General features: G+C 37.3%; 4 protein-coding genes across 4 annotated transcripts; 2 read left to right on the top strand and 2 right to left on the bottom strand.

Moving 5' to 3' along the window:
* The first annotated feature begins 23,869 nt into the window (after positions 1–23,869).
* Positions 23,870–35,420, top strand: LOC142539214 (proline--tRNA ligase, cytoplasmic). The gene is made up of 13 exons (XM_075644501.1): positions 23,870–24,050; positions 25,055–25,121; positions 25,256–25,341; positions 25,745–25,837; positions 26,335–26,451; positions 27,649–27,836; positions 28,170–28,236; positions 28,960–29,082; positions 29,197–29,349; positions 29,545–29,829; positions 33,972–34,190; positions 34,860–34,953; positions 35,095–35,420. The coding sequence occupies exons 2-13, from the start codon at positions 25,088–25,090 to the stop codon at positions 35,157–35,159; spliced, it is 1,524 nt and encodes a 507-aa protein (XP_075500616.1). The 5' UTR covers positions 23,870–24,050; positions 25,055–25,087; the 3' UTR covers positions 35,160–35,420.
* LOC142539215 (uncharacterized) lies at positions 29,838–32,367 on the bottom strand. The gene is made up of 4 exons (XM_075644502.1): positions 32,005–32,367; positions 31,061–31,870; positions 30,859–30,977; positions 29,838–30,772 (listed from the first exon to the last, which is right to left on the bottom strand). The coding sequence occupies exons 1-4, from the start codon at positions 32,219–32,221 to the stop codon at positions 30,608–30,610; spliced, it is 1,311 nt and encodes a 436-aa protein (XP_075500617.1). The 5' UTR covers positions 32,222–32,367; the 3' UTR covers positions 29,838–30,607.
* Positions 35,421–46,855: 11,435 nt separating the features above from the next.
* Positions 46,856–48,835, top strand: LOC142539213 (DNA polymerase II subunit B4). The gene is made up of 3 exons (XM_075644500.1): positions 46,856–47,150; positions 47,470–47,588; positions 48,461–48,835. The coding sequence occupies exons 1-3, from the start codon at positions 46,915–46,917 to the stop codon at positions 48,613–48,615; spliced, it is 510 nt and encodes a 169-aa protein (XP_075500615.1). The 5' UTR covers positions 46,856–46,914; the 3' UTR covers positions 48,616–48,835.
* A 121-nt stretch (positions 48,836–48,956) lies between these two features.
* LOC142539212 (glucan endo-1,3-beta-glucosidase 14-like) lies at positions 48,957–51,406 on the bottom strand. The gene is made up of 3 exons (XM_075644498.1): positions 51,061–51,406; positions 49,317–50,347; positions 48,957–49,235 (listed from the first exon to the last, which is right to left on the bottom strand). The coding sequence occupies exons 1-3, from the start codon at positions 51,110–51,112 to the stop codon at positions 49,146–49,148; spliced, it is 1,173 nt and encodes a 390-aa protein (XP_075500613.1). The 5' UTR covers positions 51,113–51,406; the 3' UTR covers positions 48,957–49,145.
* Between the last annotated feature and the right edge of the window lie 20,683 nt (positions 51,407–72,089).

The following is a 72,089-nucleotide window of genomic DNA, read 5'->3' as shown; positions in this document are numbered from 1 at the left end:
AAGCTTCACGTTTTTCTGAGTTTTGATGGTTTCAGGTATTGGATCGACTCCAGGCTCCCAAGGCGACTTGTATACATGTAGTAGGATGCATTAGGACCATGTTGGTCCATTCAAACCAGCCCCATACTTGCTGGAAAACCGAAATGACAGCAAGTTCCCCATAAGTGCAGAAATGTGATTCGAAATTTCAGTTTTGTGTCAAGGGTTGTGGATCTGATCTTGGCTGCCCCAAGGGCCTTTAGCCATGGTTGGATCACTTCCCTAGCATGTCTAAGACGTGACTAAGTCGCCCTTTTGGTGGCTTGGTCCATGGCTCATCGGTTTTTAAATAATCAACAAGAACAGCCCCTTTCCCCATTCGGCCCTTCCATTTTTCAGCATATGGTTCGTTTCTTTTGTGGCTTGGTGTGGATCTTGGTTGGCCTATGGCCCTTAGCCACGGTTCATATCATGCTCCTAGATGTCTAGATCGTGCCATGGTCAATCAAATGGCCACTGGAACGACGCAAGACATCGATCATAGCATAAACACTACACACGCATGCACGTTGCTCTCGGTTGGACCCTTCGGTTAAGATTTGGTGTGATGCGGATTGTGGCTGGCCTAGGGCCCTTAGCCATGGTTCAAATCATTCCTTGGGATGTTGGTAAGAGCCTCTGGTCGGTGGTTCACGCCCCTAATGGCCGATAGTCTCGAAACCAATGCAAGTCTTGTAGTGCGCAGCTGCTGTATTTTTTTGACAGCAAGTATGCTGCTGTTCAGAAGCGTTGTTTGAGTTCTTGGTTGGCTTTTAGTCCATGGCCTTGGACTGGACAGTGCCTCATTGAGTTGGGAAGGTCATGTTTTCGACCGTTCGTCATTTGGATCATTTTTGAGGTCGTACGAGAATTTACGGTGCAATGTGCCAAATTGACTCTCGAAAGAGCGTTTCGTGTTTTGGCCTCCATTCCACCTAGATTTCGACCCTACCATTTTAGGAACATTATTTTATGATTTTTCAGCGTATTTTAATCATGACTATACGTCGGTTCAGTGTTGGTTCAGGTTGGCTCGGAGTCATGATTAAATGCGAAGTCATTAGGCGTCATAGTCGCATCTTTTGAACGTAAATTGCATAGTTGGTCAAGTTTAAGCTATTGCATATTTTTCATGGCACAGTTAGGTTGCAGCGAGCCTGGGAACGATCCAATCCAATCCAGTTGGTAAAATTACAGGAATTTTCATTACGCCAGTTAATTATTTTACGTGCATTAAATAGAAAATGATTATTTTTGAGATTTATGCGATATGGCTTGTGGTTCATTCACTATGTGGGAGTGTTATTTTTATACGGTCGCCAGTGACCGATCAGTTCAGTATGGTACCACCCGGTCGCCAGTGACCGGCCAGCTCAGATCAGTTTCAGCCTCCCCGGTAGCCAGTTACCGATCAGTTCAGCTTAGTGCAGTGGCCACAGGCGTAAAACATAATCTCAACAGAAAATTTTACCAGATATTTCAGTGCAGGCTCCAAGGAGCAAATATTTTTACAGTGATTTCCAGTTCAGTTATGCACGTATTATAATTGCTCAGTACAGATTATTTTCAGTATGCCTCAGGACAGGATATTTTATCTCATGCATATTTTAAATTCAGATTTTTACTCGTTACCTGCGATTTATGCATGCTGAGTCTTTAGGCTCACTAGACTTGATTGTTGTAGGTACTGATGAGGCCAGGGCCGAGGGCGGGGACCAGTGAGTCAGCTTGGGTCGGCAGTAGTGGCACCCGAGGACCTCAGAGCAGCAGTTGTTATTTTCTTCGCAAACAATTTTTATCAGTTGTTGGATATTTTTAAATCGTTATTGTTGGCAAAACTTTGATTTTCTTCCGCTGCAATATTTTGAAATATTGAACTTGATTCACCAGTGATTTTATGAATGAGGCCATTTAAGTTCTTTTAAAAAGAAAATTTTTAATTTTCCGCAAATTTTCAAGCAAGTAGTTCGAGGGCCTCCACAGTTGGTATCAGAGCGGTGGTTCTGTATAGGGTTTCACTACTACTGACCGCGAGAAGCTCACGAAGCCACGCCTTTGGTCTGTAAGTTTTTTTCAGTTCAGCATTTTGTTCAGCATTTCAGTTATAGCATGAATTATTTTGTCAGCATGCTTCCAGATTTTTAGTATTTCAGAGTTCATTTAAAATAAAGTATGGAATTATGCATGTTAGTTACGTATGGGTTATGTTGGAACATATGCCCCCTAGACGCATTTTAGAGCGCAACAGAGAGGTGGAGCCTCGCCGAGAGGACAGAGAGGAGCATAGACCGGAGGGAGACCTACCACCCCCTCCACCGCCCCCACCGGACATGAGTGTCCAGATGTTAGCTGGGATGGCACAGTTCTTCGCACAGTTTGCGGGGGGCAATGCCGCAGCCGTAGCCGCAGCCGCAGCCAGGCCGACAGGGCCCGAGGCTGTTTATGAGCGATTCATGAAGATGCGCCCGAAGGAATTCTCTGGGACATCTGACCCCATGGTTGCCGAGGGATGGATCAAATCCCTCGAGGTTATCTTCGATTTTATGGAGCTGGGGGACGCAGACCGAGTCCGATGTGCCACCTACCTGTTCACTGGAGACGCCCGCTTATGGTGGGAAGGAGCTTCGGTAGCCACTTTCTTGGACCCGCTTTACGGAGGTTTTCTACTCCAAGTATTTTGCTGAGAAGGTTCGCACCAGGCTGACCACCGAGTTCATGAGTCTGAGACAGGGGGATATGTCGGTTACGGAGTTTATCCGTAAGTTCGAGAGGGGCTGTCACTTTGTGCCCCTGATAGCGAATGATGCCAAAGCCAAGCTGATGCACTTCCTGGTGGGTTTACGGCCGATCTTGCGCCGGGATGTTAGGGTATCTGACCCTGCTACTTATGAGATTGCCGTCTCCAAGGCCTTAGCCGCAGAGCAGGATCTGCGGGATATCGAGAGGGATCGCCAGGGCAAGCGCCCAGTCCAGGCACCGCACCGCCCTCCTCCTCTTCAGCATCAGCAGCAGAATAAGAGGCCTTTTCATGGACCGCCCAGGAACAGAGGCCAGCAGCAGCAGCAGCAGCAGCAGCAGCGGGGACGCCCAGCCCCGAGGAATCGGGAGCACCCAGTCTGTCCCAGGTGCTCACGTCGCCATCCTGGAGCATGTATGGCTGGCTCAGGAAAGTGTTTTAAGTGTGGCAGTCCAGACCACATGTTGCTGCAGTGCCCTCAGAGGAATCTGCCTACCCCAGGGCAGAGTTTTTGCTCTCCATGCCACAGAAACCAACCCGGAGACTATGTTGTTGACAGGAAGAATTTTTATATCTGGTTCCGCTACCAAGGCCTTGATAGATTCAGGGGCCACTCACTCATTTATTTCGGAGGTCTTTGCAAACTTTCTCAAGATCCAGACCATTGGGCTAGATACAGCCTTTTCAGTAGTGTTGCCGTCAGGCGAGGAGATGGCAGCCACCAATGTTATCCGAGATATAGACCTTGAGCTGCACGGTAATCTTGTTTATGCGGATCTGATTGTGCTACCGATGCCGGAATTTGACATCATCCTAGGGATGGACTGGCTATTGAGGAACAGAGTGTTGATAGACTTCCAGCGGAGATCCGTTCTTGTCCGACCGCCTGGAATGGAGCAGTTCTTATTTGAGCCGGACAGGTACTTTCCTTTACCGCGCATTATTCCTTATGTTCAGGCTAGGAAGCTCATGCATAGAGGGTGTCGGGCATTTCTAGCAACCCTTTTATCTGTCCCCGAGGAACCCAGCCAGTCAGCCTCAGATGTTCCGGTTGTCAGAGATTTCTTAGACGTTTTTCCCGAAGACGTCTCTGGTATGCCACCAGAGAGAGAGGTGGAGTTTTCCATTGAGCTTATGCCAGGTACGGCTCCGATATCCAAAGCGCCATACCGACTAGCACCGACAGAGATGGCAGAGCTTAAGAAGCAGATCCAAGACCTTCTTGACAAGGAGTTCATTCGCCCGAGCTTTTCTCCATGGGGCGCGCCAGTCTTATTCGTGAAAAAGAAGGATGGCTCGATGAGGCTTTGCATTGACTACCGGGAGTTGAACAGGGTTACAGTGAAGAATAAATACCCACTGCCGAGGATTGAGGATCTGTTTGACCAGTTGCAGGGAGCTTCGATTTTCTCCAAGATAGATCTGCGTTCCGGTTATCACCAGTTGAGGGTGAGAGATGCTGATGTCTCGAAGACAGCTTTCAGGACTCGTTATGGCCACTACGAGTTCCTAGTGATGCCGTTCGGGCTGACGAATGCGCCAGCGATCTTCATGGATCTAATGAATCGCGTATTTCAGCCGTACCTCGACCAGTTTGTGATAGTGTTCATAGATGACATTCTCGTCTACTCCAAGAGTCGGGAGGAGCACAGCAGGCATCTGACCACAGTGTTGCAGACATTGCAGAAGCACAAATTATTCGCAAAGTTCAGTAAGTGCGAATTCTGGTTAGAGAAGGTGGCGTTCTTGGGCCACATCGTTTCTAGCAGTGGCATTGAGGTAGACCCGGCGAAAGTTGCAGCAGTCAGAGATTGGGTTGTGCCTCAGAATGCATCCGAGATCCGCAGTTTCCTTGGGCTAGCAGGATATTACAGAAAATTCATCCAGGGATTCTCCTCTATCGCCGTTCCACTCACAGCACTGACAAAGAAAAATGTGAAGTTTGTGTGGAGCGAGGAGTGTCAGAAGAGCTTCGATACTTTGAAGCAAGCTCTTATCTCAGCACCCGTTTTGGCTGTACCGTCAGGATCTGGTGAGTTTGTCCTTTATACCGATGCTTCGAAGCTTGGTTTAGGTGCAGTTTTGATGCAGCATGGGAGAGTGATAGCGTATGCTTCTCGACAGCTGAAAATCCACGAGAAGAACTACCCCACCCATGATCTGGAGTTAGCGGCCGTAGTTTTTGCTTTGAAGATTTGGAGGCACTATCTGTATGGGGAGAAGTGTCAGATCTTTACCGACCATAAGAGCCTCAAGTATTTCTTTACGCAGAAGGAGCTGAACATGCGTCAGAGGCGTTGGTTGGAGCTTGTGAAAGACTACGATTGTGACATTAGCTACCACCCGGGTAAAGCTAATGTAGTTGCGGATGCTTTGAGCAGGAAAGTCGCAGTGATGGCTCATTTGACGATGCAGAAACCTCTTCAGATCGAGATGCATTGGTTTGATCTTGAGACTTACCCTCGAGGTAGAGTTCCTCGTTTATCTACCTTGACTATCCAGTCCTCTCTTATTGACCGTATTCGCAGCGGTCAGGCAGCAGATGAGCAGTTGGCACAGTGGAAGAAGAGAGATGAAGCTAAGGGCAGTGTTTTGTATTCAGTCAGCGACGGTATTGTGAGATACCGAGATAGGATATGGGTTCCTAGCAGTGATTCCATCCGAGCAGACATCTTATCAGAGGCCCATACGTCCCCGTACTCTATTCACCCTGGGAGTACGAAGATGTACAAAGATCTGCAGCTATTGTATTGGTGGCCAGGAATGAAGAAGGACATCAGGCGTTTTGTATCCGAGTGCCTGACTTGCCAGTTAGTGAAGGCCGAGCATCAGAGACCAGCAGGTTTGCTCAAGCCTCTTCCTATTCCCGAGTGGAAGTGGGAGAACATTACCATGGACTTTGTGACCGGATTGCCGAGGTCAGCCAGAGGATCGAATGCTATCTGGGTGATTGTAGATCGTCTTACCAAATCAGCGCACTTCTTGCCTATTAAGACGACTTTCACCATGGTTCAGTATGCAGAGCTGTATATCCGAGAGATAGTCCGACTCCACGGTATTCCAGTTTCTATCGTATCCGACAGAGATCCCAGATTCACTTCCTCGTTTTGGAAGAGTTTGCATTCGACTTTGGGTACGAAGTTGCTGTTTAGCACAGCTTTCCATCCGCAGACAGATGGACAGTCGGAGCGAGTTATTCAGATCTTAGAGGATCTTCTCCGTGCTTGCGTCATTGATTTCTCTGGGAGTTGGGAGTCGAACTTACCATTGGTAGAGTTCACCTATAACAACAGTTTCCAGTCGTCCATAGGTATGGCTCCGTATGAAGCGCAGTATGGTCGCAAGTGTAGATCTCCTGTTCATTGGGATGAAGTAGGAGAGAGAGCAGAGTTGGGTCCAGAGATTGTTCAGCAGGCAGCAGATGTAGTAGTCAAGATCCGTGATAGGATGAGGACTGCTCAGAGCCGACAGAAGAGTTATGCCGATCAGCGGAGGAGAGAGTTAGAGTTTGCAGTGGGCGATCATGTCTTCGTGAAAGTGGCACCTATGAAGGGTGTCATGAGATTTGGCAAGAAAGGGAAGCTCAGTCCGAGATTCATTGGACCGTTTGAGATCCTCGACAGAGTTGGGACGCTAGCGTATCGTGTGGCTCTTCCGCCAAATCTGGCCGGAGTACACAATGTCTTTCACGTCTCCATGCTGAGGAAGCATATGGCAAATCCTTCGCATGTGCTGAATTTCGAGCCGTTGCAGCTTACTCCGAACTTATCTTATGAGGAGAGACCCATGCAGATCCTAGACAGACAGGAGAAGAAACTTCGGAACAAGTTGGTTAAGCGAGTCAAAGTCAAATGGCTCAACCATTCAGAGGAGGAAGCTACGTGGGAGTCTGAGCCGGAGATGAGAAGTAGATACCCCGAGTTATTCGGTGAGTTCTAATTTCGAGGACGAAATTTATTTAAGGGGGGAAGGATTGTAGAACCCGTAAATCAGTAGGCGTATAAGCCATGCATAATTCTAGATTTTTAAATTTAATTGACTTCATTGCATGATTATTTTAAATGCATTTGTTTGAAGTTAATTATTTATTATTTCAGTTCAGCAGTTTGATTTTTAGCATTTCAGTATTTTTCAGTGAGGCCGGACCGGAGCTGGAGTTTTGAGATAGAATTTAAGATTCGAGAAATATTTCCAGAAGTTAATTTAGCTAGTAACTAAGTTCATTTAAGTTAGAAATGAAGGTTTGAAGATTTAATTTAATTATTTGAGGTGATTAAGAAATGAACTCATTTAAGTTATTAAATTAAGGGGTTAGCTCACTAAATTATTTAAAGGATTAGTAAGGCTTTCAAGGATTATTAGTTGACTAGATAATCAACATTTCCCTTTATTTTATCATGCATTTTTCGGCCACCCTTAGTGCTAGAAGATTCATTTTCCAACTCACCAACTTTGACCAATTCTTTGCATGTAATTAGTAGGATAATTCTAGGATTTTTGGGAGCACAATTTAATTAAATAAATGGACATATCCTAGTCTAGAATCAAGCTAAATTTCGGCCACCACCTCCTAGAAGCATCCACCAACTCATTTGATATCAATTCAAAATTCAAATTCAAAAGGGGAGTGGACTTGGTCTTGATATGATCCTATTTTTGTGCACCCTTCTCCTCACCTTCATAACCATCACTCCCCCCTCCACCTCCACCGAAAATAAGACCCCTTTTCAGTAGAAAAAACGTGGATAGCAGCTAGGGAGAAAGGGAGAATAATCGAGAGCCAAGAAAGGTAGAGAAGCTAGCCACTCCGTCTCCTCCGCGCCGTCTCGTCTCTTCTTTTCGTTTTCTTTCGAAACGAAACCAGGCATGTCTAGATTTCTTTCAAACCTCAATCAAGTCATATTATCATTTATTTTTCAGTACATGATCATGTTTTAGCAAGCAAAAACCGAGATACATGTCAAAATATTTTTGGAACACACATGCAGAATTTCGGCTCTTCATGGCAAGCTTCACGTTTTTCTGAGTTTTGATGGTTTCAGGTATTGGATCGACTCCAGGCTCCCAAGGCGACTTGTATACATGTAGTAGGATGCATTAGGACCATGTTGGTCCATTCAAACCAGCCCCATACTTGCTGGAAAACCGAAATGACAGCAAGTTCCCCATAAGTGCAGAAATGTGATTCGAAATTTCAGTTTTGTGTCAAGGGTTGTGGATCTGATCTTGGCTGCCCCAAGGGCCTTTAGCCATGGTTGGATCACTTCCCTAGCATGTCTAAGACGTGACTAAGTCGCCCTTTTGGTGGCTTGGTCCATGGCTCATCGGTTTTTAAATAATCAACAAGAACAGCCCCTTTCCCCATTCGGCCCTTCCATTTTTCAGCATATGGTTCGTTTCTTTTGTGGCTTGGTGTGGATCTTGGTTGGCCTATGGCCCTTAGCCACGGTTCATATCATGCTCCTAGATGTCTAGATCGTGCCATGGTCAATCAAATGGCCACTGGAACGACGCAAGACATCGATCATAGCATAAACACTACACACGCATGCACGTTGCTCTCGGTTGGACCCTTCGGTTAAGATTTGGTGTGATGCGGATTGTGGCTGGCCTAGGGCCCTTAGCCATGGTTCAAATCATTCCTTGGGATGTTGGTAAGAGCCTCTGGTCGGTGGTTCACGCCCCTAATGGCCGATAGTCTCGAAACCAATGCAAGTCTTGTAGTGCGCAGCTGCTGTATTTTTTTGACAGCAAGTATGCTGCTGTTCAGAAGCGTCGTTTGAGTTCTTGGTTGGCTTTTAGTCCATGGCCTTGGACTGGACAGTGCCTCATTGAGTTGGGAAGGTCATGTTTTCGACCGTTCGTCATTTGGATCATTTTTGAGGTCGTACGAGAATTTACGGTGCAATGTGCCAAATTGACTCTCGAAAGAGCGTTTCGTGTTTTGGCCTCCATTCCACCTAGATTTCGACCCTACCATTTTAGGAACATTATTTTATGATTTTTCAGCGTATTTTAATCATGACTATACGTCGGTTCAGTGTTGGTTCAGGTTGGCTCGGAGTCATGATTAAATGCGAAGTCATTAGGCGTCATAGTCGCATCTTTTGAACGTAAATTGCATAGTTGGTCAAGTTTAAGCTATTGCATATTTTTCATGGCACAGTTAGGTTGCAGCGAGCCTGGGAACGATCCAATCCAATCCAGTTGGTAAAATTACAGGAATTTTCGTTACGCCAGTTAATTATTTTACGTGCATTAAATAGAAAATGATTATTTTTGAGATTTATGCGATATGGCTTGTGGTTCATTCACTATGTGGGAGTGTTATTTTTATACGGTCGCCAGTGACCGATCAGTTCAGTATGGTACCACCCGGTCGCCAGTGACCGGCCAGCTCAGATCAGTTTCAGCCTCCCCGGTAGCCAGTTACCGATCAGTTCAGCTTAGTGCAGTGGCCACAGGCGTAAAACATAATCTCAACAGAAAATTTTACCAGATATTTCAGTGCAGGCTCCAAGGAGCAAATATTTTTACAGTGATTTCCAGTTCAGTTATGCACGTATTATAATTGCTCAGTACAGATTATTTTCAGTATGCCTCAGGACAGGATATTTTATCTCATGCATATTTTAAATTCAGATTTTTACTCGTTACCTGCGATTTATGCATGCTGAGTCTTTAGGCTCACTAGACTTGATTGTTGTAGGTACTGATGAGGCCAGGGCCGAGGGCGGGGACCAGTGAGTCAGCTTGGGTCGGCAGTAGTGGCACCCGAGGACCTCAGAGCAGCAGTTGTTATTTTCTTCGCAAACAATTTTTATCAGTTGTTGGATATTTTTAAATCGTTATTGTTGGCAAAACTTTGATTTTCTTCCGCTGCAATATTTTGAAATATTGAACTTGATTCACCAGTGATTTTATGAATGAGGCCATTTAAGTTCTTTTAAAAAGAAAATTTTTAATTTTCCGCAAATTTTCAAGCAAGTAGTTCGAGGGCCTCCACATTCATTCTGTCACGAATCTTGACCACCACATCGGCAGTTTGCTGAACTATCTCTGGACCAAGATCCGCTCTCTCACCAACTTCATCCCAATGAACTGGTGACCTGCACTTTCTTCCATACAAAGCCTCGTAGGGAGCCATAGCTATAGATGATTGCAAGCTGTTGTTGTAGGTAAACTCCACTAGCGGTATCTTAGACTCCCAAGTCCCCTGAAAATCAATCATACAGGCTCTCAGCAAATCCTCCAAAATCTGAATCACTCGCTCAGACTGGTCATCTGTCTGCGGGTGAAAAGCTGTACTGGACATCAACTTTGTCCCCATGGCTGCATGTAAGCTCTTCCAGAAGGACGACGTAAACCTCGGGTCCCTGCCGGACACAATCGAAACTGGGAACCCATGTAAACGGACTATCTCCCTGATATAAAGCTCTGCATACTGCGTCATGGAGAAAGTCATCTTCACTGGCAAAAAGTGCGCTGACTTTGTGAGTCGATCCACAATAACCCAAATGGCATTAAAGCCTCTGACTGATCTAGGCAATCCAACGACGAAGTCCATCATGATGTTCTCCCATTTTCACTCTGGGATGGGAAGTGGCTTAACCAATCCTGCTGGCCTCTGATGCTCTGCCTTCACCTGCTGACAAGTGAGGCATTCAGACACAAATCTGCGGATGTCTCTCTTCATCTCTGGCCACCAATATAGAATCTGTAGGTCCTTATACATCTTGGTACCTCCTGGGTGAATAGAATACGGAGATGCGTGTGCCTCTGTTAGAATATCCTCTCTGATCGAATCAATACTAGGCACCCACATTCTACCTCTGTATCTCATGATACCATCTGACACTGTGTAAAGAACACTGCCCTTGGCTTCGTCTTTCAGCCTCCATTTCAGTAATTGCTCATCTGAGGACTGACTTGTCCGGATACGGTCTAGTAAATCGGACTTGACTGTCAGATTAGACAGTATAGGAGCTCTGTCCTTACGATAAACCTCTAAATCAAACCTCTGAATCTCGGATTGAAGAGGTTTCTGCGTTGACAACTGTGCTACAACTGCCACTTTTCTGCTCAGGGCATCTGCGACAACATTAGCTTTTCCCGGGTGGTAGCTAATTTCGCAATCATAGTCTTTCACTAGCTCTAACCACCGTCTATGTCTCATATTCAACTCTTTCTGCATGAAGAAATACTTGAGACTCTTATGATCGATGAATATCTGACATTTCTCGCCGTACAAGTAATGTCTCCAAATCTTCAATGCAAAGACAACGGCGACTAATTCTAAATCATGCGTCGGGTAATTCTTCTCATGCACCTTTAACTGTCTGGAAGCATAAGCTATCACCCGACCCTGCTGCATCTACACTGTGCCTAATCCGAGCTTAGATGCATCGGTATAAAGCACAAATTCACCTTTCCCTGTCGGCATGGCCAGCACTGGCGCTGAAACAAGAGCTTGCTTCAGAGTATCGAAGCTCTTCTGGCATTCTTCACTCCACACGAATTTAGCATTTTTCTTGGTAAGTGAAGTGAGTGGCACTGCTATGGATGAAAATCCCTTAATGAACTTACGGTAGTAACCAGCTAGACCCAGAAAACTGCGGATCTCTGATGCATTCTTTGGCTCAACCCATTCCTTAACGGCTGCTACCTTTGCTGGATCCACTTCAATACCCCTGCTAGACACTATATGTCCCAAAAACGCTACTTTCTGCAACCAAAACTCGCACTTACTGAACTTCGCGAACAACTTGCGACTCTGCAAAACCTGTAAAACTGTCCTCAAATGTTGGTTGTGCTCCTCATGGCTCTTCGAGTATATGAGAATATCGTCAATGAATACTATGACGAACTGGTCAAGGAACGGCTGAAATACTCGGTTCATGAGGTCCATGAAAATAGCTGGAGCATTCATCAATCCAAATGGCATCACTAAGAACTCGTAATGCCCATACCTGGTCCTGAAGGCCGTCTTGTGCACATCTGCATCCTTCACTTTCAGCTGGTGGTACCCTGATCGAAGATCTATCTTAGAGAACACCGTGGCTCCCTGCAACTGATCAAACAAGTCTTCGATCCTAGGCAGTGGGTACTTATTCTTTATCGTTTCCTTGTTCAACTCATGGTAATCGATGCAAAGTCTCATGCTTCCATCCTTCTTTTTCACAAAGAGTACCGGCGCTCCCCACGGTAAGAAACTAGGGCGAATGAATTCCTTGTCGAGAAGCTCCTGAATCTGCTGCTTGAGCTCTAACATCTCAGCTGGAGCTAATCGGTACGGTGCCTTAGAGATTGGCATTGTGCCTGGCATGAGATCAATAGCAAACTCCACCTCTCTCTCTGGTGGAAGACCTGAAACATCATCTGGGAAGACGTCTGGGAATTCACTGACTACTGGCACGTATGATAAAGATGGAGTGGGCACATCAGGCGCTGAAATAATACTGGCCAAGAAGGCCTGACACCCCTTGGAAATTAGCCTCCTCGCCTGCATGCACGAAATCATGCGAGGGAAGCTTCTCCATCTGTCTGGCTCAAATAGAAACTGTTCCATGCCCAACGGTCTAACCAATACTGATCTTTTCTGGAAGTCAATCAGGACCCTGTTCTTTGTCAGCCAGTCCATTCCCAAAATAATGTCGAACTCTGGCATCGGCAGTAGAATCAAATCCGCATATACTAGATGGCCCTGCAATTCTAGATGAATGTCTCTGATCACGCTAGTCGCTAACAGTTCTTCCCCGGATGGGACTGTCCCCGAAAAATTCATATCTAGGCCAATGGACTTGATGTCCAGATGATTAGCGAAAGTCTCTGAGATAAAGGAGTGAGTGGCTCCTGAATCTATCAGTGCCGTTGTGGCTAATCCCTTAATGAAAATATTCCTTGAGAGACATTAGCACAACACAAAACTTACATCCCAAATTACTAACATTAACCTCAGGCATAGAAGGAATCAATACTCCAAGTGACCCAAAAGTATTACTAGCACACTAATAACTCCAAATAAAATTCCACATGCAAGGCAAAATAATACTGAGCTTAGGTAGGAAAAAGGTTACCGGTCAGTAGTGTAGTGTCTGGTTTCGCCTCCTGTGCATGCATAGCGAACACCCTGCCCTGAGTTGGCTGCTTCCACTGTGGGCACTCTTTCAGCATATGGTCAGTAGCTCCACATTTAAAACATTTCCCGGATCCCCATAGGCACTGTCCGGGATGCTGGCGATTGCACTTCTGACACACTGGGAAGTTACCGTGCTTCTGAGGCGCCCCTTGCTGCTGAATTGGACCCTTGCCCTTTGGCGGTCCCTGATATGGTTTCTTCCCTGGCGGCCCCTGAAACGGCCTCTTAAACCGGGGCCTCTGATGCTGCTGTTGCAGGTGTTGTGGTGGTGCCTGATAGGGCCTCTTGCCCTACCTGTCAGCCTCTATATCCCTCAGATCTTGCTCTGCTGCCAATGCTCTTGACACGACAATTGCGTAAGTAGTAGGACCAGCAACTCGAACGTCACGGCGCAAGATCGGCCGCAACCCATCCATGAAGTGCTTCAGCTTACTCTGGGCATCATTAGCTATGAGGGGCACAAAGTAACAACCCCTCTCGAACTTCCTGACGAAGTCTGCTACGCTGCTGTTTCCCTGTCGTAGCGACATGAAATCTTTGATAAGACGGGATCGTACTTCTTCAGTGAAGTACTTGGCGAAGAACAATTCCTTGAATCAAGTCCAAGACAAAGTCGGCAAATTAATTGCCACCGACGCACTGTCCCACCAACGTCTGGCATCGCCTGCTAAAAGGAATATGGCACAACGGACTCGGTCTGCATCCTGCAGCTCCATGTAGTCAAAAATCACTTTGATGGACTTAATCCATCCCTCTGCCACCATCGGGTCTGTAGATCCCGAAAACTCCTTAGGATTCATCCTCTGGAACCTCTCATACACCGCCTCTGGTCTAGGCCTTGCCCCTGCATTCGCTGCAGCCTGGTTTCCCGTAAACTGCGCGAAGAACTGCGTCATACCAGCGAGCATCTGAGCCTGCATATCCGGAGGTGGAGGTGGAGTATTGGCCCTCTCCTCATTTCGGGCCTCTTTGTCCTCTTCCCTCGCTTCACGGTCAACCACACGTCTAGGAGGCATTCTGTCCCAACAATTTACCCAACACGTAAACCCACTATGCAAGAATATATAATAACAATAGCATAGATGCACGTACTCTGAACTCAAAAATGTAAACATGCTGAAATCATGACAATGCGCTTACTACATAACATAATTCAAAACTTTAGAACTTACAGACTTGAGGTGTGACTTCGTGAGCTTCTTGCGACTGGCAGTAGGCGTAGCCCTTTACAAGAACCCCGCTCTGATACCAACTGTAACGTACCGTACTTTTACTACTAAAAATTTGCGGAAAAATTAAAAATTTTCTTAAATATAAACATCCATACGGTCGTCAACTCATCGTTCATAAAAATTTATATCTTTGAAATCATCCATCACCAATAAAAATTTTGCTGAAAGAAAAGCTAGCTCAAAACATCTCGTACCAAAACATAAAATCAGAGTATCAATATTTTCATGCTTAAAATCTTAAAATAACGTGGGCGGTCCTCGGGTCTAGCCTTCCGCTCAGTCCAAGCCTGCTCCTTGGTCCCCACCCCTCGTCTCATCATGATCATCCTCACCTGCATCGATCAAGTCTAGTGAGTCTAAAGACTCAACACGTATAAACTGGAAGTAACGAGTAATACGTAATAAAACCACATGCAACTTCAAAATAGGGCGTACATACTTAAACTTGAACTTGTAATAAACTTGAACGTACATACATAACATAGACGTGCCATATCGTGAAACTTTTCATGACATGCTTGCATACTTGCACATACTTGAACATACATAACTTCATCATTTTGCGTAGAGAATGCTTCAAAGCTAGTGACCCATAACATAATCGCCTGATCAGACTAAACCACATTACTGGGCTGACAGGGACGTATCCACTGCCACATACATGAGATCCCCGTTCATAATTTAACGGGCTGATTGGTCCACGTTCATGATTTAACGCTTTCCAATCACGATCTAAACCCGTTCATGATTTAACGGGGTGGAGAGGTCCTCGGCCACGTTCACCGACTTCCAAACCCATTCATAAATTGGTCACAAGACATTTAGCATATCTCAAAAATTTAAAATATTTTCTTTGCACGTCGAACATACTTACTTGGCGTTGAGGGATTCGTTGGACTTCGATCGGGGTCGTCGCTGCTGCACATACTAACATGAAACTGCATACTTAACTTGCATAGCTTAGACGTATCAATCATACTTACTTACAAGTTCATTCAATTCCTTAGGACGTTCTAAAATTCCCATGACTCGACCTTGTAAATCATTGCACTAACCCATGACATCAAACTCAAAGCATACTATAAAATTTTCCCAAAATATGAAGGACACGGACCCCGTGCTTAGGTCCGGGTGGAGGTCCACGTGGGTGCGCAAATTTGACACCGAAAAGAATACAAAGGCACGGACCCCGTGCTCTGGTCCGTGTGGGTGGCCCGGGTCGGCACGCAAAAATGACATTGATGAGGAAACAAAGACACGGACCCCGTGCCAGGGTCCGTCTGTGGGTCCGTGTACCTGCGGGACAAGTCAACCTTCGGAAATTCTGAACAGGTTTTGCTTAACAGTCTAGACTCGATGGTACGGACCGTGAACCGACACCCCGAGACCCATCCTAGCATGCCATAACATCAAAAATCGTACAAGCACCAAAAGCACGATGTTCACCATACGACACATAAAATTCAAAAACGTGGCAATTGACACCGAAACGTTTCCTACGACTTTAATGTAGTTGAGTGCCTATCGACACCAAACGACCTATCAGATAACAACCCAACATCATACTAAGCATACCTATGCGTAGCGACGATCACCCGTCGATCCCCAACGAAGCCTGCAATAATAAAATCTCAAGAACACATCAATACATAATTTCTGAAAAAAAAAGTGCAGTTTGAGCAATCCCACGAAAAACGCTATAACTCACTCAATTCTCGTCCAAAAATCTCGAATTTTATATCAAATCGAAGGTATCGAAAAGTTCTACGTTTTTCTTGTTGAAAGTTTTCTCAAAATCTCGACCAAAAATTCACAGTTTTAACAAGAACAATAAAAATGTGGTTTAGATCTAAAAATTTTCCTTCAAAATCGATCCAAACAATTAACCGCTCAAACTATGAACATCATACATGAGTTTTACACATAAAACAATGCAACACATAATATGACATGATCTACGCAGCAAAAGAGAGAGATTATACGTGCCTTTTGATATTCAAAATACCATAACGACGATACCGAAGCGGGGAGAGATGCGAGGTTGATCCGGGACGAACGTGGGACGTTTTAAAGCAATAAAATCAACAAAACCTTGCTGGAAATCTAATGGAGGAGGGACGTCTGCTCTAGGAACAAAAACCCTAGGTTTTGCTTCTTTTCAAAATAATAAAATTGTGAATAATGAAGAGTGTATGTGTGTGTGCCGATTTCTAATGTGTGAAAAGTGTGTGTGCGTTTAATTTGTAAATTAGGGAGAGTAAACTTTGCTTAGTTAATAATTAGTAACTAATTTAAAAGAACATATTACCTCTCCCTTCACAACGTTTCTAATTAAAATAAAATGTACATGTGCTAACTTTAAAAGTTTTAAATTCTAAAATTCACCTAATAATTAAATTAGGCTTTAAAACACTAACAACAAAATAAACTAGTTAAAAATGCCCCGTCCTGAACTTAAAATAAAATACCGTATTTTAAATTGCCAAAGCCGTCAACGGGTCTTTTCCTCGATCCCGCCTCGAATAATCGCCTGAAACATGAAACTCGAAAAACATTTTAACGTGCATCACATAAACATGAATAATTTAAAATAATGCATTTAAATAATTCATACATGGCTAAAAGCTCATTTTAAACTTTGAATAAAAAGATTTAACAATTAAATAAATGCATGGGTTATACGTGTACTGAATTTGGGCACTACAATTTTACACTTTGTCTAACTGAAGTTAATGTTTCGATCTCACTTTGGTAAAGAAAGAAAAGTTGAAAACTGACATGAGTAGATCACTTTGCATGTAATTTTCTTGCCACACATTCATGATTGATCTATGCCATTTGATTGTATTTATATGTGTAACCATTGATGATTCATTTGTGATAGATATAACAAAGACTGCATTCATCATATGTCGATATAATTAATTGACGAGATTGTTTAAGAGGTCCTATGATTGTGATGACAAAAGTTTTGAGCTCGTTAAGTTTAACACATTTATAAGTTTACACATATGGCCCAGCGGGAGATTGTTGGAATTTTTTGGGGTCATAAATGTAACTATAAATGTTTGTATCTCATCAATTAAATAATTCGTAAACTTATGTGGTTTAATTTAGAATAAGAATTGACTTGAGCACTTAAATTTCATGATATTATTATGTGGATACCATATATAATATTTATAGTTTGTTGAGAGGTCAAATTAGAAATAATAAAACTTGTTTAATTATAAAACAAAGGTTATAATCCCATTATGCAGAATAATGTTTCAAGTTTTGTACCCCATCAACAAAACTCTCTGCCTTAAAGGTAATATGAAAATTGAAGATCATCAACTAAAATTGACAGCAAAATCATGGCTTCGGTTACGCTTCCGCAATTATGATTATATATATATATATATATATATATAAGTAACTTGATTCTTATCTAATCTGTAATTTTGAAATTATGAATTTTGAAAAATTGAAAGGGGAGTTGTTTTATAAAATGGATCAAATAAGATATGAATGTAATATTTTCTAGGTAATGAACAACATTTTTATCCAATGTGCTAGAGACATTAAGCATTAGAGAATTAGCACTATATTAATATATAGTAAAATGAAAATAATTCATGGCATCAAATCTTTTTGGAAAAACTTAATAAATAATTCACTATATATATAATTTTGATATGTTACATACTCATCGTGTTTTCTTCTGTGTCTACTAATGAGGAGATACTCATATAGATACTCATATATTGGATATCAATTTGTATATGTTTTTATCAAATCTAATATATTAATGTCATTTTATTAGTGGACACGATGAGCGAATAACTTAATAAAACTGTATATATATTTGAGTTGGAGGATGAGATTTATGGTAATTGAGTTTTGAATCCATTCGATAAACTTCGAATTAATGTGTGTTGGTATAATTGGGAGAAAGAACCACAAAGAGTTGGGAAAGAGAATACAAATCTATCCTGGTATCTACATTAATTAATTGAATCGAATTTATCACTAAAACTTAACTAATTGAATCAAACTAAAATTGATTAGCTGTCAAATTAAAATTGGTCATTTCGGTGAAGAAAACATTATAAAATATATACAAAATTATAATTGAAATATGAATAAAGTATATTATGCCTAGAAAAATTATAAGTAACAAAAATATGTACAATATAAAATATAAAAATATTTAAAAATAGTATAAATTACATTTAAAGTTTAGAGTATGTATTTTGTGAGACGATCTCATAAGAGACCTACTCTAACAATATAATTTATCTCACGAATCTTTATATGTGAGACGACTCAACCTTACCGTTATTCACAATAAAAAGTAATACTCTTCACATAAAAAGTAATACTTTTTCATGGATAACCCAAATAAGATATCTGTCTCACAAAATACGACCCATGAGATCGTCTCACACTAATTTTTGCCTAAAGTTTGATAAAAAAATGTCAAAACTTAACTATTTAATTTGGTAACCAAATTTTGTTGGAGATTTAATAAAATAAATCTCTAAATCATATGATTAAATCCATATATCACAACACGCCAGGAATTCATGTCGAATTATCAGAAAATTTAAATAACAGTAAACACACATCAGAATCCATTGATTGATCTAGCGTCAGAGTTATGGATCTTCCAAGACAACAGAGAGTCGGCCACCTTACTCTTGCCTTTGATGGGAGAAGGAGAGAGATCTAGAGTATGTGCGCCGTATATATTCTGTGTTATATCTCTGTGCCTTGGGAACTATAACATTATATAACATTAGCAGTCTTCGACCCATCATAGAAGACCTAATTGGGCTGGGTTTCTACACATAAGGTGGACCATACCAATTTATTTAATACTTTGGGAACCCATAATTAATTAGATCACTTTATTGACTCCTTTATTAGATAACTTGTCTATGTACAATTAATTAAATTATGTGAGCCCACAAAATAATTCCAACAATCTCCCACTTGGGCCACATAAGTTATCCGAATATTGTACATGCAAAAACTGGATTGAGCTCTTGTTATCTAAACCAAAATATTCCTTAACAATCTGGTCTATCAATTATACCAATATCAAACCAAAGCAGTCATCGCTACATTTAAAATCACTAGACCCATCAATGATCACAATATTAGCATAATCAATAACATAGATCAAGTATAGATGTGTAGCACGGAAATACATAAATGTGATCCAAGAATAAAACATGTATTTTCAACTGGTCCTCCTAATGACTCAAAGAGTCCAATAACATACTTTCAACCAAATGCTAAACGGCAATGAAAGGCATAGCTTTATTTTAGAGTAATTCAAATAAACCTTAGTCTGTGCAAAAACTTAAGTCATGTCAAATGAGTCAATGCTCAAACCGAATAAAAACTCCCACTGTACATGCATATCAACTATATGGATAACACCAATGTGTGTCACATGCCCAAAAAATCTTGGGTGGCCAACCCATGATAAACACATCCGCAATTATAGAGTTTGCAATAACATGCTCAATTGACACACAATCACTCTGAATTATTTTCTTACAACTAGAAACTCCATGTCAATATATTTTGACTTTGACAAGTTTCAGTTGTTCTTTAAATATAATATAGCGGCTTTATTATCACAATTGATCATCAATGGTTTCTTAGACCAATGATCATTTTCGGTGATAAAATTACGCAACTTTATTCGGAGTCCAAATATCTAACTATTTCCAAGTCAGAATTCCGATGTGAGCATAAAACCCTTAGTTCACTTTATGTACCGCATAACCCGATTAATAATCAAATGTCGGGTTTTTTAAATATCTGCTCAACATTCTAATGATGTTCACGATATCTAAACAATGTTCTCTATAAATCCGAATGAGATTATCACCTGATAAAATTTATACTACCACATATGTGGACATAAACATCAATATATTCTTCTCATTGTTGACTTTTCAATATACTCACTCCCACTAAAGTCAACATACGAAATTAATTTGCATTTATTTTAAAAATTTCATGCATGCATAATGTCAATGTCATTTAAAATATTGATGTTCAATTTATCAAGCTTATCAATCAAAGAACTCATACCAAACATATTTGAATTTCGAAAATTGAAAATGTCATATGGATAAAATAAAAACTTGATTTGTTCAAACATGAAACTAAAATCAAATTTCGTTTTTCAAATTCAAATACCAGAAAATAAAAAAAAAAAAACTCAGTTCCTAAATAAAGCTTTAAAAAAACACCAACAGTTTTATTGTCATTTTTCATAAGGTGTATCTTTCACCATCAGATGGCAATCGGCTTCTTAGGCAACCCTTTCTTTGCACCCCAATGGCGTATTTGGAACAATCCTTCTTCACATGCCCATCAGTCCTTTTGTAAAAGAAACAAGTGATCACTTTATCTTGTTTCTATTGCTCCATATGATGTGAAGTCCCAGAGTTTCCTTCCTTATTGCTCCATTTTCTTTTCTTATTGATGCAATTACCTTGATAGTTAGATGCCAATTGAGCACTTTCAATCATATTTTGTTTCAATCTATCCTCCTCCTGAACGCACTATGCAATAAGCTCATTCAAAGTCCATTTTTCCTTCTGGGTATTATAACTTATTTTGAATTGATTAAATTGCGCAGGCAGAGAGATCAAGACTAAATGCGCGACTATGTCTTCTGACGATTCCAACTAGAATGATTTTAGTTGAGTCACAAGATTTGACATTTTCATTATGTACTCCATTATGTTTCCTTTCTCTTTATACCGCATTGAGACAAGTTTAGTCAGAATAGTACTTGTCTCGACCTTTTCATTTGCAGCGAAACGATCTGCTATTTGAGTAAGGAACTTTTTGGCATCATTTTCTTTAGGAATTGCACCCCTTATAGTATTTAGAATGGAATGTTTCATAATCATCAGACTCATGCGATTTGATCGCTCCCACGTTTCCAAAGAACCCTTTTGATCAGCAGTTCCTGAACTGGTCAAAAGTGCGGGGCGATCTTCCCTTAGCGCATAGTTCAAATCCATGCAGCCGAGCACTATCATAACATGCTCTTTTCATTTCTTGAAGTTTGAGCCATTAAGTACTGGAATGTTGTTCAGATTGGTAGAAATAGAAGATGCTATAATAAAATAGAACAAAAAACTCATAATAAAATATAGTCCATGCATATATTTAAATTAAATAAATCACCAAATATAAGCATGCTAGTGGTGGGCCCATAAAAAAATACCTAACACAACATTGATATTTAGTTTTTAAACAAAAATAACAATTTGAAAGTGGTACACTCAAACATCATGATTATTAAATATTGATAATAAATCCGACCAACAATATAACTTTGTTTGGACCGAAAATTACATGCATGGATAAATCCGAAATTATCACATATTTAGTACCACATATTGTGCTAAAATTTGGCCAGAAAATGACCTTCCTTTGGGCCGATCATTTTTCGCATAAATTTAACACAATTTAATATCATATAATGTGTCTACAATCTGGCAAGAAAATAATCTTCCTTTGGGCCAATTAATTTCTGCATAATTTTGACACGCTTTAAGACCACATAATTATGTGCTTATAATATGGCCAAAAAATAATCTTCTTTTGGGCCGATTATTTTTTGCCTAGATATAAACATAATTTTTTTTAAGTCTGCAATCTGGCCAAAAAATAGTCTTCCTTTGGGCCGGCTATTTTTTCGCTTAGATATAAATGCACTTAAAAAAGATATATTGAATCTAAAATCTGGCCAGAAAATAATCTTCCTTTGAGCCGATTAATTTCCGCATAGATCTAGATGCACTTTAAAATCATCTATTGTGTTTGAAATTTGGCCAAAAAATAGTCTTCCTTTGGGCCGACTATTTTTCGCATAAATTGAAACACAATTTATTTTGAACTTGAACAATATCTACATATCTTAAAAAATCACTTTATTAACATGTAATCTAAGTTTAACCAAATTTGAGATACAAAATATTAATTTAATTTTGATTGGGCTAAATAAAACATAGAGACCAAATATGCAAGAAGTAAAATATTTGCACCTTATAATTATTCATCCATAAATATTTTATCGAAATAAACAAAGACGATAAAATAAAGAATAATTTCATATTAGTTTTATTTCATGCAATTAAATTTTGAAATGGTCGAATTTAATTTCACAAATCAGAATTGCAGAAGTCAAAATTTAATAAAATGTCAAAAAAAACTTGAATTTCAAAATCTGGTTTAAAATTAGAAACCAAATAAGGTCTTAAATCATAAAAAAAATCCCAACTCCAAACCATAACCCTAAACGCGTAAACCAGCACCGCCACTTCCTCCAGTGATACCACTCGGCGGCGACCATTACCAGAAGTCGTCTTACCACGGACGATCACCACCCTACCATCTCCGACCAAAAACCAGCCATAAATCGATCGGAATCTTCCAAAAACGGATGGAATTCGTGCGGCCAAAGTTTCCGAGATTCAGGTCACAAATACGATCACGTCGCGGTGGTTTGTGAACAATAAATGATATTAATATGGGCGACAGGTGATGGGTAAGAAAATGTCCAAACAATCGCCGCCGAAAAGTAGCTGGAAAACGTTCGATTGGCCCAAAATCCGGCAGCTCTATTCCAGAATTCGAAAAATCGAATTTTTCAGATTGTTAATTTTTTTAAAATTTGAAAATTAATCTAAATTTTGGATGTAAAATTCAAAAATACTAGATCCAAAGAACATGAACTTATTCAGATCCAAAGTCAGAAAAATTTTAAGAAAAAATCAGATCTGAATCCCAAAAATTTATAGACTAGAAAATCACATCATATTTGAGAATAAAACATAATTTCCTGTTTCGATCCATCAATAAAAATTCTCATAATTCAACATGAACGTGCCTCTGATACCACTTGTTGGAGATTTAATAAAATAAATCTCTAAATCATATGATTAAATTCATATATCACAACTCGCTAGGAATTCATGTCGAATTATCAGAAAATATGAATAACAGTAAACACGTACCAGAATCCATTGATTGATCTAGCGTCAGAGTTATGAATCTTCCAAGGCAACAGAGAATCGACCACCTTATTCTTGCCTTTGATGGGAGAAGGAGATAGATCTAGAATTTGTGCGCCGTATATATTCTGTGTTATATCTCTGTGCCTTGGGGACCATAACCCTATATAACCATAGCTGTTTTCGACCCATCATAGAAGACCTAATTGGGATGAGTTTCTACACATAAGACGAACCGTACCAATTTATTTAATAATTTGTTAACCAATAATTAATTAGATCACTTTATTAGGTCTTTTATTAGATAATTTATCCATGTACAATTAATTAAATTATGTGAGCCCACAAAATAATTCCAACAAATTTTTCTTAGAAAAACCCAACCGATTTAATCGATATTTTATAAAATTAAAACCAAACTTTCGAATTAGCTGAACAATTTTTTTTATTAATTCGGCTCGGTCAATTATGTATATGTGGAGGAATTTCTTATTATTGGTCTTAAATTTAAGATCTCATTTTAAATTTGGATCTGATATACGTACGCTATCTATATATATATTTTTAATAATAGAAATAAGTAATTTTTTTGTAAAATCAAAATCTATATATATATATATATGTATATTTATGCACGAATTTTTTATGATTGGTTTTTTGTAAAAAATAAAATAAAAATAAAAAAAAACTTTTGAACGCAATTGCCTAATACTATTAGAGTCAAACCAGTTGAAATGAAACCCGTTACAGGCGGTGCTAAGCGTAGATAGATACATATTAGGGCAAACGGACGATATCTGCGCCGCGCTTATTCTCCATATCATCTTCCTTGAAGTGCGGTGAACACCGGTGTGGAGACGGTCGCTACCGCGGGAAGCAAATACTGACTGGTGATGATTATTTATTTCTTCACTATTTACTTGTTTTTATCCATTTTTTTCTGTTTGTGTTGATGTATTTAAATTTCATCGAATTTTTTAATTTTTTACTTGATGTGATGATGGTACATATAATTAATGGAAAAGTAATCGAATTTTTTGATAAATCTGATGGGATTTGATTTGCCTGTCTCTGTTTTACTTTCGAACATTGCGATCTGTTTGAAAAGAGGAGAATCCTCCGAGATTAGTTGACGAGGGGGGACTGATTCAGTGGTTCTTTAAATTATGCGTTTTTTTAGTTTAATTGAACGGATAATAGTTTTGCTAGAACAAATGATTTGATACACGACAATTCTCCTCTCGGTCACCTGCAGCTTCCCCGGCACTGTTTTCTCTTATTTTTGCTTCCTTTTCCTTCATATCCCTCGTTGGTTTTTCATCCTTTCTCTCTTTTTCTTGGGTGCATTTCTTCTCCTTTCTTTGTGAATTTTCAACGATTAGTTGTGGTTACTCACCTAGTCAATTACAATTACCGAAAATTTCCGGGATATTCTATGATATGATCATGTTTAGTTTTCCCTTGAGCTAGTTGCAGCCTATTTGTTCCGTGTTTTTGGAATTTATTAGAGACTGATTTGTTTTTTATCCTCTATGTTTTGTAGTGATAAAAGTTACTCCTCTTTGTGACTTGACAATTTTTTTTTATCATTCCTCTTGTATTTGTTGGAAATTATTGCATAAAAGGGTGTGCTACTTTAACTTAATTTCATTAAATTGTGACTCCCCTTGTACCACAATGCTTCTGCGTCCTGAGATACCTTTGCACCTCGATGTCATTGCACATTCAATAATTATCAATGCCTTAGTGTCCACTGGATTCTACCCTTACTTTGTTTGACAATTCACATACTGAGCATTTTTCAGCAAAGCTAGTTTGGTGTCATGTCATTGTATTGCAGTGAGAATGCAGAATTCATTTTACTCCAGCACCTTCATTATATTTTTATCTACAGGTCATTTGCTTTGAATTTGGGTGATTTTCTGCCATGGCTGGTAAAGATGGCAACAGTTCTTCTTCCAGTATGTAATCTCAAGCACTTTCCTCATCTCAGAGCCTCGTTTGCATTCCTTTCTCTTTCTTTGCTCTCCTGTTTCTGTATGTATCTTACATTATCATGCATAGACACTTACTTGTTCCATTACTCATTTCCCAGAAGGAAAGAAGAAGGAAGTGAAAAAAGAGACTGGGTTGGGCCTTTCTTACAAGAAAGATGAAAACTTCGGAGAGTGGTACTCTGAGGTATGATTGAATGTGAATTCCGGTTTGATGATGCCGTTTCTGCATTGATTTTTTGGAATTCTAGCCTCTAGGTGTTAGGGAAGAAAATAAATGGAAACACAAAGAGTTACTACATGAAGGAATACAAAATTTACCACAGTATTATTTATTAGTTACTCATTTGTCCCAATTATATAGGCTTCTACATTTAGTAGACTTTCTTGATCTAAGAGTAAACAAACCTATATATACATATGAGATGAAGTGAGTATTTTGCTTTAATCCTGTTTGTTCATGCTACATTTTTTGTTTCGTTATGCTTATTTGAGAAACATGGATCTACGTCATACTTTGTTTAACCGATATGATAGAATTAGAAATATGATTTGTTCAATCTTATCTTCCGTTCCCTTTATTTTTTCAGGTTGTTGTCAATGGTGAGTTAATTGAGTATTATGACATATCTGGATGTTATATTCTGCGTCCTTGGGCAATGTCTATTTGGGAGATCATGCAAGTAAGTATTCGGCAATATACACGCATGAAATTCCTCGAACAATGACAAAAAAATCACTTGGTTGTCAGATTAGAGAGTTTCTTGCATAGTGGTATCGACCAATACAGAAAAATTATCCATATAAATTGGCTTTATTAAGTATATTATTGTAACTCACATCTCACATGCGACTATTTAAAAAATATGTATCGTCTCTTGTACAACTATTAACAAAATTTTTGTTTTTACTGACCTTCTATTGATTCATTTGTTGTTTGGCAATGAATTCTACACTTTTACAATCAGCATTACAGGTTAGCTGATTGCTTGTATACTTCTGTTGGTAATTGGTAACTTTTTGGTGTTCAGGCGACAACTCTATAAAAAATTGCCATACTGCAGAGAATTAGTTTTTTCTTACTGAACAAATATATCTCCGACTTGACATTTTCTTATTTACTTTGGTCATTAGTCTATGTCTCTCTTGCTAATTTTTTTGTCACCATCTAACTTTGCAGGCCTTCTTCGATACCGAAATCAAGAAAATGAAAATAAAAAACTGCTACTTCCCCCTGTTTGTTTCTTCTGGCGTCTTAGAAAAGGAGAAGGACCATATAGAGGGGTTTGCTCCTGAGGTTAGATTCTTATGCTGGTACATTTTTTAGACAGATAATGTCACGTCCCGAGATCGATGCTAATGACATAGACATTGTCTTACTATCATATAGTTGCAAAACAACAAGCGTTAGAAGTATAGAATTTACAAACCAATCTATTTATTCATGAATAGAAAACATTGCCTTTACAACTCTAAGATAATAACAGAATGTTTTACAGCAGCGGAATGTAAAACATTAACGATGGTGCAGAAGCATACAACTTGAAATAAACTGACAACGAAAATGAAAGTTAGACATTGGCAGCGGTCAGGATTTGTTCTCCATCCTCTAATTGATATTCATTTTTATCAGAGAGTGATGGGTGATATGGCTATCATTCAGTAAGCATGGTAATTCCGCCCAGCCTTTAAAATCATTTTTTTCAGCAAAAGCAGTAATACAGATATAAACAAAAATATTCTTAATTTTTTCAGGAATAAACATGTATCAGAATTGTGTACTGAACAAATTATGAATTTCATGACTAACTGATGTCAGTCTTCTCTTCTCAGGGGTGAGACAAGTAATCAGGAATGTTCAGAATATATATTCCTACCTTCACAAAGTTCCAGTGCTTTGGAAATATAGATTTCAGAAATCAAATTTTAAACACATGATACATATATGTTGGTCGGTTTTAAAACATATATATTATCTTTTAAAACATAATCCCACTTATACAATTGTTCTTGAATAAGAAAAACGTGTAAAATGATTGATTTAAAAATGGTTAGAACAATGTTTGGACAAAACTTCGGCTTGAAAACCTTGAAAATGGAAGAAAAATTTTCCCTTTCTTGCTGCTGCCGTGGCTCGAAAATTTGGAGTCTTTTGTGCTTGATAATATTTGATTTTCTTAAGCTCATGTCACTATTTATAGACTCCAAAGAGGTAAGATGAAAGGTACTCATTATTGTCCTCTTTAAATGCCTTAATTCTCTTTTATTTAGATGTTATAACTCTTAGCAGTTCAGCATAATGAAACATCTTCCTTTCGCTTTTATTTTGAGTTTATGACTTGTAAACGACATATAATGTGTGATAATTTACTGGTGTAATGTCCCTTAATTTCCTTGTTAATCTCCTTGCATGTTTATAACAATCAATTTCGGGTCTTCACGAATGTGCATTTTGTTTTGTGTTTTTTAACTTCAGTTTTGAAATGATTTACAGGTTGCATGGGTGACAAAATCTGGAAATTCTGAGCTGGAGATGCCCATTGCCATTCGTCCTACCAGTGAAACCGTCATGTATCCATACTTTTCCAAGTGGATTAGGGGACATCGTGATTTGCCTCTGAGGCTCAATCAGTGGTGTAACGTTGTTAGATGGGAATTTAGCAACCCCACTCCATTTATCAGGTGATTATATGATGAGATGGTTTTTGGGTTTCATCTTTTTTGATGTGGCCATCTGATGGTATTAACTTGTAATTTCATTTACAATAAAAAAAGTATTAACTTGTAATTATTTACATAACTTGCATCAACAGGTTATTTTAATTACTAATCCTTTTTCTTTAATATTATCTCTGTATTGTAATTTGTATACATGTATATACTACTTTGGTTATTATATTTTATGTACCAATAATTGAAGAAAAGATTTTTGAACAGCCTATATATCTTGTGAAGGCAGGAAGGAAAAATATGAATTTCAACCTGTACTTATTTTATATTGTTAAAAATTTTCAGGAGTCGCGAGTTTCTTTGGCAGGAAGGTCACACTGCTTTTGCAACCAAAGAGGAGGCTGATACAGAGGTACTTTTGTGTTAGCTTATGGATATGTAAAGTCAATTACTATTGTTGTCTGTGTTTACGTCAATTTGATAATTTTGATGCTTTCTGGCTTATGTTTTTGGAAATAATAAGAAACATTTTTATTTTACTGGTGATGATGATTTGTAGTATTTCGAGTTTCAATAAATGTTCTACGAGCAAATAAGACGCGTAGCGTGCTTATCCGGACCACATATTCGAGTTCATCCTTTTTCATGTTTCTGTACTAATTTTTTTTACTATGTTATTGCTAGAATCAATCATTTATCACTTATGTAGGGCAGTGGTTAAGAAGGAAATCCCCTTCCTTTATGGTAATCAGTGGCTTCGAATAGGGTTTCGTGCCACTTATATAGCATCCCTCCATCCCAAAAAGTGTTGTGTTTTTCACATGTTTAAGCCATGTCCCTGACCTGAGGTGTTTGACAACATATTAGCAAGTTGATGTTTGGGATGCAGAGAAGTTGTGTGATATACCTTGGTGAAACGGCTATGCTTATGATGCTTTGCTGGTTTATTTCAGTTCAAAAAAGCGTACATAAGTTGTCAACTATTCTGTATGCTGCAGTATTTAATCAGTCAACTTCTTGGTTCAATGTTTTCGTTATTGTGTTCTTATTCCTAAATTGTTGATAAATTTTGTGAATTTGTTTGATCAGCAGTGATGATTTCTTGTTATAACCTAGCGTTTTTCACTTTATACAGGTTCTTGATATTTTGGAACTCTATAGGCGTATATACGAAGAATTCTTGGCTGTTCCTGTTATTAAGGGCAAAAAGAGTGAGCATGAGAAGTTTGCTGGTGGGCTTTATACAACAACCGTTGAGGTTGCATAATACAATGTCATTTTATGTTAATTTTGTCATTATATTTTGTTCTAAATGCCTGCAAAGAAACTTAATTTCCGTGTTTCCCATGTGCTTCTGAATGTGCAATGACAGGCTTTTGTCCCAAACACTGGACGTGGTGTGCAAGCTGCAACTTCACACTGTCTGGGCCAGAATTTTGCGAAAATGTTTGAGATTAATTTTGAGAATGAAAAAGGAGAAAAGGCTATGGTCTGGCAGAATTCATGGGCATATACTACTAGATCGGTAAATTTTACTGTCATTTTTTTAAATGTTCTTCGATTTTTCGATTCTGGCAAACTTTCATAGCTGACTATTGCTCTTGCAATTTTTTTCATTTTCATCGTAATTTCATGATCTGGATTTTCCCGATTAAAATTTATGATTAAACTTCATTATTGTAATCTTTTGCTCGAATTCACATTCTCACATGTATGGCAGATAGGGGTGATGATAATGGTTCATGGTGATGATAAAGGCTTGGTGCTGCCTCCTAAAGTTGCATCTGTCCAAGTTATTGTAATCCCCGTGCCCTATAAGGATGCAAACACTCAGGGAATCATTGATGCATGTGCAGCCACTGTAAAATCCTTGGATGAATCTGGGATTCGTGCTGAGGCTGATTTTAGGGACAATTATTCACCTGGGTGGAAGTATTCTCATTGGGAAATGAAAGGTGTTCCTCTTAGGATTGAGATAGGACCAAAAGACTTTGCCAATAATCAGGTAACTAAATGTTGATTAGCAAATTTTTGGTTGTAATTTTTTGTTCTCTTGGCTGCTAACCTGCAAGAACAGAGATCTTTCTTAGCTAACAGTTCAAAGTTACATTATCTTCGGTTCATCACGTAGGTCTTGCATGATCATAGTTATTTGGGGCGCAAGGCGCAATAAAGCGCTAGGGTGCCTTGGAGCCTGAAGCGCGAGGCGCAAGGCGAAGCGCACGCTTTATCGAAGTAAAGCGCATTTGACACAAATTTTAAATTCAACATATATAAAGTATTTTATACTATTTAAATTAAATATTTTTCACAAAAATAACAAATAATATAAATAAAAATCAATTAACAGATAATGTAACATAAATCATAACAAAAAACAAACTCCAATCATCTAAAATCCATTATTAAGTCGTAAGTCCATCATAGTATATTAAGGAAAAAACTTCAAAAATCTAAATCATCAAATCCATCTTCATCCTCCCCAACTGTATCATCATCATCATCTCCAGAAGCTGAAGCTCCAGATTTGTATCCTTCTGATTCCTCATCGTTTTCACCAAAATCAATTTCTTCATCCTCTTCATTGTTATAACGATGGATAGTGGATCTTCTTTTATACGTATTTAATGTACTCGTACTAGCTGCTGCTTCTTTTGTAGAGGATGGACCTCGAGATCTAAAATTATAAGCATCTTCATCAACCCCAGAAGCTCGTCCAACTTCACCCCAAGTCAAACTATCATCATCAAACACGAGATCATTTTCGTCACCACTATTATAATTTAGTCCCCCATCAACCATTCATTACTATCATCTATGTCGGCCAAAGAAATAGGATCAATCGTATCACGCATATCATATCGGCGCCTCAAAGCCCTATTATACTTGATATAAACCAAATCATTCAATTTTTTTTGCTCCAGTCTGTTTCTTCTTTTGGAATGAAGCTGCACATATTTGATACAAATTAATTTTAGCTTTAAAATAATAAATTTATTTAATAGTTCATTAAATACTAATACTTAATACTCACATGTTCAAACACACTCCAATTTCGTTCACAAGCAGATGAGCTACAAGTGAGGCTTAGAACTTTCACCGCAAACACTTGCAATTCGGGTGTCGAACACCCATAAGCCAACCACCATTCCGCTGGTTATTTTGAAACAAAATAAAAAAATGAACATTAAAATTACATATCAATTATCATATAATAAAAATAAAATATTTATTACCTGGTGATTTTTTGTTTCTTTGTCTGACTGCCATGGGCATCCCAAAAAGTCCTTCGGCCCTTTTGTACATTGGCAATTGGTCCATTATCTTATCCTGTAGCTCCTCGGTTTCACACATCCTAGCGATACATTTATACAAACCCGTTACTACTTCATTATCATTTTCTATATTAGAATCCGAATAGAAGAACTCCGGGTTTAAGAAATGTCCAGCAGCATGTAAAGGTCGATGGAGTTGTATCGTCCACCTATGATCAATTATAGCAAAAATATCTTTATATTTATCCTCTTTGTGATCAAATGAGCCAGCAATAGCTTCTTTAGCTCGATCCATTGCCTCATAAATATAGCCCATTGGAGGTTTTTTTTCCCCATCAACCAATCGAAAAACTTTCACAATAGGACCACCTACTTTAACAGCATAAATGATCGCATTCCAAAATGAAGGCATTAGTATAACCTCTGTTGCCCGTTTACCCGGTGCCTCCTTTGCAAATCTACTAGTGGTCCATTTCTCAGATGTAAACATTTTTCTCAAACTCGCCTTGTGATTTTGAAAACGCTTTAAAGTCAAAAAAACAGTTGCAAAACGAGTTTTTCCTGCTCTAACCGTATCTTTCTGTCTTGTGAATTCTCTCATCATGTTTAAAACTTGGGGCCTGTTATATATATATCCATTAATCATCATTGCCCTTCCATATACCTTCTTCAAGTGAGGAAGCTTAACGAAATCTTCAAGCATCAAATCTAAACAATGAGCAGCGCATGGAGACCAATATAAGTGAGGATATTGTGCTTCCAAATGACGTCCTGTTCATTAAAATTTAAATACAATAAACAAATTACACATTATAAGTTAGAACTTTAATTTAAATAGTATAATAATTTTATATAAAGCGATATAACTAATTACTAATATAAAAATTCAAAAGTTAAAATCATACCAGCTAAAACATTTGCGCTTGCACTATCAGTAACAATTTGAACCACATTCTTTGCCCCAATTTGTTGCACATATTTGTCGAACAAATCAAATAATTTCGCACCTGTGTGAGAATAGCTTGACCCATCCACTGATTCTATAAACACAGTCCCTCTAGGACCATTTACCAAAAAATTAATCAATGTCCTATTTTTTCTATCAGTCCATCCATCTGCCATCAAAGTGCATCCATATTTAACATGGTCATCCGTGTATTCTTTCAATATCAATTTTGTATGTTCCAACTCCTTTTTTAAGCATGTAACTCTAACTTCATGATAAGTAGGGGGGCTTCATTCCACAACCAAATTGTCCAACAGCTTCAATAAATGATTTAAAACTATCATAATTCACGGCGTTAAAAGGAATACTTGCATCATACATCCATCTAGCGAATTTTGCACTGCATACTCCCTCAGTTTCTTCTTATTTTCATCATACAACTTTGCTGTCTTTGCATCTTTTTTCTTTCCTTGAGATACAGTCTCATCAACATCTTGTCGGAAGTATAAATCTATTGGACTAGCTTGTTTTAATTTTTTCCCAGGAAAATCTGGTGAAAAATTGGAACGCTGACCAAATGAAACTGAAATAGGCCGTTTCCCTTTTGCATGTATATCTTCTTCAACTTCCAAATATTCTTGTTGTTCTGCAACTTCATCAAAGTGAGGGATTGCATCCATTTGATTTTTCAATTCTTTCTTTTTTGACATATAAGAGCTGATTTCTTCTTTCACGTGCTCTGGACATTTTGAGCAAGTTTTCGTATTCCTATTGCCTCCAACAAGATGTTGTTTATGTCGATAAATCCCACCGTTAGTTGTTTTCCCACAAAAATTGCACTTCACTTTATTGGTATTTTTTGGGTCTTCTAATGTTGCATAATTCCATGCTGGATCTTTTCGAAGGGCTTGTGATTCAGAATTTGACATTTTTATCGGCAAAAACAGGCTTTATTCTAGAATTCTGCAATAAATTGCTGAAATACAAAATTAAAAATATAAACATAAAATATAAATATATTGCTGAATACAATATATTAAATAATTCAATCATCAACAGGTTACAGGATTATACAAGATAGATCAAAAGTTGGAAAAACATTTCATTAAAAATCAAATAATTCTAGTTCATTCATAATTCTGATAATAATGTATTAAAAAATAAAATACAAACCAACTCTAAATGCTATTACAGAGATTACGTCAGTAAATTCAATTGGACAGCCGACAGCAAACATGAAAAAAAAAAGGTTTGGACGTTAGAGTATTTGGCTTATCTACTCACAACCTGCAGCGATCAGGTGTGGCCGTGTGGGGTTCATAATCATTTACTGGGAAGGATTTGAATAAAGCTATGACATTAAAAGTGTGGATAGCATATGTTTCATAGCCTGATCCGCTCCAATCATCATATAAAGTATAAACTACTACAAATATTTTCTGCAACATGCTTTCATATATTCCATGGACTGTGTCCAACTTTTTCCATAATATTTTATCGTTTTTAGTATGTAAATAAGTATGAAAACTCACAGTTTTTGATGAACCAGAAAAATTCTGAGAGAGGCTGCTGCACGCAAAGTCGCTACACAGAGAGAAACTGAGAGATCGCTGAGTTCTGTCTCGCTAGGGAGAAAACGCACACATGCAGGGCTTTGTAGAAAATAAAATAGGGATTCTGTTTGTTAATTGGGCCTAAAACTTGTTGGGCTTTAATTATAATTAATATGTATAGAATCGTTGGCTTTATTGACACAGGCGCACAAGCGCACGCCTTTCAAATGAGGCGCGCCTGGGACGAGGCGCGCGCTTGATTACAGTATAGCGCCTGTCGCCTAGGCGCAGCCAGGCGCTCGCTTTTTATAACTATGTGCATGATCTTTTATATTTGTTCTTCTTCATATGATTTATTTTGTAATTGTATTAGGTGCGTGCTGTTCGACGTGACAATGCTGCAAAAATCGATATTCCTATGGCTAGTTTGGTCGAACAAGTGAAAGACCTTCTCGATAATATTCAACAAAGTCTTTTTGATGTTGCAAAGCAAAAACGAGATACCTGCCTTCAGGTTGCGCATACCTGGGAAGATTTCATAGAAGCATTAGGGAAGAAGAAGATGATTCTGGCTCCATGGTGTGATGAGGAGGTATAACATCTATTCCTTTTTTATTGGTCCTGCTGTGTTACCAGGATCCTTTCAGTCTGCTAATATGCTTAGTGAACCTATTTTACATGAGCTAGTACAAATCTGTGCATCATATCGGGGATCAGCAGCTGATGGGGAACAATAATTTCGACCATATAACTCAATCAAATTTAGTGCATCATATCGGGGATCAGCAGCTGATGGGGAACAATAATTTCGACCATATAACTCAATCAAATTTAGATGCAGATTTTTGTTATGAAACCTTATATTTTGAAGGTTTTATAACCATTTTTCTGAAACAATAACGTTTCCCTACCGTAATAGTTTCTGCAACTTTCATGTAAATTTCTTATTTTCCTTCCAAAGTCCCCCAATTCCATGATAATTTAGTAGCCAATTTTGGGGTGTAGTGCATTGTTTTTACATCTACACGTCCTCCAAGTCAAGAATTCTGCTAGATAACACAGTATTGCACCTCAGAAATCTGGAAACATTTGTGAGGCATGGATATTATTCTGTTTGAAATCTAATGTCATTAATGCGTCAACCGTAGTCTTTTTGGTTACTTATTTGTACAACCTTCTTGACTAATTCTTGTGGAACTATCTGAGCAAACGACTCATGCTGCATCTTTTGTAATATCGTGCTGAATGTTAAATTCTACAGGAGGTTGAGAAGGATGTGAAGGCCCGTACAAAGGGCGACATTGGTGCAGCCAAGTCACTGTGTTCTCCATTTGACCAGCCCGACCTCCCAGAAGGTACGCATGCGATTGAAACTTTGTCGTGAATTGTTGTGACGTGAATCTGAACTAGAGATAAATGAATTTGCGCATGTGGAAGTTATCTTGCTAATCACGATTTGATAAGCGAACGAGTTTCTAATTCCTTCTCATATGCAGGTACATTGTGCTTTGCCTCAGGGAAACCTGCCAAAAAGTGGACCTATTGGGGCCGTAGTTATTGAAACTTGGACGTTTTAACTTGCCATTTCAGTCTAAATTAAGTTGCGGTGACGACGATTTATTCGGGATTTTGGTCATGGGATTTGAAAAATATCTCAGATTTTTTATATTATTGTATTTAACAGAGTTTTACGGATTATAAAAACCAAAATAGTTTGGTTGAATGCCTACAAACTCGACAAGGACCTCTGTAGGTTTGTGACATTTCGAATGAAGAAGTTTTATTAAGAAATTGGTTTAAAAAGTAACCAGTATTTTTTTTTCATTTTGATTGGGGTTTTATTACTAAGAAAGCTAAAATCAAGAACCCAAGAAATGTGGTATTTGGTCTTTCGAATCTAATTCCTCAATTGACAAAAAAAAAAAAACAACTCATTTTTAACTATCATTATTTAAATATAAAATTAATTATCCATCAAAAGATTACTTTTAAAAATTGATGGTAATGATAGTTACATGTCTAAACTTGTTTGGTATCAGTGTATTTTATGGCTTCTATAATGGCTCGTCTTCAAATAAATACTGAAATCAATTAGGATGTGGAAATATAATCCCTCTTCTAAAATTTAAAGAGTTCATTTTTGTATTCATTAAATATATAGTCAAGTTTTTATGTTTAATATTATTTTAGTAATTTATTTATATTATTAAATATATTAATTACTTCAAATATTTTTTTAACTTAATAAAAATTGTTTAGTAAGTTTACTTTTTAAACAATTTTATTAATCTACGTGAAAATATATATAAATCTATATATATGGAGGAAGAGAGTATATTTTATGCTACAGTAAGTCATGAAATTGTGAATTAAGTGGATTGGGAATTATGTTAATATAAATTGTCTATAAAAATATCTATTACATCTAAGTAACGGTGGGAAATCGGATCGGGTTTTTCGGGTTCCACCCGACCCGAAACCGATTGGGTGTAATTTTCAGGTAAAATCGGGTAACTAGTCGGGTTCGGATATAGAGTTGCTACCCGAATTACTGATCATATGAGTTTATAATTGGACCGGTCCAGTTTAATAAATTGGAGACCAATTTTGCAAAATGTTGCACCACAGCAAATCAATTATTACATTTTTTTCCAAAGCTGTACGTTTCTCATTCCAAAGCACCGCAATTACTGACCTTTACTTAGAACGAGGGTATGTGATTGTGAGTGGCAGTCCCAGGAGTTTCGGAGAACCAATTCGAATTACATCGCTGTTTCTTGGAGACCTGTTGAAATCGACACTGGATTTGCTCGAATCTTGGCTTCGGTCGGTGTTTTACAGTTGCTGGTTTGCTATTCTTGAAAGTCTGCAACATTGTTGTTTTAGGGATGTCATTGTGTTGATGCTGATATTTTTATTTTGTTTTTTACGCCTTTAGCTTTGAGCTCACCGCCTCCCCTTGCTAAAAAACTGATCGCCATTACTGGCTAAGCGTATGTTTTTTTTTAAATAAAACTTATTTCGTTAACTTACGTGGGTGCCTCGCCTCCTATGGAGAAGTAAAAGTGAATGCTCCTTTTGAAAATCGGTCTTCTTTACCATGTTGATGAATGTATGATTTCTTGTGTGTGAGTGTTTTTCTTTTGTCGGCTCCTATTGCTTCTTCTATCGCAACGAGGTTCTTCCCAAGGCGAGTACATGTATCATTATCTTGTTTGATGATGGCTGTGATATTTCTCCTGTAATATAAAAGAACATAATATTACGACAATTTCTGGGTACTACTAAATCTAATAAAGAACCATTTTCTCTGGCCAGTTTTACAAAGAACCATAATATTACATTTTTGCTTAGACAAGCTGCTGCCTCCCTCCCCCTAGTCACTTACAATTTGATTTTCTTGTTTGATGTAGCGATGTATTGAATCTTGTGGGCTACAATTTGGAACCAGAAAGTGCAATATTCTACTAATCAATTATCAATATATGGAATTTGGAGGAATATCTGAAACTCTTTCTTCGCCAAACATACAACCACAAAGTGACTTATACAAAGATGTCAGTATGAACATTGATGATAAGGTTGATAAGAAGGATGATAAATTACGTGATTCCAAAAAACGTACTCGGGCTGTTGTGTCTAGGTCATAATGGTGGGAACACTTTGTAAGATTCCTTTTGTGAAAATGAGAATGTTCAAAAAAGTAGATGCAAATATTGTACTAGAGAGATTAAAGCTGATCCAAAAGTTCATGACACTAAACCTCTTAAAAACCATTATGAATCATGCTAGAAGAAACCAGATGAGGTTCAAACAAATCAAAATAGACTTTCGTTTCAATCAATTCATAAATGGGATAAAGAGGCCCCTCTTGTTAACTGGAGATTTGAGCAACAAAAAGTTAGAGATGCATTATGTTACATGTTGATTGTGGTATGAACTCTCTCATTCAAGACTGTTGAAAACTCTGGTTTTAGACATTTTTTGTCTGTTGCATGTCCAATGTTTGATATTCCATCACGAATGACAATAACAAGAGAAATTTACAAGTCATATTTGAGTGAAAAGGTGAAATTACAGAAGTTCATAAAGGATAATTGTCAAAGGATGTGCATTACCACATATATGTGGATATCTATTCAGAAAATTAACTACATGTGTTTTACTGCTCATTTTGTTGATGTAAATTGGAACTTACATAAAAGAATTTTGAATTTTTGTTCAATATCTGGTTATAAAGGTGAAGAAATATGAAAATGTATTGAGATATGTTTACTTGATTGGAGTATATGTACAATTTTTCTATCACTGTGGATAATGCATCTTCAAATGATGGGGCAATTGTTTATTTGCAGAAGAAATTTGATAATCGAGGAAACAATATTTTGGGTGGGAAATATGTTCATGTAAGGTGTATTGCACATATTATTTATCTCATTGTGCATGATGGTTTGAAAGAAAATGATGAGCATGTAGCTATTTTGCGTGTTAGGGGAGATGTTAGGTACATACGGAGTTCTCCAGCCAGGTACAAAAGATTTCAAGTGTGTGTTCAGCTTGAAAATTAGAAACAAATAAGTTGTTGACTCTTGATGTGTCCACAAAATGGAACTCAACATACTTAATGTTAGAGTCGACAATATGTCTTAAAAGAGCATTTGATGAGTATGATGAAGTCGATCTTGCTTTTCGAATTGATCTTTCAAAAAAAGCCATATGATGGGATTCCAAATGAGCATGATTGGGAAAGATCCAAGCTTTTGCTGAAATTTTTGAAACATTTTTATAAACTCACTTTGCGTATTTCTGGTCCTTTGTATGTTACATCGAACATTATGTTTCATGAAATTAGTGAGGTTGACATGCTTCTTAAGCAATGGTTGGAGAGTGGTGACTTTGAACTAAGTTTGATGGAAAAAAGAATGAAAGAAAAGTATGATAAGTATTGGGAAAAATTGAGAAAATGAATATGATTTTATATTATGCTATGATTCTTGATCCACGACATAAATTGGAGTTTGTTGAATTTTCTTTTGATATAATGTATGGCAGTGTTGGGAAAAATGAGACCATGAAAGAACAAGTGAGACTTGGCCTTTACGAGTTGTTTGATGATTATAAACTAAGGCATTCCAATAAACTTCCAGACACTTCTAAAAGTTTATGCTCTTCATCAAATAGTTCCATCCTTGGCTGACAAGATATGTCTAAGAAACGCTTGTGTGAGGCGGACGATGAGTCTGAAATGGCTATTAGATTGTCATTGAATCAAGAATTCAATATGTATAAGAGTGGAGGAAAATGTGAAGTAATAAAGTCTGAGTTGGAGAAATATTTAGCTGAAGATGTTGAGGAGGAGAGAAAGAACTTTAATATATTGCAATGGTAGAAAGATAATAGTCTCAGGTTTCCCATTCTTTCTCGAATGGCTCGAGATATATTGGCAATTCCAATTTCCATCGTTGCTTCAGAAGCTGATTTTAGCACCAAAGGGCGTGTACTTGATGTATTCAGGAGTTATTTATCGCCCAAGATAGTCCAATCTCTCATTTGTGGTCAAGACTGGTTTCGATGTGATTCAAAACCAATAAATATGAAGGAAGATTTGTGTGATGTTGAAATGATTGACAAAGGTATTTTAATTTAATTTTATTTACTTTATATCTATATCAACATTTCGAAGTACTAAAATTTTATTTTCTTTGTTTATTTTGCGGAGTTGACAAAATTGGGTGTTGATACATCTATTATTGATGTTTGATTATCATAACTAATTCAAGGATAAAGATGAAAAAATTGTAATCAATTCAATGTTGTAAGTTTATGCATGTGAATGTTATTATTATTTATATTATGGATTTTGTTTCCTGCATTGATGAAAAACATGAATTATTGGTACACTTTATTTTTGTTTTATGATGTTCATTTTTTTGTTAATAAATTTACATCTTTATGTAGGTGATGAAACATTCCAGATGATATTTTGAAAGTCAAACAAGAAGTTGATTCTGATTTTTTTTGGTAAAGATCTAAGTTGGATTTTAAGATTAGAGTTGTTAATTTCTTATATATGCATCTAAATAGTTTATATTCGATTTAAAGGTTTGTTAATTATAATACCCATTCTAAGTTTTGAAATAAATATTTTGTGTTCAACTTTTGTAGACATTCATGAGACAATATTATTTTGATAAGCCTATTTTCTCGTCATATATTATTTGATAGGCACAAAATGAGAAAATGTTATTTTGTCGAAAAAAAACCCGACCCCTACACGAACCGGACCTTATCAGGTACCCGAAAAGCTGGTGGTGTCCAGAATCGGATCGGGTTCAGGTAATGAAAATAATGCCCGAAAAAATGGGTACTCGATCCAAACTACCCGAAACCCGAAAAACCCGACCTGTGCCCATCCCTACATCTAAGCATAACAGAGACAAATGTTTGGTGTCGTGGCCTATTTTGTTTTTTTTCCCTTTTTTAATATAATTGATTCAAAAGTTTAATCTTGTTGAAAATTAATATTTAAAACATGTGTGTTGAATATTTGAATGTTGAAAATAAGAGTTGTAAATATTGAAAATTAGTGTGTGATGATGTAGGTAATGATGAATTTATTTTTGGATTATTTGTAAAGAAATTCTATAAATAGCCTCACCATTTGTGATGAAATTCACAATTGAGTTGAGAGAAAAAATATTATAAAGTGTGTAGTTTGGTAAATTTTGAGAGTTTGAGATTTTTTACTTTTTACCGTATATTTTTACTTTTTCACAACACGTTATCAGCACGAAGCTCTAAAGGTCCTCCATATTTTCCAACCTCCAAAACAGAAGAAAAAAGTAACAAAAGTAATAATATTTATTTTACTGTTTATTTATTGTGTATATATTTAATATATAATATAATGTTATTATATAATAAAAATAAATTTTTCAAAAACTTGTTATAAATCCTGTGAGGATGTTAAGACGACATCCCACACTCCCGGTAAGGGATACGACAAGTATAAAAGCCTATAAGGTTTTTAAACAAAATAACTTATGACACCTCATTATAATAATGTGATATGATATACATAATTATTTAAACATGACTAATATTATATACATCATATTATTACCATAAAATTATACAAATACATACATTTGTTTTTTTGTACACCAACGGTCATAAACGATAACAAAACGGCTAGTTTTTGCCCTATAAATATGATCTCACAAACACATTCAATCACTCCAACTTTCTCTTCTTCTCTAAACAATTATTCTTCATTAAATTTTCGAAGAAAAAAGAAGATGACTTTCTCAAGGTTATTTTTAATTATTTTGGTTATCATACTCACGAATCTTGTATTTATCGGAGAATATCCTCTTCGTGTGTTTTCTTTATTTTTACGAATGCTTGTACTTGTTGTTTATCCATTACTTTGTATTGCAATATTCATTAACTAATAAAATGCACCGTAATTTTTTTTAGTACCACCAGTCAAACTTGACAAAGCTCGAATTCATTGTTCTTGATATTACGGGAAAAAATTATATGCCATGGACTCTCGATATAGAAATTCATCTTGAGTCATTGTGTCTAAGTGAGACCATAAAAGGAAATGACATATCGACATCACAAGAAAAGGCAAAAGGCATGATATTTTTGCGTCGATATCTCGACGATGGATTGAAATATGAATATCTAATTGAAAAAGATCACATGGCTTTGTGGAAGGGATTAAAAGAAAGATTCGAACATATAAGGGAAGTTATACTTCCGACCGCCCGAGATGAATGGAATATGTTGAGATTCCAAGATTTTAAAAAAGTCAGTGATTACAACTCGGCGATGTATAGAATAATCTCGCAATTGAAATTTTGTGGACACGAGATTACTGAATTGGAAATGCTTGAAAAACATTTTCCACTTTTCATGCATCGAATATAACTCTACAACAACAATATAGAGTGCGTGGATTTTCGAGATATTCTGAACTTATCGCCTGTCTCCTTGTGACGGAAAAGAATAATGAGCTGTTAATGAGAAATCATCAGGCACGACCAACTGGTTCAACAGCATTTCCTGAAGTAAATGTCGTAAACAAAAATGAATTTAAATCTGGAAACCAAAATCAAAGTTATAGACAAGATTTTGGTCGAGGACGAAATCGAGGTCGTGGTCGTGGACGCGGCCGTGGTTTTGAAAATAATCGAGATGAGTTGAGATAGTTACTTCCATAACTCATCTCAAAAGAGTATCACAAACCATCCACAGAAAAGGCATCATGAAAATATGAGTGTTAATGAGAATCACTCAAAAAGATTTGAAAGTTCTTGTTTCAGATGTGGTACTCCAGGACATTGGTCCCGTATTTGTCGAGCCCCTGAGCATCTTTGTAAACTTTATAAAGAATCAATAAAAGGGAAAGAAAAGGAGACCAACTTCACTGAACATAGTGAACCTTTGAGTGATTCAACTCATTTTGATGCCGGAGATTTTCTGATTGATTTCTCAGACAATGATCAATTTGCTGGTGGAATAAATATGTAAAATATTTTATATACCCGTATGATAATGTTTTATCGTGTGCTATATTTTTTTACATATGTATTGTATTGTATTTTTATAAATGTATTGTCAGTAATTTTATTTCATTACATATTTTTTTGAAGTTCAAACATGGAAAATGCTATGAACAAAGCTGAAGTTTGCATACCCAATATGGTACAACGCACACTATCCTCCGAGATAAAAGATATTTCTTGGAACTAAAACCAACAAAAACAATGGTGAATACAATATCAGGTCCTGTAGACTTGATTAAAAGATGTGGTAAAGCACAATTTTTGTTACCTAATGGTACAAAATTTTTAATCAATGATGTTTTATATTCACCACAATCGAAAAGAAATTTGTTGAGTTTTAATGATATATACTCCCATGGGTATGATACTCAAACAATGAATGAAGGGAATGAGAAATATATGTGTCTTATCACATATAAATCAGGAAAGAAATATGTGATTGAAAAACTATCAATGCTCCCTACTGGATTGCATTATACACATATAAGTCCCATTGAATCAAACATGTTAGTTGATAATTTTTCAATATTAACCAATTGGCATGATCGATTAGGACATCCTTGTTCAATAATGATGCGAAGAATTATAGAAAATACACATGGTCATCCGCTGAAAGACCAGAAGATCTTTCAGAATAATAAGTTTCAATGTAAAGCATGATCTCTTGGAAAACTTATTATAAGACCATCACCAGTCAAAATCCAAACTGAATCACAAATGTTTCTTGAACGTATTTAGGGTGATATTTGTGGACCAATTCATCCACCATGTGGACCATTCAGATACTTTATGGTATTGATTGATGCCTCCAGCAGATGGTCACATGTATGTTTATTGTCAACTCGAAATGTTGCATTTGCAAGATTACTTGCTCAAATAATAAAATTGAGGAATCAATTTCCCTATTATACGATCAAGAAAATTAGACTTGATAATGCTGGTGAATTTACTTCCCAGACTTTCAATGATTATTGTATGTCTATGGAAATCATTGTTGAGCATCCTGTTGCTCATGTACATACACAGAATGGATTGGCTGAATCATTGATTAAACGTCTGCAAATGATTGCTAGACCAATGATTATGAAAACAAAGCTCCCTATTTCTATATGGGGACATGCAATTTTACATGCTGCTTCATTAATTCGCATCAGACCAAGTGCATATCACAAATACTCCACATTGCAGCTTGCATTTGGTAAAGAACCAGACATTTCTCATCTGATAATTTTTGGATGTATGGTACATGTGCCTATTGCACCACCGCAATGAAAGAAAATGGGACCTCAAAGAAAGATTGGAATTTATATCGGTTATGATAGTCTATCAATCATTCGATATCTTGAACCTCAGACAGGTGACGTGTTCACAACACGTTTTGCTGATTGTCATTTTAATGAAGATATCTTCTCAATGTTAGGGGGAGATAAGAAACATATCGAAAAGAAAATTACATGGTATGTATCATCATTGTTACATCTGGATCAAAGAACAAAACAATGTGAAAAAGATGTACAGCAAATTGTGCACTTGCAAAGAATAGCAAATCAAACACCAGATGCATTTACAGATGTAAAGGGGTAACTAAATCATATATACATGTTGTAAATGCTCCTGCTCGAATTGAAATTCCAAAGAAACAAATTTAAAATACTCATGATATCATAAAACGCCTGAAGCGTGGAAGACCAGTCGGTTCCAAGGATAAAAATCATCGAAAAAGAAAATTCATAGAGAAACACGATGATCACAAAATAGAGAATGATGTTCCTGAAGAAACACATGATGATCACAAAATAGAGAATGATGTTCCTGAAGAAACACATGATGATAAAAATGTTCTGTCAGAACCACAAACTGACGAGAATCATGAAATCTCTATCAATTATATTAATACTGGAAAAATATGGAACCGAAAAGATATAGAAAAAATTGATGATATATTTTCTTATAATGTGGCAATTGACATCATAAATGATAATGAAGATCATGAACCAAAATCTTTTGGTGAATGTAAAAATCGGCAGGATTGGATAAAATGGAAAGATGTCATCTAGGTTGAATTGGATTCGCTAAATAAACGTAATGTTTTGGACCTATAGTCCTTACACCTGAAGGTGTAAAACCTGTTGGATACAAATGAGTTTTTTTATTCGAAAGCGAAATGAGAAAAATGAAATTGTAAGATATAAAGCTCGACTTGTTGCACAAGGTTTTTCTCGAAGGCCTTGAATTGATTATGAAGAAACGTATTCTTCCGTGATGGATGCAATTACGTTTCGGTATTTGATTAGCTTGGCGGTATCTGAAAATTTAGAAATGCGTCTTATGGATGTTGTTACAGCTTACTTATATAGATCACTTGATAGTAATATATATATATATGAAAATCCCTGAAGGATTTAAGATTCTTGAAGCACAAAGTTCAAAACCCAGAGAATGTTATTCTGTGAAATTACAAAGATCATTATATGGGTTAAAGCAATCCGGCCGAATGTGGTATAATCGGATAAGTGATCACTTGATGAAAATGAGATATGTAAATAATTCAATATGCCCTTGTGTTTTCATTAAGAAAACAACATCCGGAGGTGTAATTATTGCTGTATGTGTTGATGATTTAAACATCATTGGAACAAATAAGGAAATTCAAGAAGTTGAGTCATATTTGAAGGAAGAATTTGAAATGAAGGATCTTGGAAAAACCAAGTATTGTCTGGGTTTACAAATTGAACAAAAAGAATATGGAATGTTTGTTCACCAGACAAATTAGACAGAAAAGATCCTTAAACGTTTTAATATGGAAAAATCAAACCCTTCAAGTACTCCAATGGTTGTTAGATCATTAAACATAGAAAATGATCTATTCCATCCATGTGAAGATGATGAAGATATTCTTGGTCCAGAAGTACCATATCTAAGTGCTATCGGTGCCCTTATATATCTTACAAATTGTACAAGGCCTGATATATCTTTTGCCGTAAATTTATTGGCAAGATTTAGCATATATCCAACAAAGAGACACTGGAACGGAATTAAACATATATTCCGTTATCTACGAGGAACGACAGACTTGGAACTTTTGTATTCAAAAAATGCTAATCCAAGTATAATTGGTTATGCTGATGCTGGATACTTATCTGATCCACACAAGGCACGTTTCCAAACTGGATATGTATTTACTTGTGGAGGCACTGCAATTTCTTGGCGTTCACAGAAACAAACACTCATAAAAACTTCATCAAATCATGCCGAGATTATTGCACTACATGAAGCAAGCCGTGAATGTGTGTTGTTAAATCAATGACCCAACATATCCAAATCTCATGTGGATTATTATTTGACGAGAAGCATGTGATACTATATGAAGATAATGCTGCATGTGTTGCTCAAATGAAAGAATGATACAAAAAAAACGACAGAACTAAACATATTCCTCCTAAGTTCTTCGCATTCACCAAGGAGCTTGAGAAGAATAAATATATTGATGTTCATCACATTCAATCAAGTGAAAAACTCATCAGAGCTCTTCACAAAGGCACTTCCTACGACAATATTCAGAAATCACATATATAATATTGGGATGCGCAATCTATGAAATTTGTGAAGAATTGTTCGTGTCAACATGAGGGGGAGTTTACGTGACTGCACTCTTTTTCCCTTACTATGGTTTTTATCCCAATGGGTTTTTCCTAGTAAGGTTTTTAACGAGGCAGTATAAAAACACGTAATGAAAACAATCATTATTATCATCATCACAAGGAGGAGTGTTGAAAATTAATATTTAAAACACGTGTGTTGAATATTTGAATGTTGAAAATAAGAGTTGTAAATATTGAAAATTAGTGTGTGATAATGTAGGTAATGATGAATTTATTTTTGGATTATTTGTAAAGAAATTCTATAAATAGCCTCACCATTTGTGATGAAATCCACAATTGAGTTGAGAGAGAAAAATATTATAAAGTGTGTAGTTTGGTAAATTTTGAGAGTTCGAGATTTTTTACTTTTTACCGTATATTTTTACTTTTTCACAACAAATCTCTCATTAATTTATAGAATTATTCTATGACCCAGTATAAATTTAATCAATTCAAATTATAGTATGATCCTTCCTTTCTATATACAAATATGATATTACCTCATATTTGAATATAAATCAAATTATTAATAAAAATATTGTACAAACCGACAACTACCGTCTTGGCCTTTGCAGGCTATTTATTTATGAAAACATCACTTTTTAAAATTGTAGTAAACCTCTAATTAATTTTTATAATTGTTATGTTATCTTCAACTTTAATATAAATCGAATTAATTAAAAATATAATATACAAATACACAACACATACATGGCACACTAATACTATATTAAGGTTGCATGCCTTTGTTTGTATCAACTTCTTTCCATTTTCCCCTTTGATTTTTTTTTATTTATGGAATACTGCATTTGTAAAATTAACGTACGGTTCTTGTCATTTTGTTATTATTTGCTTATGAAAATGTCACTTTTCAAAATTAAATATAAAATCTATTAATTTTTATAATTATGATATTTCTTTTATTTTAATAGAAATATAATTAATTTAAAAAAATATAATTTGGGTCAATAGTAAATTGGGCCCAGTTATAGGCCTCGAAATTTGAGCCAACAAAAACCATTCTCTCAAGCCCATCAAGTTTACTTCCTTTACTGCGGAGGGAGTATAGGTTAAGCTTCGCAGCTGCCGGGAAACTAGAATGGAGACGGAGAAGGAGAAGGAGAAGGAGACGGAGAGGGAGAGGGAGAAGGAGACGGAGAGGGAGAGGGAGAAGGTGCTTTTTCAAGTAGAGGAACTGCCGAAGACTATCGTGCGCCGTTTGGTGAAGAATAAACTATCACAGCTCTCCGCAGATTCCGAAATCTCAGTGCTTCGCGATTCTCTTCAAGCGTTCTCGGAAAGTGCTCGTATTTTTATCCACTACCTCTCTGCTACGTAAGAGCTCGAGCGCTACAGATGATGATTAATTTTTTTTTGTGGAATTTGTAGTGATGTTAGCTAGGGTTTAACGTGGAAGATGTGTTTCTTCGTGTTTGGAATTTTAGAAGATGGTGTTTATTTGAAGATTCTTTCATTTGGATTTTTTTTGGTGATCACGAATGAGCTGTTAATCATCAGATTATTGTGTTTTCGGAATTTTTGGGTCAAATTTTCTGTTTCAATTTTGGAGGATTTTTGTGATTGCGTGTCTTGAATCATTTCTGATTTTAATTAGGCCCTTTTTTGATTATGCATTATTTCTTGATGTATGAAGTGCCAATGACATATGTAAGGAATCAAAGAGACAAATAATTAGTGCGGAAGATGTTTTCAAGGCACTAGAAGAGATAGAGTTCACTGAATTCATTGCCCCTCTCCGAGCTTCTCTTGAAGGTTAGCACTTCATCATTCAACTTGTTTTTGCATCTTCTCATTTTCGAAATGTGTGATGTTCATGCTACTTGCGTGCTAGTCAATGAAGTTTGAAGCGAAGTTGAGAACATTATCACCTTTTATCAGCTTCATTTCTTGAATTACTTCATTATCTGATTGAACTCCGTGTCTCTCGGGCCTATACATGCTTTAAGCCTTATTTTGTGAGGTAACGGACTATGTGCTTCCCTGGGTTTCAAAAGACTCGGCTTGGTATATCAGAAAGATGGATATTTATATTTATAGTCTAGTGGCATAGGAGCCATCTAGTCATGGATATTATAGTGCCTGGTGAGTTAGAACAGTGTTTGATGGAAGAGATTTTGTGTTTTTGATACCCAAGATTTCTTCAAAATAAGATGGCAGCATCAGGTGGTCACCGCATTTCATTCACGTGTGCTTCTGAAACAGTGATTCTTTTTATTTATTGTGTGGGCTTCTTTAGATGCAATTTTTACCATTTAGTGCTGGTTAGTGACATTCATATAGTTCCCATTCCTTCCCCACGGATGTTCCAGTTACCCACTATGTATTCTGCAACTGACCGATTTCATCTTTGTATCTTTTTTTATAGCATAATACATCCTTCTTCTTAGAAAATGTTTGTTTGTTGATTCAGTAGAACTGGAGTAAAACAAACCATCAGTAGAAAATAAGGAAAGGATGATCAAGTGATCAACAGTAGTAAGCTGGCACCAAGTGCATCATAAAATTCTTGAATTTCTATTTTAAAAAACTAAGAGCATTGAATGAGTTTCTCCACTCTTTTCTGTTTACCATTTGATAAGCTGATTAGTGACAATCATCTTGGTACTGTCATTATATTGTGACAGAGTTCCGCCATAAAAACAGTGGACGAAAATCCGGATCATCGAAGGCAAAGGATACTAACAAGAAGGCAAAAAAGAATGAGCAATCTTCGCAGAACGGAGATGGAAGCAAACAACAGGAAGACCACAACAATGACGATGAGAATAATTCAGATTGACCCAGCATGCTGCGAATTCTGATCACTTTCTATACTATGTTTCAGAAAGTATGTAGTCTTGGATAACTTGTTCTCCGCCCAGTTGATTACTTTGTTGGATAGTATAATGTCGTGGGGCATTCCTGTTAGCGTTAGGCTTGTAACTGCTGATATTTTGTGGCATTGCTTATTATTGTGTTATGGATAAGACATAAATAGAGTTTTTCATATTCCTAAACAATTTTCATGGTATAGAACAAAAAAGTTGTGTATGAAGATAATGGCGGCACCTTTGTAAAATTATGTAATGAAACATGGTAAGTTGCTTTGGTTTGTTTGATCGAAACGTATAACAAAATATAATTGTAAATTCCGATAAGTCGAGCCTATGCTCCTCCGACGTGATATTCTAACTGTCCCAGACAGAATGATCTAATAAAACAATCTACAGCTATTCAACAAAATGATCTGAATCTCTCATCTAATATCCAAATGCTAGTAAACATGGAACTTTCGTTTCAGATACTCTCGTCCTTTTCTGAATCCAACCACTATTCCCACCAAATTCTGAAAGAAACATCGACTAGAAATGATGTAAAGAAAGCAATGAGAACGAAGAGAGCTTCAATCAAAGAAACCACCTGAAAACCAAGAAAATATTGTCGTCAAATGTGGTAAACGGAACGTGCAATTAATAAACGAAACAACAGCAGTTGCCTTACATTTTTCGTAGAAGATGAATAATCCATTCTTGGGAGATAACCTTGAAACCCAATATCATACACAGGATTTCCATCGGGATAATACAATCCATAGTTCCTCTCAGATGCTGGACCAGGCTTCAAATCCTCGTTAAAGAGCGCAAAGAAGTAAACATCTACTGGTTCTGATGGATTAGCTGGTGTTCCCTGATTTTGTTCCATTCGTTCAAGCAAGTTACCATTGTACAATCTAGCATTTTCTGGTGTCGCCCCAGACTCGTTTGGATCACCTTTAGATGGCCAACCTGTCTCTGAGACTTTAACTTGTATATTTGTATAGCCAGCTGCATTGATTGCTGCATAAACAGCGTCAATTTGAGCGTACAACATGTTATCATAGCGCAAATTTGTGCCAGGATCTGTCGTCCCAGGATTAGACTTGAAAAGCACATAGTCAAGTGAAACTTCGCTAGGATTATCTTTATAAGCGAAGAAAGGATACGCATTTATAAAAAATGGGGACCCAGTCTGTGAATGGAAATTGAGGATACTATGTATATATTCGACGAGATCTTGACGAAATGAACCAGCTGAAGGTGGGTAAGAAGTCTCCAAAACCCCAAAAGAATGAGCCGTTGTCACGTATATTTCCTCGTCTAATCCAAGATTCGCAAGAGCGTTGTTCACAGTCTGCATTGCAGGCAGAAGATATGACATTAACTGTGTATCATTGCCGGTAAGAACTTCGTTTCCCACATTGATGCACTTGATCTTGGTTTGTGAAATGTATGATTGCAAATTCTGTTGAATCCAAGTTTGAGCCTGCATTGGATCGGTCACCATTTGCAGATACTCGTTTCCTAGTCCGATGACAAATTCAACATTGGAGTTCGCGAACGTTGATAGTACATTTGGAGCAGAATCATATAGTTTCACTCGCGTTACATTCAAAGATTTGATTAGATAAGCAACATGTGATGGGGATGGCAGATTGTTGGCTATTTGGCCATAGTTGATTCCTACTCCGAGGCAGTGGCTTCCAAGAAATGAATCTGAACATAGAAAGAAGAGATTCAAACACAGAGTTTAAGCAAACAAAATTTACAGAACCTATCAATAACACCAAAGAAGTAATATCTTTAAGCTTGAATTCAAAGTTCAAATATCCAAGAGTTTGTAATTAAACTGTAGTAAACCCGAGGTTTTACAGAAAACTTGCACCGTGTTACTGGCAACTTCGCTCTGATACCATGTTAAAGTGCGGAGAAAAAGAGGAAGCTAAGCTGACTTTATTTCTCAACTTCTGGAAAAATTAATTGTTCTCGTACAGATCCAACATATATGTACAGAAGAGTAGCTAGTGTGTGCGGCTAACAAAATCGTGTATCAAATGTAGAACAAATGTAAAAGCGTGTTTCAGATATCTACTAACACGCATGAATATCAGTTCAATGTTATGTACAGAATCTTATGTCTCATAATCCGATCAATTCCTTATCAAGCCTGCATCCTACATTTCATTGTGTTGGCTCAGAACATTGGATATTCAGAAATACCGTTCAAGGGAAGCATAAACGATTCAAATACACGAAACAAAAATTCATCAGTGCCCAAAAAATTTGTAAAAATGTCAAACCCAGCCACTTATTTTTCTTCAATATCATGCACAAAAGCAACAAGTTAATATCCGGATTACACACAAAAGAACGAACATCGAATAAGGTTAAAGGCTTTTCTTTTTCTTGAAAGCTGAGATGAAAAGAACCTGAAAAGATTAGGAGACGAAGAAGAACCCAGAAAAGAGTGGCGGTGGCCATTGCAATCTGCTAACTCCGCCAAAATCTCAGCCTGTCTCTTATCGTATGCATACGCGTTAAGTACAAAACAAACTGTGAAAATTAATATAAGGGACGTGGGAGTGATCAACCCAAAAAATCAACAAATCAATGGGAAGACTTGGAAGAAAAGAATTTACAAGTCGGCACTCATTTGGGTCGGTTTCGCTGCCGTTGTTTTGTAGTGTGTGTATATATATCATAACTATTTTGCAGCTGTACGTAATGGCTTGGTTTCTCTGTATTTACGTTGGAATTTGCAAACTAACCAAATGAATGAACCTTCGCCGGAACGAAGAATACACTTAGCTGGAAATATTAGCCAACTTCTATTTCTGCTGCATCCCCCCTCAGTGTAATAATTAATAATAATAATAATAATAATAATAAAAATACACGTAAGTGTGATTTGTTATTTGAAAATTATTATTATCATAAATTATAGTATTATATATATTTTGTTATAAGTGGAGAGAAGAGAGCAAACTCGAATTTGAACTTAAACCATTTTCATTATATTGAGACACAACATGTTATTCGAGCAAAAATGTAATTTCAAATATGTAATTATTTTAGGTTTTCCGATATTTTAATTCATATGAGTATATTAATAAAACACAATAAAAAATACTACTAAATATATAAATTTGATTATATATTTGAAATAATCCAAAAATAAACGATATTAGAAGAGTTATTATTACATACAAATTATATATTTGAAATCAAATCGTCTACGCTATTTTGTTGTGATGATTTGTGAATCCTCGAGGGTCATTGTTGGAATCGAGTTTATGACCATATTTTTGTGTAAAATAATTAACTATTTTTTTAAAAAAATTATTATTAAAGATAAAAGAAGGGAGAATAGAGCATCGAGTCATAGGTTGCTGAGTCTAAAGCACGAATTCTGACGTGGCATTATTTGGTGTAAAAGTCGGCGTACACATCATGCTACGTCTTTTGGGCTATTGCTGTTGTCCCAAACAATGACGTGTTTCTTTAATTAATAAAAATATGTAAATAGTGAGCAAATTTGGACAGACTACTTAGCTTGAAAGAAATCGTGATGCAAAGACATCTAAAAGTATTTTTTCTTTTAGTTTTTAGTATGTCTGTCGTGAGACGGTCATACAAATTTTTATTTATGAGACGGGTCAATCCTACTGATATTCACGATAAAAATTAATACTCTTAGCATAAAAAATAATATTTTTTCATAGATAACACAAATAATATATCTGTCTCACAAAATACTACTCGTGAACCGTCTCACACAAAATTTTGTCTTATTCTTTATCCCAAATTTTTTTTATTAAAAAATTTTTGTATTTGGTTCAATCAACACTTGAAACTAGGGATGACAATGGGCTGGGCGGGGCGGGGCGAGGTTGGGGGCGGGTTTGTCATCCCCGTCCCCAAATTACATCCCCACCTCCATACCCGTCCCGATCCCTGCTTTTTGGGGTTTGGTGAATCATTTCCCAAACCTGGAATTTCGAGGATCAACTTCTCATCCCCGCCTTCATCCCGGTTTCAAAAATATTAATTTGGCAAGACGATGATGGATTCGGAGATTTTCTCAAACCGAAACTTATTGTTATCTATTATTATTAGTGATAATATTAATATTAATCCCCGATCACATTATTGGACTATTATTTTATTATTGATATTATTTTCGGGGCGAGTTCGGAGATGATGATAGTAATCATATACCGGCCCCGAACTACACCAGGGATTTGAAATAATCCCCGATCCCGAACCCAAATCCGAAAAAATCAGGGCTCCACATCCCCATTTTACGTTTTCTCCGTGGGACTCCAAACCCGTGTGAGAAGTTGTCATCCCTACTTAAAACGGTTTTTATTATATTCTACGAGCTCACAATTTCATACATAAAAGAGTTATACTTTTTTAAATCATATATTGCGTTTAGATATACGAAAAAGGTTAATTGTTTATCTTTTTGTTCAATTTGATCTCACGGTAATCAGTTATTTAGATGATCAAATTTCAAAATTATATTTTGAAGGGAAATATATTTTCTCTAATTAATATGATTTCGTAACTTAAAATAATTTCCCTAAATATTATCTCTTCAATGGTTAATTTGATTTGGTTAATATTTATTGTAATTTTGTCTTTCTAGATAATATGGTATTTAATGAGATAATTATGCAAATATTGATATGATATGGTATCAAGATTTAAAAAGAGTTTTGTTTCTATTAAACTCTTATCTTTTTCCTTCTTGAATAGGTTTCCTTGTAAAGACAAACTCTAGGAGAGAGAATGTTTATAAATAAGGGAAATAAGAACTTTGTTGCACCTCTCGATCTCGACATTATACACGCGCATTGCAAAGTGTGAAGTTTCAGAGAAGAGATCAGAAACGTTGCTGCTGCTTTGGAGATTGCCGTCGGACGTGTTGTCATCGAATGTTGGAAACATCTGCAGACAACATCTGTGACGAAATTGGATGAAGAGTGTTTCTGTGACTCCAGTTTTTGACACACGTTTCTTTTGCTTTCTTGTTCACGTTTTAATATTGTTAGTTGTTTTAGAATGCTTTATTTTCTCAACTTGTTGAGAAAATTGATTTTTGTCATAATCACTAGTGATAGGTTGATTTTTGTGTAATTGGTTTGATTTTCTAGTGATTAATTTTTGTCATAAGGCACCGTACAAGTATTTATACTTGTGCATATTTAATCTCGTTCATCTATTTACTTAAAGTGAATTTGTGTAACAAACTTTATTTTCTGCTGCATGTTGTCTTAAATGTTGTAACATTTGACACAACACTCAATTCTGATAAAACACAAATTTACGATTTTACACTATTTTTGATATATTTACACACATCTGTCGAACATAAGTTCTAACAAGTTGTATCAGAGCCTACTCTTGATATATTAAGTGCTGATTCTGGTTTTTGTTTTTGTTTCACAGAAAACTATTCAAATGGATCTATCACTCGCAAACACCGCACTTCGGCCACCAGTCTTAGATGGAACCAACTACGTTCTATGGAAGGTCAAAATCCGGTTTCATATAAAATCCATAGATGAGAGAGCATGGCAGAGAGTTCTAAGCGGTTGGACTCCACCAAGGAGAATAGACGAAGATGGTGATAGTCTGATAAAACCGGAGAGTGACTGGACTACTGATGAAGTGCAGATTTCAAATTACAACTCAAAGGCACTGAATGCCATTTTTTCTTCAATTGATACGAACATGTTCGGGCTTATTACTAATTGTGTCTCGGCCAAGGATGCATGAGACATTCTACAAAGACACTGTGAATGTTCTAAGAGTGTGCGACGAACAAGACTGAGGATGGTCACTTCCAAGTTCGAGATGATGAGGATGGAAGAATCTGAGAACATACTGGAATATAATCGTCGCCTACGGGAAATTTCTAATGACGCGTTCAGTCTTGGAGACCCCATCTCTAATGAACGATTAGTTAGTAAGGTTCTCCGTTCTTTGCCCGAAAGATTGAACATAAAAATCTGTGCGAATGAAACTAAGGACACAACGCAAATGGCTTTGGAAGACCTTATCAGTTCACTTCGGACTTTAGAGATGAACATAGACATGCAGAAGAAGAATAAAGGAAAAACAATTGCATTCCAAGCTTCAAATGACACCTACAATGACCTTCTTCAATTATCCCAAGAAGTCAGTGAATCAGACCTTTGCGAGGACTCTATCTCCTTTATCACAAAGAAATTTGGGGATTACTTGAAGAGAATCAGAGATAAGAAGAAGGATGGACAACCTTCGAAATTTCCAAGTCTTCCCGCTCCTGAAAAACCACAAAGGTTTTCTGGCAAGCGACAACCTCAACCGAGGAATGAAGGCAGAGAACAATTTAACTCAAGGAAGTATGATTCAGTGCAGTGTAGAGAGTGCAAGGGGTTTGGACACTATGCAAATGAATGTGCCAACAGATTGCGAAGAAACAAAGGCTACAATGCATCTCTAAGCGATGAAGAATCTGATGAGGAAGAGAAATCCAATGATGAAGATAATCATACCTTCTTGACTGCATTATTGACAGAAAATCGCAGGCTGCAGGTAAATTCTTTAGGTGTTTCCCTAGGTGTTGCCACACCTGACCGCAACATCTGTAAAAAATCAGTGTGTTTGAAATCCACAACTTCTGGAAATTCGAGTGGAGATGATGAATCAGAAGCTGATGATGAAGAAATGACTCTTGAGAGTGTTCAAAAGTTTTATGAAGAGTTGTTTGAGGATTGAACTAAAAGAAACAAGCTTAATTCCACTCTTGTAAAGGAAAACACTGATCTAAAAACCGTGGTTGCCAAACTTGAAGTAATTCTGAGCAAAAAGGACTTAGAACTAGGTAAGACCAAAGAAGAACTTCAAAAGGCAACTGAAACATTGTCCAAGTTTAATTCGAGCACATCAAAGCTTGAATCCGTACTCTCGATGGGAAGAGATAACAAGAAGGGTTTAGGGTTCAAATACAGTATACATGAAACTGGAGAATCTTCAAAAACCACTGTCTTTGTGAAAGGAAAAACTGAAATATTCACACCGCCACAACCTACACCTTCAACCAAAAGCTTTCCACCGAAAAGACAACCCACTGCACCTGTCCCTAAGAAAAGAAAACGTAGGTATGTATGCCATTACTGCTTTAAGCCTGGACATATCAGGCCATATTGTTTTAAACTCAGGGATGATCGCATGAACCAAAATTCAAGCTGGATGTTGCCTCAAATGTTGCACAAAACTTTTCGCAACACCTCCAAGAATCGACCTACAGTAAGGCAGGTGTGGGTACCAAAGGTAAAAATTCACTGTAATGTTGTTTATACTTCATTAAAAACTAACACTGCAGGTTACTGGTACTTTGATAGTGGAAGCTCACGCCATATGACAGGGTCAAGAGAATATCTCATCGATTATGTTGAAAAAAAATGTGGCAGAGTAACCTTTGGAGGGGGAGCAAAAGGAAAAATTGTTGGAAAAGGAACTTTGAATGTCGAAGGACTACCAAAGCTCCACAATGTGCTCCATGTTGAAGGACTAAACTCAAAATTGATAAGCATAAGTCAATTATGTGATGATAATCTGCATGTTAAGTTTAATAAGCATGCGTGTGAAGTTTTTGATGAATCTAACATATGCATCATGACAGGTACAAGGTCCTCGGACAATTTCTACCAAATTGGTGAAGAACTGTCGTGCAAACAAGCACAAATCACTGAACTTGACCTTTGGCATCAGAAACTCAGCCGTGTTAATTTCAAAACCTTGAAGAATCTGAGTAAATATGAGGCAGTGCGGGGTATGCCCAATGTGTGCGGGGAGTGTCAAAAAGGAAAACAGAGTCGCGTGTCACACCCGATGTTGGCAACATCTGGGACAACACGCTGTCTGGAGTTACTTCACATGGATCTTATGGGTCCTATGGAAGTCGAAAGCTTTGGAGGTAAGAAATATTCTTTTGTATGTGTTGATGATCTCTCACGGTTTTCATGGTTAGTTTTATTAGGGAGAAATCACACCTTCAGTGTGTTTAAACAATTGGTCACAAGAATCACAAACTTTCACAGTTTAAAGGTGAGAAGAATTAGGACCGACCATGGTAAGGAATTTGAGAATTCTTTATTCTCATCATTTTGTGACAGGAAAGGTATTTCAAACGAGTTTTCAGCACCAAAAACTCCACAACAGAATGGGATTGCCGAACGCAAGAACAGAACACTTCAAGAAATGGCAAAGGTGATCCTGACCTCAAAGAATATCTCAAAGCGTTTCTGGGCAGAGGCCCTAAATATGGCTTGTCATATCTCAAACAGAATGTATTTGAGAAGTGGCTCAACCATGACATCTTATGAGATAATAATGGGAAAAAAGCCTAACCTCAAATATTTTCATATTTTTGGATGTGTGTGTTATACGCTAAATGACAGGGATCAGCTTACTAAATTCGATTCAAAGAGTGATAAGTGTCTGTTTTTAGGATACGCTACTAATAGTCGAGCCTATCGTATGTTTAATCTAAGAACTATGACTATTATGGAATCGATTAATATTGTTTTTGATGATTATACAGATCTCAAGAAGAAAACAGCTGAGGATGACGTTAATGACCTTCTGGAAAACCCAATCATACTGGAAAATGAAGGTGTTGTCTCAGATGCTGCAACACGTAGCACAACACGTGACACTGAAATCACTGAAGCTGAGGAAGGAGTAAACAGTGAGGATGACATAGTAGATGATGGACTGAATATACCGACTAAGATCCAGAAAAATCATCCATCATCTCAAATTATTGGAAGTGTGCAAGGAGAAGTCCAAACTCGAAAGAAAGAGAAAGTCGACTACCGAAAGATGGTTGGACTAGTATGCATGAGTACCATGTACTCACAGGTTAGATTTTCATGTTTTGTATCTCAAATTGAACCTAAAAATGTTGTCGAAGTCTTAAAAGATGAATTTTGGGTCAATGCTATGCTTGATGAGCTTGAAGAGTTCGTTCGAAATGATGTTTGGGATTTAGTTCCACCTCCTGACCATGGCAATATAATTGGAACAAAGTGGGTTTTTAAAAATAAAACCGATGAGTCAGGAAACATCATTCAAAACAAAGCAAGGTTGGTTGCTCAAGGGTACGCACAGGTTGAAGGGGTTGACTTTGATGAGACCTTTGCTCTTGTTGCCCGCATTGAGTCAATCCGACTTCTGCTAGCCATTGCATGCTACATGAAAATAAAATTGTTTTAAATGGACGTCAAAAGTGCATTTTTTAATGGTTTCTTGTGTGAGGAAGTACATGTTAGACAGCCTAAAGGATTCGAAGATCCACACAATCCGAATCATGTGTACACGTTGAAAAAGGCTCTCTATGGTTTGAAGCAAGCACCACGTGCTTTGTATGGCAGATTGACTGATTACCTACTTGATATTGGATTTAAACGAGGTGAGGTAGATAAAACGCTCTTTATTCAAATATCCAAATGTGAGATTCTTATCTGTCAAATCTATGTCGATGATATCATTTTTGGTTCCTCATCCCAAAAACATGCTGATGACTTTGTTGAATGCATGTATACTACTTTTGAAATGAGCATGGTTGGTGAATTACATTTCTTTCTTGGTATGCAAATCAAACAAATGCATGATGGCATCTTCTTGTGTCAAAGTAAGTATGCTAAGAATCTAGTAAAGAAATTTGCAAATGAAAACACCAAGCACATGAAGACACCTATGGGCTCAAATGAAAAATTATCCAAAGATGATGCGGTCGAAGATGTTGACAACACCTTATACCGCAGCATCATAGGAAGTCTCCTGTACTTGACAGCTAGCCGTCCAGATCTAATGTTTAGTGTTTGCTTGTATGCTAGATACCAATCTAATCCTAAGATTTCTCACTTAAAAGCCGTAAAACATATCCTACGATACATAGCCGGAACAATTGACTTAAGATTATGGTATACTCATGATACCAACTCAAATCTAGTAGGGTTTTCTAATGCCGATTGGGCAGGGGATTTAGATGATAGAAAAAGCACCTCTGGAGGATGTTTTTACCTTGGAAATAACTTGATATAATGGCATAGTAGAAAACAGAACTATGTTTCACTTTCAACTGCTGAATCCGAATATGTGGTAGCAAGAAGTGGTTGTACTCAACTCTTGTGGATGAATCAAATGATAGAAGAATATAGACTTAAGAGTGAACCCTTAGTTGTGTGCTGTGACAATTCTAATGCAATAAACATTTCGAAAAACCCAGTACAACACTCTCGTACTAAACACATTGACATTCGACACCACTTTATTCGAGATCTAGTCGAGAAAGGATTGATTCGGATTGAATTTGTTGATACAAATAACCAATTGGCTGACATATTCACAAAAGCATTAGACTTTGAGAGATTCTCCAATCTTAGGAAATCTCTCAGCATGTGTTCTGTCTGATTATTCATAGATGTTGTCTCAGATGTTACAACATCTCGGACAATACCTAACATGCATGTGCATTTCTAAGCATTAGACATTCTACATTTCTATGCATACTGTGATATGATGTGTTGGAATGATGTTGCTTAATCTTCTGTTACACTTACAATTCCTTAGTCGATCTTATTTAAAACACTTGGACATGAAAAATATTCGAATTGAGTTACTAAGTAGTGAAGGATAATCATATATACCATGAGTTTGTCCCATGTGAAAGGTGATTGAACTGGAAATACTTATAAAACATGCTCTGTATCAGAAGACAAAATTGGAAAAAGCTACCTAAAAGAGTTCAAAGAAGACTGTACTTTTACTGTGGAAGCTACCTCTTCTGAATTTAATACAGAAATCTAAATAGAAGAAAATGAAAAAAGCTACCTAGAGGAGTCCAAAAGAAGACCGTTCTTCTAGTGTGGGAGCTACCACTTCTATGATCAATAGCTGCTAAAGTCACAAATGTGGAGAAAAATCAAAATTCTTTTTGGGAATTGTGCGTGTTGTCAGAAGTATTCCCAACATTTGTGACAACACCTCATCTGTAAACATATATCATATTTGTTTTCATGTTTCTATTTTCGTTACATTTTGTTATTAGGCATAATTAGGTCATGCATAAATATATCATCGTGAATATTGGTGTGCCATAAGGACATGAGTAATTCAACAAAGTAAAATTCGATGCATATTCAGACTTTGCGAAATATTGAATTATGTGGTCTTATGTATAGTAGAGTTAAAATTCGATGAGGGTGTCTCTGGCATTTTTGAAATAATATAGTGCAAAATTGTCTCAATAATTGCTTCACAGGGTTAACGGCTCAATTTTAGCGTTTCATTTTTTTACCGTTAGACTTAGGGTCGTTACAGATTTTTTATACCGTTGTGCTGATTGTGCATAGCTACAGGCTAATTAACCCTCATCTATCTCACATTCCCGTTCATCGGCATTTCATTTAACTCTGTGCCTAGAACCGTTCTCTGCATCATCTGCTTTCTGAAATTTCTATCCGCATTTTTTTGTGTGAAATCGTGCTAACTTTCTCTGCAATTCTTGAAATTTTTCTTCTGATAAATTCATACATGGCAGGAAAGGGTTTTGATCCCCACGATATCCGAAGTGAAATGGGCCATACAGAGGATGTTCCCTCACCTCCCGCAACATCTGCTACAACAAACCCTATTCAGAACTTGCAGATCATTCCTGTTGCTCTAACTCCCGAGCCTCTGGAAGTCATTGCCCCTGGTGAGCCTGGAAATGCACTGGACATTGATAACCCACCAATCATCAGGGTTTTCGATCCACCCTCTCTTCCTAAAAGACGATCCAAAAGGCAGGCAGGATATAATCCTGATCTTACGCCTGGGAAGCGTTTCTGTTACAAGGGCCAGCCCCCCACTCGACCGTCATTAATTGATCCTAATAGCACCTCGGGGGATGACTCTGACGATGCAGATTTTGAGCTGGTTCCTCGCAAACGCTCCACTACTTTGGGTGCTGCTACTACTGGTAAGGCCACTGTATCCTCTTCTGCAAATGTCCCCTTCACTCCACAGGACACACACACTGCATCTCAAGCGGATGACGATGAGGTCTCGCTTGCCCAATTTATGGCTACACTGAAGAAAAACAAGAAATATGCTCAGCCCAAGCCTCTCACTCCTCCAACTGTTTCCAGTGATGACGAGATAAGAGATGCCTCGGCAAGTCTCTCCCCTAGTACTAAGACTAGTGGCTCCTCTCACCATACCGATGACTCATTTGATGAAGTTGCCTCCTCTGCTCCTGCTGTTCTTGAAGAATCCTCTACTGAGGAAGATGTTGCAAAAGATGTTGCCAACATTGTGGGCAACATTGATCTTTCTGACTATGATCTCACTACTGCCTTGTCAGAAAAATTCTACACTGAGCAAGCCGATGCTAAATGGATTCTGTATGCGCATCACTTGTTTGTAGAGGAAAATAATATTGATGAGGCTGTCTTTGAGAGACACAATCGGCTAGCTTTTCTCAAGCACTGCCACCTTCTCCCCACTGTCTCAGCGGTAACACCTTTTTCCCGTCTACCTGTGTTAGAATTCTATGCAAATTTGTCCCGAGGCGTCGGTGATGAATGCTCCGCCAAGTATGGGAAAGTGTTTGTCAGAAATAGAGCCTATGATTTCAATCCTACTGTCATCAATCAATTGTACCAGACCCCAACATTGGACATTGATGTTATTACCCTCGACATTCATCTGGCTACATCCACCCTCACTGGAGAAGTTATTACTCACTTCCCCGTTCATCCGAAGAAACTCTCAGCTGCAAATCTGACATCATTTTATTCTGTTCTTCACAAACTGGCCATCCGCAATTGGACTCCTTCTACAAACTCCACCACCGTCACAAAACACCAAGCCCTGGTTCTGTACTCCATTGGGATAGATGGAGTGTTTAATTTTGGGCAACTGGTTTTCAACACTGTGCTTTAGTATGCGGACGGAGGACTCAGGGCGTCCAAGATTCCTTCTCCGAGCCTCATCTACGGGGTGCTGATATCACAAGGATTTGTTCGGGATATAAATGAGAAATTATCTGATCTTGGTGATACATTCAAGATTGTCGCTGCATTCTTCAAGGGCAATCGATGAATTGATCTACCATGGAGTGCATCTCCCAGCGCACCACCTGTTACGGAGCCACCGCCAAGCCCTCCTGCTCCTTCCCAGCCTACTGACTATATCATGATCTCAGTACCGGAAGCAAACGCCCACATTGCTCACGCCATGGCAAAGGTGGAGCAAGCCAGGGCTGCTATTGATCAAGCTATCAAGCTATGGCTACGGTGGAGCAAGCAAATGCGGATATTGCATATTATGAGGCTGTGGCTGCCAACTTTCGGCTCCTACTGGAGGTCGCCGTCTTTCCCGGAAAAAAAAAAAAAGGGGGGAGATGGAGATGATCAAACACCAGCTGGTCCTTCAGGGACCAAGGATGATGATGACGAGGAAGGGAATGAGAATTAATTGTTATGGTTATTCTGTGTTTTTTTTATTTTATTTTTGCTGCTGTTTCTGTAATTTTTTTCTCTGCACCTAATGTATTTCCGTGTATTTACTTAGTAAGATGCAGGTGTTGTCCCAAGTGTTGCCAACATCTCTAACAACACCCGTACTAACCTTAGTTCATACAGGGGGAGAACAGTTCTCTAATACATGGGGAGAATATGTATCTAACACAGGGGGAGTCGAGTTGAACTATACAAGGATAAATGGGTTTGATCTCATTTTGTCGAGAAAGGCAAAAAGGGGAAGATTGAAGAGAAATATATTTTCTCTAATTAATATGATTTCGTAACTTAAAATAATTTTCCTAAATATTATCTCTTTCATGGTTAATTTGATTTGGTTAATATTTATTGTAATTTTGCTTTTCTAGATAATATGGTATTTAATGAGATAATTATGCAAATATTAATATGATATGGTATCAAGATTTAAGAAGAGTTTTGTTTCTATTAAACTCTTATCTTTTTTGTGGGGACCCAGACGCTAATCATCATCTTAATCATCTTTGGGATTTAAAATGCGGAAGATAATGGAATCAATCTATTATACAAATCAGTATAATAATACAAATCTTGTACAACATGTTTCTAGTTCAAACTAGTCGAAGATTTAACTACTAAATTTCAAGTATTAAACCAAGTCTACATCCAAGTCCGGAATCACCACTCTAATCTCGATCTCTCATCATCTTCTTGACCCCGATCCTGTCCCACCTGTTGTCATGCACACATACAAAACAAGACAACAACCGGATACTCCGGTGAGAATAAATCCCAGTATAAAACATGTATACATGCATATACACAATATAAATCATAAAGCATATTATCATGCATAAAATTCATAACAATAGGTTTCATAGTCTAGGAAACCAAATCAAAATAAGCATGCAACAACAATGGGTTCCATAATCTCTGAAACCAAAATAAAATAAGCATGCAACTCAATTCAATTCATATCTTGACTCGACTCGACTCTAACTCTAGGGATCCCGGTGTGAATAAGACGTCACTGTCTGTCACCTACCCTCCCAATCGGGGTAACTGTACGTCTTATTCCTAGACTTCGGTCCTGTCTGTATCGAATGTCTACAATCGGATTGAATCTGATTCGAAGCGTCGATACCACCGAACGTCTAGTTTAGCAAGTCTGCCAATGACTCTCCTATTTCCATGCTTGAATATAAATCTATAAACAAGACATAATCATAATCAAATATAAATAATAAATCTAGTATGTGATTTAGGGAAACTCCAACCAAGTCTGATTCGAGTCGTATCTCCCGAATTCACATGAATTATACATTTCTCTTCTCGGTCTGATGAAGACGAAGTCTTGTATTTCAATCTGTCCATATCCAAATCTGATAATGACAATCATATAAATACCATATCAGTATATAACCCAATTCAAGAGCTGTTCTGATGAATACTCAAATCGGTAAATAATCTGATCCATATCTGAACAAGGTACAATCTAATTCATATCAATAATATCACGATAAAATTGAAATCATTACTGAATCTGATCAATATCAATCTACTGATGTTTCGACGGCATAGCAATACAGTCACGATAACCCCGTCTATCTCAACATCACAGATATAATACCAGAATTCATAACCAGTACCAGTACAACTCATAATTTGAATAATAACACAACTCTGATATAGAATCTCAACTAAATCAACTCTGAATTCATAACAATTTCATAAACAGTCTATTCTTTAATCTGACTTCAGTTATACCATGTCTACTGTAGCAGAAACATCATATCTGATTCATATTCAATTCTGACCATATCATAATTTCGAATCATGTCTAAACGTAACGAAACTTACGTCCAGTTGTAGCCTGCGTCGATAGGAACACAGTACTGAAATCGGATTAAAATTCTAACGGGCTGATCTTTCACAATCACAAATCTACGAAGGCGTAAGGATTTTTCTCTCAAAGCTTCGACCCTTTTCTGAATTTTTTGAAGGAAAGGTGTGCAATTCTTATATATATACTGCATGCAACACCAGGAAACGTGGCTTATTTTTCATGTTGCACGTCGCACCGCGGGTGCGCTCACTTTTGCGCCGCGGGTGCGCTCCATGTATTGATATGCATCAACTTTCCCCGAAGCTTGGACCGCGGGTGCGCTCTGTCTTTTAACGCGGGTGCGCTGACCCTACTGGTACAACACCGCGGGTGCGGTCTGTCTAGCACCGCGGGTGCGCTCAATCTCCAGTAGCAACTTTCATACCCTACTGGCCATGCACCGCGGGTGCGGTACTTCTTCACCGCGGGTGCGGTGTCACTTCCGTAATTAATCTCCAACTCTCTGTCCATCAACCGCGGGTGCGGTCTTGTTTGTAGCGCGGGTGCGCTCATGCTACTGTAATTCTTCCACAATTCATGAGCTCAACCGCGGGTGCGGTCCTTTCCTTACCGCGGGTGCGGTCTATATTTCATGCACCACTTCATAATCTCATTTAGTGCTTCTCATTACATGTCATGCATACTCATATCTTCCGAATATCACATCAATGAAGACTAATAAATCTCGAGTCTTACATTTTTCCTTGTTGAATAGGTTTCTTTGTAAAGACAAACTCTAGGAGAGAGAAGGTTTATAAATAAGGGAAATAAGAACTTTGTTGCACCTCTCGATCTCGACATTATACACGCGCATTGCAAATGTGAAGTTTCAGAGAAGAGATCAGAAACGTTGCTGCTGCTTTGGATATTGCCGTCGGACGTGTTGTCATCGAATGTTAGAAACATCTGCAGACAACATCTGTGACGTAGTTGGCTGAAGAATGTTTCTGCGACCCCAGTTTTTGACACACGTTTCTTTTGCTTTCTTGTTCATGTTTTAATATTGTTAGTTGTTTTAGAATGCTTTATTTTCTCAACTTGTTGAGAAAATTGATTTTTGTCATAATCACTAGTGATAGGTTGATTTTTGTGTAATTGGTTTGATTTTCTAGTGATTAATTTTTGTCATAAGGCACCGTACAAGTATTTATACTTGTGCATATTTAATCTCGTTCATCTATTTACTTAAAGTGAATTTGTGTAACAAACTTTATTTTCTGCTGCATGTTGTCTTAAATGTTGTAACATTTGACACAACACTCAATTCTGATAAAACACAAATTTACGATTTTACACTATTTTTGATATATTTACACACATCTGTCGAACATAAGTTCTAACAAGTTGTATCAGAGCCTACTCTTAATATACTAAGTGCTGATTCTGGTTTTTGTTTTTGTTTGACAGAAAACTATTCAAATGGATCTATCACTCGCAAACACCGCACTTCGGCCACCAGTCTTAGATGGAACCAACTACGGTCTATGGAAGGTCAAAATCCGGTTTCATATAAAATCCATAGATGAGAGAGCATGGCAGAAAGTTCTAAGCGGTTGGACTCCACCAAGGAGAATAGACGAAGATGGTGATAGTCTGATAAAACCGGAGAGTGACTGGACTACTGATGAAGTGCAGATTTCAAATTACAACTCAAAGGCACTGAATGCCATTTTTTCTTCAGTTGATACGAACATGTTCGGGCTTATTACTAATTGTGTCTCGGCCAAGGATGCATGAGACATTCTACAAAGACACTGTGAATGTTCTAAGAGTGTGCGACGAACAAGACTGAGGATGGTCACCTCCAAGTTTGAGATGATGAGGATGGAAGAATCTGATAACATACTGGAATATGATCGTCGCCTACGGGATCATAAGTTCTATCATATTTTATTATCGATTATTAAAATTTGGTAGTGAGAATTCGTGTGGGTATGTTGTGTTCAAGATTATGCCCCGAAAAATAACTATTTTTAAAATTTTTTGTTCGTGTTTAATGAGACAATCAATAGTTATTTTTAGATTGGAAAACCTGATATATATATGTTGTTCAAACGATTCAGTAATTGGTTATTTTTACTATCAATTTATCTAATTTTTTAATGAAATGAATGTTAATATCTTATAACTTAAACAACTTATAAAATTATTAATTTATTTTCAAATTCTTCCCAATTTTTCAATTAATACAATTTATCTTCCCAAAAGATTCAGTGATTGGTTTTGTTCTGTCCCGATTGTCTCTTTGGCCTTTTACTTATATATATATAAAAGCTACTTGTTTGGCAACTCCCAGTGTGTAGTTTGGCTATGTCTACAACGATGTGTAGGCGTTTCTTTTCGATCGGTTTAGTTATCAGGTTTTCACTAATTGTGGAAAGCTTTGAAAAAAATGATCAAGAGATTATTTAAATATGACTATGTCCACCTCATTACGGTTTAGTAGGTTTTTTCTTGATGGATCGATTCTAATGTTGGACATGTCTTGTGTCACGTTATTAATTTACTTAAAAAAAAAATAGCGATGAAACCAACAATTGTTACCTTTTATGTACAATGTATAAATTTTTGAGCTAACGCAATAACCTGCAAACCAAAGCAGCTAAGTAAATTTCACTAGGCAAACCATATACAACAGATTTAACCGAGAAAGTGTTGATGGCGAAATCAAACTTCTGACAATCTATCAATCTCTCACCTACAACACTAACTCGGACACGTCCTCAGGGCCACATGATTGCTACACTTAATAATAAAACAAACGTCTTTAGTTTTTTTAAATGTTTGTTGATACCTTGTTTATCCGACCTAACTTGGATCCGACCCGAACCGTTTAAGACCCGAGTCCATTTACAAAAATGATGGGCTTAGACATAGTATACTTGAGCCAGAGTAAAAGTCCAAAACCTTACAGGGAGGCCGAGCATCACAACTTCGGAGGAACCCCCAAAAAATGAAGGACCAACTAGCTGAGCTCATGGCATTGACCGTCAAGCCAAGCCCAAATAGATATTATGGTAAAAACAGATACAGTCCCATCAAGATAAAACACTTGAACAAATCTATTGCGTTAAGGATAAAGCCTAAGTATATTGGGACACATTCAAAATTCATAATATGTCATAGATAACATCATATTAGTACAAATCTTGTCATAGATCTAAAGTTATTTTCATACAATGTATCTAACTCATCTTAGCTCTATAAATACAATTTATCTCTCATGACTTTACATATTCACTTATTTTTATCATTAGTACTATTTTTATCAAACACTTGATTTATGTCCAAGTACTGACTTAGCAATGGAGGGGTTACGCCAGAAACAAGTGTTGGCTCAAAGGCAAGGGAAAAATCTACGCCCACCACCTCCAATGAATCAGAATGTGTTAAGAGCACCTCTCCTGATTTGAGAACGCTTCTTTGGTACATCAATATGATCCCATAAAATTTCGGGTCTTACTCTACATCCTAGCAAGGGCGGCACAACAATGGTTCAATTTGATTGATCTAGGAACATCTTGACATTCCAAGATTTTAGCAGGATCTTCTTGCACATATTCGCAAGCAACAAGAAGTTACCACTAACCACACCGAGCCTCTTTGGTACGAGACAACAAAAGCTAGAAAGCCCGCAAGCTTATATTCACAAATTTAATGCCAAGGTGGTGGAAGTTCCCTTCTCAACCCCTGGATTATTGATAAACACTTTTATTCAAGACTTAAAGTTGGGGGATCATGTGGAGGAAGCATAGAAAACTCATGTGGAAGAGCACAAACCAGAAACCCGAGCACAACGAGAGGCTCGGCCAGACAGTAATATGGTTCGTTCGGCCTGAGCCAATCCCATGGAGTTACTAGGACAGTTTACCACATATTCCCCACTGAAATTTAACAAATTCCGGGCAATGGAAATTTGAGAGAAAAGACATTTCATTCAAAGAACCTGAAAAGTGATAAAAGACCTCGGAGATCGTATTCTGATAGGTATTGTGACTTTAATAAAGATTATGGTCATAATTGAAGGTCATCTTGTCTCGATCAAAGGACAGTAACATGCTTCCGAAACGAGCTCGGGAAGAAATAAGTCAGAGCAGTTGTAGAATAAGGAGGCATGATCCATGGAGCAAAGGACCTCTAGGTCCTAGACCGAAAAAACTTGGAACTGCCCCTTGGGATCATCCATTGCCCGATAGGTTATTAACATTGTCTCTGGAGGACCTACTGATGAAGACTCCAACCAAAGAATGAAATCAAGCAATCCGAGGATGAAGAATGCAGAAATCAATGATAGAAAGATTTAAACCAAGCCGAAAATATCATTTGGACCTGAAAGATATGTGGGGATTGTCTGACCCACAAAATGATGCATTGGTTACACAAACCATGATAGCTAATTACGAAGTAGCTAAGATATTTGTTGACTATACGAGCTCGATCAATGTACTATTCAAATACGTTATGGACTGAATGGACTAAGTGAATATAAGATGAAACCGATCGTGACAGCCTTGTTCGGATTCATGGGACACTACGTTAATCTCGTTGGTATGATCAATTTGCCTCTCTCTCTCTAGGAGAGAGAAATTTGAAGAATACACGGATTGTCAACTTTATCGTTGTGGAGGCCCATTCCGCTAACAATGTAAAAATCGGAAGACTTGTTATGGTCACTTTCATAACAGTGGCTTCAACCCTTAATTAGAACATTAAGTTCCCCATCAGAAGATCAGTAAGAGAAGTGATGGGTGACCAGAAGGTGGCTCGAAAGTGTTATGTCTAAGAAGTCTGAGTAGAGAAGCAGGCAGCTAAAAACGAGCACCTGAGCCAGCCTGTGTAGCGAGAGCATGATCACTTGAACTTGATCGGGGAGGCAGTCCAAGTCACCATTGAAGAATATTGCGAGAAATTTGTCATATCTCCCCCCATCCAGCATTATCAGGATCGCCAAAACTTTGGATGAGCCACTAAAGGGTCGGCTGCTCGAGTGTGTGAAGAAAAATAAATATGTTTTTATGTGGTTGGCCTCTGATCTCACAGGGGTTCGACGAGAAGTCGTAGAGTACAAGTTGAATGTATTGAGTGATTACGGACCTGTAATCCAGAAGAAGAGACACTTTGGGTCAGAAAAAGATGCATTTATGATGGATTGGTTTGGGCACCTGCGAGGGTGCTTCAAACACAATATTATCAATAAGCTGCAATAACTCGTGTTCTAAGAATGTATACACCGATGGATTAGATCGAGTTTGGTCTCAAATCAAGCGGTAAACATCTATGTCACCTTCTAAAATACTTTTCTCATAGAAATATAACTCTATTTCATTTTTATTTTTTCAACATAATAATAATTATATTTTAACCCATTTATTATCATCTTTAATAATTTTTTTATCTCAATATATTTTTAGATTACCTCGTGTATTATTCACAATTCAATCTGTATTTTACTCGTGTTCCATCTAATGCATAAAATTTGTTCATAAAATGGATGCAATTTCAAAAATAAAAAACTGAAGTTTCAACACATATAATAACTCCAAATTCACTGCTTTTTTTTTATTCAACAGCGACGCCACAAAATCTCACTATAAATGCCGAACAGCTCAATACAAATCATTCTCCTTGTGACTGTGAATGACACAATCTGAAGTCGGGTATGAAATGCAAGTAAGCACGTAGCCCTCCTTCATCTGTTTGTCGTCTAGAAACGAGCCATCCGACTGATCAACCTCCCCCGACACCATCTTCCCAGCACATGTGGAGCATGAACCAGCCCTGCACGAATATGGAAGCTCGAGCCCCGCACATTCGGCCGAGTCGAGGATGTAGGAGTCATCAGGCGCATCAAATTCTGACTCCGTGCCATCTGGGTCAATTAATTTGACCTTGTACACCGCCATGGATGCTCTAAAGTTGCACCGGGATTTCAGGCCGAAGGATTTGGTGACACTTCTTAACGATCCTAAAGAGTGCGGGCTTCTCACGAAGGGACAGGTGCTTTTGCTTTGTGATGGAGCACTTTTGAATGTGCAGTTGTTCGGGAGCCTTGCAGTTGCCATGTTATCCTGAAAATGAAGGCCAGTGAGACGAGCAGCAAATCCAAAACGCAGTCTTTGAATTTCATAGAGAAGTAGATTTATCAATGATTGCTAATCAATCAAATTTCTTTATTTTTTTTGCTCCAAAGCTCACATGAATTAACATTTTAACCATAAGTTCCAATAGAAGAAGAGAGCCAAAATTTCCAGCTTTCTCTCCTAACGTGGAATCGACCCCCAATAATATGTAAATAGGAGAAAGGGACAACAACAACAACAACAGGGGAGAATCAGGGAAGACAAATGGACAAAGACCACAAAACGTGGGAAAATGGTTTTTCTGTAATGCATTCAAAAAATCAGATTAGCACCGTCGTCTAAACTTGCAAGCAAGAGTCACGAGCGCCAAGATCAAGATATCAAATCTTTTTCAACAAAAACATTGGCTTCAGAAAACAAGAATTCGAAACTTATGAATTATAGTAGCTATATCTTTGTTCCAAAAACAAGACAAGAAATTTAAAGCGCAACTTCTTTAGGAACAAGAAAAAATCAACAAAAGACAGATCTAGACCATAACATTTCGAAACTCAACCAACTACAAATTGTAGTTCCTGTTCAAGAGTTAAATATGACAATCGATCACCAACGCCGCATAACACAGTCGAAACATATCGATATCAAGTATCAAATTAAATAGTTCCCCAAGAAGACCCTCATTAAAACCATCCCTAGAAATAAATATAATCGAAACCAAACAAGAAATGGAGCCCATAAAAGAAATCAAATAACCCGCAAGAAAAGTAGCAAAATCACACCCAGCATTCCACCAAATTCTACAAGCAAAAACAACCGTGACCCGTTTTCGAAGGGGAAAAAATAGCCATATACAAAACCAAATCTTTACAGAACTTCAAGATCCGATCTTGTTCCACAGTACCTTATAGATTCTTCCTCCGCTTGAACAGTTGACGGAGATTGCGATGAACACAAAAAGGGATTAACTAAGAATTAATTAACTGCTGAATACCTGAATTTATAGTAAGGGAGATGTCTTTTGGGGTTGATTACGAGGCGTAGGTGCGTTGGCTATTGGAGTTTACGAGTTGCTAAGCTAGTGCCGCCAATGAAATGAAAAGGTACCTCCTCGGGAGCTGAATACCGTACCTGCCCGACCCCGGTTTACCATTTGGGTTCACCTAATATTAATAATGCATCGTTTTTATTCCTTACTATGAATAAGCAAAATATTTTAAAACTAATTATAATAAATATATAGTTTATTTTTATAAGATTTTGTTTTTTTATAATAATATGATTAATTGAATTCGGATAAGATTTAGATAGAGTTTTATACGGATAAATTTGCGATAATAATGTTTTTGAATAATATATGTTAAAAAATATGTTAAAAGTCTAAAAATCATAAAGTTTCTTAAAAAAATATTAATAGGTTAATACATCTTTTATTTTTTAAAAATCAAATATATTTAACTATGTTTTAAAAACTCATACACATTGTTTAGCCCAAATATTTGAAAACCCACCAACTATAAAAGCCTGCAGAATATGAGAAGGCTCAATGAATAAGCCCATAAAGTGTCAGTTGAAGACCATGACGGAGGAGATGATCCACGACACATCATGGATAGACGTGGAAAATGGCCAAACCGTTTAGGGGAGTTGTACAAAAATGAGAACGAAAGAATCAAGAACCCCCGACTAAATCATCCAACAAATCTACAGCAAAAACTTTGTAGAATTCTATCATTAATTGTTCGCTCATTTCCCATTTTCCAAGCAGTACAGTATATTTTCTCATTTCTTCAACTTTATTGTAGAATATTGATCAAAATTCATAACAGCATATTTAAGTTTGATGTTGTCCATGGATTCTCTCTATAATTCCTTTATTTTCCTCAGTTTATACGTTTAATTTTGAAGCCATATCGAAGGAACTATAACTAACGGTCGAATCGAGACTCGCAACG

The sequence above is a fragment of the Primulina tabacum genome, chromosome 3 (genome assembly GCF_025594145.1).
Source record: "Primulina tabacum isolate GXHZ01 chromosome 3, ASM2559414v2, whole genome shotgun sequence".
In the NCBI taxonomy this organism is placed as follows: domain Eukaryota; kingdom Viridiplantae; phylum Streptophyta; class Magnoliopsida; order Lamiales; family Gesneriaceae; genus Primulina; species Primulina tabacum.
The sequence above is the reverse complement of the archived record's forward strand: the minus strand, read 5'-3'. Positions and strand labels throughout refer to the sequence as shown.

Bases quoted from the DNA above. Each gene is read 5' to 3' on its own strand.
- LOC142539214 (XM_075644501.1), top strand. From the start codon at position 25,088: ATGGCTGGTAAAGATGGCAACAGTTCTTCTTCCA. The intron at 26,452-27,648 runs GTTAGATTCTTA...AATGATTTACAG, and splicing joins TAGAGGGGTTTGCTCCTGAG to GTTGCATGGGTGACAAAATC. The intron at 27,837-28,169 runs GTGATTATATGA...AAAAATTTTCAG, and splicing joins AACCCCACTCCATTTATCAG to GAGTCGCGAGTTTCTTTGGC.
- LOC142539212 (XM_075644498.1), bottom strand. From the start codon at position 51,112: ATGGCCACCGCCACTCTTTTCTGGGTTCTTCTTCGTCTCCTAATCTTT. The intron at 50,348-51,060 runs GTTCTTTTCATC...TTCTATGTTCAG, and splicing joins TCGTCTCCTAATCTTTTCAG to ATTCATTTCTTGGAAGCCAC. The intron at 49,236-49,316 runs GTAAGGCAACTG...CTTGGTTTTCAG, and splicing joins ATTCATCTTCTACGAAAAAT to GTGGTTTCTTTGATTGAAGC.
- LOC142539213 (XM_075644500.1), top strand. From the start codon at position 46,915: ATGGAGACGGAGAAGGAGAAGGAGAAGGAGACGGAGAGGGAGAGGGAG. The intron at 47,151-47,469 runs GTAAGAGCTCGA...TGATGTATGAAG, and splicing joins ATCCACTACCTCTCTGCTAC to TGCCAATGACATATGTAAGG. The intron at 47,589-48,460 runs GTTAGCACTTCA...ATATTGTGACAG, and splicing joins TCTCCGAGCTTCTCTTGAAG to AGTTCCGCCATAAAAACAGT.
- LOC142539215 (XM_075644502.1), bottom strand. From the start codon at position 32,221: ATGGCAGATGGATGGACTGATAGAAAAAATAGGACATTGATTAATTTT. The intron at 30,978-31,060 runs GTAATAAATATT...CAAAATAACCAG, and splicing joins AAGAAACAAAAAATCACCAG to CGGAATGGTGGTTGGCTTAT. The intron at 30,773-30,858 runs GTGAGTATTAAG...AAATATGTGCAG, and splicing joins ATTGGAGTGTGTTTGAACAT to CTTCATTCCAAAAGAAGAAA.